General features: G+C 48.7%; 1 protein-coding gene and 1 long non-coding RNA gene across 9 annotated transcripts in view; both read left to right on the forward strand.

Moving 5' to 3' along the window:
- The first annotated feature begins 11,085 nt into the window (after positions 1-11,085).
- Positions 11,086-52,447, forward strand: JDP2 (Jun dimerization protein 2). 8 transcript variants are annotated; one of them, XM_026008633.2, is made up of 5 exons: positions 13,578-13,816; positions 13,991-14,125; positions 22,425-22,648; positions 43,821-43,925; positions 51,278-52,447. In XM_026008633.2, exons 3-5 carry the CDS (start codon positions 22,448-22,450, stop codon positions 51,461-51,463), a joined length of 492 nt encoding a protein of 163 aa, XP_025864418.1. In that variant the 5' UTR covers positions 13,578-13,816; positions 13,991-14,125; positions 22,425-22,447; the 3' UTR covers positions 51,464-52,447. The 8 variants fall into 8 exon arrangements, with proteins under 8 accessions (XP_072618156.1, XP_025864415.2, XP_072618159.1 ...); XM_072762055.1 differs by lacking the exons at positions 13,578-13,816; positions 13,991-14,125 and adding an exon at positions 11,086-11,282; XM_026008630.2 differs by lacking the exons at positions 13,578-13,816; positions 13,991-14,125 and adding an exon at positions 11,263-11,452.
- A 17,284-nt stretch (positions 52,448-69,731) lies between these two features.
- Positions 69,732-70,921, forward strand: part of LOC140599403 (uncharacterized) — a 9,848-nt gene continuing 8,658 nt past the window's right edge. The window contains exon 1 of the long non-coding RNA XR_012002254.1: positions 69,732-69,868. This is a non-coding gene — a long non-coding RNA (uncharacterized lncRNA). The remainder of the gene's footprint in view (positions 69,869-70,921) is intronic.

A 70,921-nucleotide genomic window follows, 5' to 3' on the forward strand; every position in this document is an offset into this window, starting at 1 on the left:
CTTCACCAACCAAGCATTGTTGTGTTTCTGATGTTACTCTGGGAAAGAAAGCTCTGTGCTCGATTAAACTAAGATTGGTATTTAAGCTTAAAGTCATCTTACTATCTTTTGACTGTAGCAACTGGCCTTGAGCACCATGGGCCGTGAGGCATGAACTCATCAACCAGTGATGAACTTGAGACACTGTGTTGCATACTTAAAATGCATTTAATAGTTATTAGACATTTTCCCAAATAGTTCTAATGGCATTATTGTGTTTGGAAATTATGCATATATACACCAATACAAGTAGTTTGCATTTTGATTTAGGATTTTTTTTAAAGGAAATGTTCTTTTTGGCCATAAGAATCTTAAATGATATATAGTGCTTATTGAAGTAATTAAGAACTGTATTATTGTAATTAAGAACTGTAGGCACCACCGTTGACTTTGGCCAAAAAGGGTCACCTTACACATTGAGTAGGGAAAAGAAACTGTCTTTTTTTCTCTGACAGGCAGAATTCTATATTTCCACTGGATTTATTTTATTTCAATCCTACTTTGTGTGCTCATGGTCCTCTTTTGAAGAGCACCTGGCTATCTTCTTTTGAGTCTGGGCCTGTAGGCCTTGGCTCATCTCTGGATGACACCCAGCCTGGGTCTATGGTTTAATGGCACTTGGCAGCATCTGCACATGGGCCAGAGGCAGGGAGCTCCCGCTACCCTTGGCAGAAGGTACGGCTGTGCAGGCTGGATGTGCCCTAGTGGCTGGCCCAAGGGTAGCATCATGGACTCCGGCCCCGCACTTGCTCTCAGAGGAGTCTGAGAACCCGACCATGGAGGCACTTCACCCTGATGCTTTGGTAACAATGGGAGGAGGGGTGACAGATGATGATGCCCTCTTTCAGTGAGCTTCCTCTGTGAGACCATGATTACTAAGCACTGTGGCTTGGAAAAACCCTTTCTTCTTTGAGAGGCCCCATCCCAAATAAGAAACCTCCCAAAATCAGAAACTAAGGTTTTACACATGGGCCTCAACGCTTCTGTTCCTAGTACCTTGGCCAGTTTCCCAAATGGGTTTAGCAATCTCCATTGGAGGGTAACATTAACAGCACAGAACGATTGCATGGAATTTCTATTTCCAGAGTGAGTCTTCTATTGGTTCACTTTATTCTTTTGTCAAGCCAATAAGAAGGTAAGGAAGGAATTATCAACAAGTCATGTGACACTGGGAAATGCCCTTATGAATACATACCCAACCATCTGCAGACAGTGGGTTAGGCACATCATATGTGGCCTCATTAGTCCTCACGGTGCCCCTACACAGTAGGAATTCCTACCTTCACTTTACCTAAGAGTATAACGAATCCCAGAGAAGAGACTAAGTCTTGGGGCTGAGATCTGAATCTCGCTCCTGCTGTGCATGTCACATGATATTTCTGGGTCTTAATTTCCTTACATGGAAAATAAGGGGCTTATTTTTTAAAAAAATTATTTATTTATTCATGACAGACACACACACACAGAGAGAGAGAGAGAGGTAGAGACATAGGCAGAGGGAGAAGCAGGCTCCATGCAGGGAGCCTGACACGGGACTCGATCCCCGGTCTCCAGGATCATGCCCTGGGTGGGGGGCGGCACTAAACCGCTGGGCCACAGGAGCTGCCCTAAATAAGGGGCTTATAATATGGATGCTCTAAGGTTAATTTTACTTCAAACTCCATGATTCTATGAATATTATCCTCTGCCATAAAAAAATGGAAGTATAGAAATGATCTTCACCTACTGCCACATAAAAAGCTAGAGGGTAAGTGAGTCCTCCTCCAAACCAGATCTCTGGGTTCCCTTCTTCTTGCTCTAGCGATGAACAGTTGGAGTGGCTCCTGGTATTAGGGAATTGAGATCGATGTATTGCATATTCAGTTGGCTTCAGTGCCCTTGTCTGTTTAGCTTCTGGGCAGTCTTCGTTGCTGCCAGTACCTTGTCTCTTTTAAAAAGTTCTGGCCTCTCCTCCCAGGCAAGCAGCAGCCTGAGACTCTGACCCAGGCTAGGTTCCAGGAGCCAAGGCTGGACACCTTATCAGGGGAGATCCAAACTCTAGCATTCAAGAGCTCCCTTCCTGGGGTGCCTGGTGGCTCAATCAGTGGAACATGTGACTCTTGATCTCAGGGTCATGAATTTGAGCCCCATGTTGGGTGTGGAGCCTACTTAATACAAAATAAAATATATTTAAAAAAAAAAAAAAAGAGCTCCCTTCCTGAGTCCTTACTTATTTTAAGCACTGTTCCAAGAGCTTTCTAGGAAGTAACTCTTTATATATTAATATATAAATATATGTATATCTTTATAATACCTCTATGAATTGGGTATTATTACACTCACCTCATTTTAATATTAATGAAATTGAACACAGAGAGGTTAGGTAACTTGCCCAAGGCCACAACAGCTAGTATGCATCAAAGACAGGATGTGAACAGGGATAGTCTGGTTCTGGAGCTCACTATGCTATATTGCCTTGCACGATGCACTAGCCTTAAAAGACCAGGTTAGCTACCTGAAAACCACACCTATGGCCATGGATGACAACCTGAGACACCAAGACAGTGAACAAGTCTGAGAGCGTTAGGGCTAGGCAGTGGAGTCTGAAGAGATACCCTGGAGCACTAACTCTTTGAACTAAGTCTCCAGGAAGGAGACTTTTTTTAAAGTAGCTCCACACCCACTGTGGAGCCTAACACAGGGCTTGAACTCACAATCCTGAGATTAAGACCTGAGTTGAAATCAAGAGTCAGATGCTTAACCAACTGAGCCACCCAGGTGCCCCTCCAGAAAGGGTTTTGTGTGTTTTTTTTTTTTCAGAAAGGCTTAAAAAATTTTTATTTATTTATTTATTCATGAGAGAGAGAGAGAGGCAGAGACACAGGCTGAGGGAGAAGCAGGCTCCATGCAGTGAGCCTGAAGTGGGACTCAATCCCAGGTCTCTAGGATCAGGCCCTGGGCTGAAGGCGGTGCTAAACCACTGAGCCACTAGGGCTGCCCCAGAAAGGCTTTTTAAAGTACATTTCCCCCTAAGTTCATGAGTGGGATAAGCCTGGGGCACCAACCTGATTTGGATTAGAGTTTCTGACAAATTGAGGAAGGTTGATTCTGATGGTTTCTCTATCTGTCTCATAACACCCCTTAATTCTCCTTTGCACACGTGCATTCATTTAGTTAATTAGCTAATGATTCATTCACCAAAGAACTGGACCAATCTTGTTCATAACTGTATTGCTATAGCCCTGCACGTATAGATAATCCAGTATTTGTTGAATGAATGAATGAATGAATGAATGAATGAATAAGTGAAAGTCCGGCCCTGTGGTCTGAAGTGTCCTTTCAGCAAGAGCTCTTGGGGAAGGCTCTTGGAGGGGAGGGTGCAAAAACAACAAGCTGGCATTTAAGGAAGTATTTGAAAGGAAAGGCAGGCTTTAAAAAAGAGGAAGGAGAGGATTAGGGAGGTGTATTTAAGAGATAGAGAAACACTGGTGGAGGCGAGGGTAGGGAAATGTGGGCATAAAACCTGAAAGGGAGCCTGTGAGCCTGGCCAGGGCTACCAAAGGAGCCCTTGTCCAGAGGCCTCCCTCTGCGGGACTGGACGCGTGGCCTCCCTGGAGCCTTGTCCTGAGGCCAGCCCAGAGATTTCTCCTGCTACAGAAGTGAGTTCTAATCGTAACTGTCTTATCCTCAACCGCCCAAGGACACCAGATTCCCCCTAGGTTCCTGGCGTGGTAAACTTTTTTGGTCCCTGGGTGAGTTTCCTTGAGTCTGGCCTGGGGACTCCCCCAGCCCAGGTACCAGAGCCGCCAGTGGGGCTCTCTGGAAAGCACAATCAGGCCAATTGAGGGCAGCAGCTTGCTTAGAAAAGCAGGCACCAAAACCTGGTCTGGATTTCCTTGGAGCTGGAAGAGCTTTCCTAGAAGTGAAAATCCCAACCCTCCCCCACTGTCCCGGCCCACACAACAGCCCAGTCATTGGGCCCCCTTGGCTCCTTCCCACACCTCTCTCTACCACACCACCAAATTGTTGAGTGTAAGAGGAAACACCACCTCCCGCAGAAAACCTAGGGGACTTTTTTTCCCCTTTAATAAACATTTGCTGAAATAACTTTTTATTGGTGGTTGTTTTAAAACACATAGCATGAAAAGCGTCCTGAGAATTATTCCCATCATAACTTTTGTCTGGCTAGATCTGTGTCATCAATGGGGGGGGCCTCCATTTCCTCGCCTATAAAATATGGTCCCTTTCTCATGTGATATCCTACCAGCGTGCACTGCACCAGGAGTGACTGGTCATTGCATTCTGCTCAGTACCTGTTCAGTGAATTTTCTTTAAGTGCCAAGGGCCTAGATTGCTTTCAGCATTATTGGAGATACAAAAGAAGTTATGTGTTATTTCTTATCCCCTGCTCTTCATTTATTGGAATGCCAAGTGTAAACTCAGTACATGATAGGTGCTATTGAAATTAAAAATGTAAGTTGTTGGGCACCTGGGTGGCTCAGTAGTTGAGCATCTGCCTTCTGCTCAGATCATGATCCTGGGGTCCTTGGATTGAGTCCTGCATCAGCCTTCTTGCAGGGAACCTGCTTCTCCCTCTGCCTGTGTCTCTGCCTTTCTCTCTCTGTGTCTCTCATGAATAAATAAATAAAATCTTTTTAAAAAATGTAAGATGTTGGGCAGCACGGGTGGCTCTGCGGTTTAGAGCCGCCTTCAGCCCAGGGCTGGATCCTGGAGACCCGGGATCGAGTCCCATGTCGGGCTCCCTGCATGGAGCCTGCTTCTCCCTCTGCCTGTGTCTCTGCCTCTCTCTCTCCCTCCCTGTGTGTCTGTCATGAATAAATAAACAAAATCTTAAAAAAAAAAAAAAAAAGTAAGATGCTGTCACTACCTGTGAGGGAACTTCAAGCTCACTGGAATGACCATACATGTATGAAATAGAATCATTTGAAATAGTGTATGATTTTGTTTTTTTAAGGAGATAGAAGTTTATTGAATACACTGGAGGGAGCGATGGGCAGGATAGTAGAGGAGAGGCTGTCTGCAAAAATAGCATATGATTAATGTTAGATGGACAGAGAAGTGCTACTTAAGTTTAGAAGACGGAGAGATCACTATGAATCTGACAGATCTAAGAAGACTCCATAGAAGCAGGGCTTGGGTTGGCTAAAGTGTGATGTTGATGGTGGTGGTGGTGCTGCTGCTGAATATAGCTACAGTTATTGAACTCCCAGCATGTGGCAGCTATTGATATGGTGCTTAATAAGTATCTCATTTAAGCTTCCCACCAACCCTCTAATGTAGGTACCATTATTACCCCATTTAACAGACGGGGGAACTGCAGTCCACATGTTTTATTGAGGAATCTGACCAAACTATAGTAACACCTTCTGGGAGCAAAGGAGGCAGGGATTAAGAAGGAAGGAAAGAATGGAGAAGGGTCTTCAATCCCTCTAGAAGCAGTATTAATATGGACGCTAGGTGGAAACAACTTTGTAGCATAATGACTACATTTGCAGACTAAAATCCCTCTTTTAAAAATGGCTTGAGGCTTTTTAAATATGCATCCCTAAGGTAATAATGTGCCTTTCAGATCTGAACAAATGCAACCGACTCATCTCCAATCTGATGTCTCTGTGATATTTGACCATACTGACAACACACTTTGGTTTCCCTGGCAGTGGGAAGCCTATACCACTCCTGTCGTTGAGGGAGGGAAGATTTGAGGAACCTTGAGGTTTTAGGATCCTTCCTTTCTTCTCTCTTCTGCGGCTCCCTTTGTCTGCTAACTTCTTTGCTTCCTCTTATTTCTCCAGTTTGTTCATTATTAGCATCTCCTAAGACTGAGTCATAGACCAGCTTCTGTTTACTCATTCATTAACTCAGAATTTGTTAATCACCTGTTATTTGAAATTTCAGATTTCTAAAAATCATCTTTGATCTGAAGGCGCTTGGTGATTCTATCTAACAATCCTGGTGTTAATCTCAGGGAGCACCAGTATATGAATGCCTTACACAACACCATCCCCAACATGGATCTTTCATCTTTCTCCCCGGGTGTTTTCAGGACAATTTTGAAACATAATATTCTCAGTGCAGCATGTATCACATTTTCCTTAGAGCACTCAGGTCCTTATTTTCCCCAATTTTGTGAACATCGTTCATCTTCCTGGGCCTCTAGTCTGTCATCCTTTCTAGGGAGGGATGATACCTTCTTTTTGCTTTGCCTTCTCAAACAGAATGGCAAATGGTGTGTGGTTCATAGCAAACATTCAAACAAGGTTGTCTGACTAAATTATTTAAATGACTAACTGAACCCTGAGCTGTAAAAAGACAGCTCGGTGCAGTTCTGTATTTAGTCTCGGATGGTTGAGTGGCATTTGATGGATGAGGCAGGAATAGTAAGCAGATAAAATTCCCCAGTGTCAGTTCAGCTGTCCTTTATAAGCTTGACTTTGGGGCCATTTTATTCATGTATTCTTCAGCTTTTTTTTTTTTTTTTTTTTTTTGGTGGCAAGTGTCAGAAAATCCAACTTAAAGTATCTTAGCGAGCAAGAGAAAAGAGATGTATTGATTCCATCACTGTGAAGTCCAAAGACTTAATTCAACATAGTCTCATGGCATGTTAGGTTCAGGGACTCATATGATGATCTCACAGCTGTTTCTCTCTTTGTATGTGTTGGCTCTCTTTTCTGTGTGTTGATTCTGTGCTCAGTCAGATTCTTGTCACATGACAGGAAAGATAGCCGCCAATGGCCACCAACTACATTCTCACACTGGTGTTTTCAAGGAGAGGAGTGCCCCTCTTCCTTAACATTCACATATCAAATCTCAGGGAAGACTCAGATTGGCTCTGTTTGGGTCACGTGCCCATCCCTGAATCAATCACCACAGCTTTGAAAATGTACTACTCTAATTGGCCAGCTCTGGTCACATACCCACATTTGGTAGCGGTAGTGAAGGGGCACCAGGATTGAGACTCCTCCAGGGTCACAGAGAGAAGGAGAGAAGTGGTTCTTCAAAAAAAAAAGTAATGCTGAAGAGAACAACATACACCCACTACACTTCTCTCCCTAATTCCACCTGGCCCAGAATTTTAACCGGAGAATTTACTGTCTCTTCACCCTCCAAAGACTTATTGTGTTAGATTAAGGAGAAAGTACTGGGCTTTCCCCAGAAATGTCTACATTTCTATGGGTGCCAATTTATTATTAAACTTTTAGATATGGGAGTCTGGATGGTTCAGTAGGTTAAGCACCTGACTTTGGCTCAGGTCATGATTTCAGGGTTCTGGTATCAAGCCCCATATCAGGAGTCTGCTTGTTCCTCTGCCCCTGCCCTCTCATGCTTGCACACACACACACTCTCTCTCTCTCAAATAAATAATATCTTTTTTAAAAAAAAAAATTGTTTAGACATACCTGTTGTTTTATAAAATTCTCATTGGTTATTGGAAGAAAAGTCTTCTCATTCTCAACTCACAAATTTTCTTCTCTAATACTTCAGCCTTGGAAAAAATTTATCATATATATTTAATATATTTTATCATATATGATAATATATTTTAATAATATATGATATATAAATGTATGTTTTATCATATGTTATATATATTTAAATATATCACATATATGTATCTTTTAAAACTTTAAACCAAACCACTCCTCAAAATCACTACCATGGAATTTCTTCTCTCACCCTAGGAAAGAGTGTGGGAGGCTTATTTCTCCTGGTAGGTGTTTGCTTGAGCAAGGGAAGGGCAGGAGGAAGAAACCATCATGAACAGGTCTCTGTAATTTGCAATATTTAACAGCTAGTTTCAACTTCTTGTTTGATTTCATAATACCATCCTGCCCTTCAGCATAGAATTCTTTATGGCATTTTCTTTAAAATTAGCAAATTAAAAAAATACTCATTTTTGAAAAATTTGTGATAACTCCATGAATGACCAGGGACACAGAAAAATTAATGCTGAAATTGGCTTTGTGTGTACCAGGAACTGCAAAATCAAATGCCCCCAGGGGCCCAGCAGGTCCTGTAAATGACCTGGCAGGCTGGGTGGAGACAGTGTCAAGCTGGGCTGTTTAAGTCCGATCTCAAGGAGGCGGCTTCTAGTGGGCTGCAACCAACTGCTGCCATTCAGGAGTACATTCTGTGGTGGATATTAATTATTCACTCCTACATGATTTCTTTCTCCTCCATGGTACCTGGGATGACTGAGCTTCCTTATCTCTTTGAGATTAAAAAATGGTCATGTGACTTGCTTTGGCCAACATAAGCTAGAGTGACATGTTTTACTCCAGAAGGAAGCCTTTAACTGCTGGTGCCTGGTCCTCTCTACCTCTCTCTCTTTCCCTGCCACTGTGGCCATGGATAACACCTGTTGATATGATAGGGCAATACTGAGCCATCACCTGTAGGACTTCTGCCCTGGACAATTACCTGAATCCACAGATATCTCAGGTAGGTAAAAAATAAGCCTTTTTTTTGTGTTGAGCTGCTGAGTTTTGGAGGATGTTTGTTAATATGGCATAACCTATTTCATCCTATTAAATGTTTCCTGACTCATCTTTCTTGATAGAAGTTAGAGATCTAGAGTTTTGTGTGAAATCTTTGATACGTTTAAAAAAAAAAAAAGTAAGGTTGAGTCAGCAAAGCCAAATTCAACCTGCCAATTTGTAATTTTTGGCCTACACGGTTTGAATGGAACAACCGATGAATGTTTTTTCTATGGTGCAGCAATCTTGTCGGGACTCCTACAGTGCTTATCATCTGTGTCACATATCAGTTCTTCGTTACTCTCAGCCTTGCTGTTTGTTCGTGTTCAAGACCTTGTTCCTAACTAGATAGGAGGTGGGGACAAATGAGGAATCACATCTTAAACCTTGTGTACCTCACAGGCACATGACTAGTTGCTTGGTTGATTTCTCAGAACTTCCTTCTTTAATGTTGGAGAAACATTTCTAGCCATTTCACTTTTTTCCTGTCTGCAAAGAGCTTTGGAGTCACTAATGTCCATTAAACTTTCAAAGGCAATTGTCCAAATAAGTCAGAGATGCAAAACTCAATGTGTTAATCAGGACTTTTCTAGTTGCACTACAGATCTTGCTTGACTTCCAGTGGGGTTACATCCCAATAAACCCGTCATGAGTTGAAAATATCAAAAGTTGAAAATGCATTTAATACACCTAACCTACTGAACAGCATAGCTTAGCCTAGCCTACCTTAAACTTGCTCAAACACTTACATTAGACTACAGTTGGGCAAAGTTACCTAACACAAAGCCTATTTAATAATAAAGTGTTGAGGGTACCTGGGTGGCTCAGTCAGTTAAGAGGCTGCCTTCGGCTAAGGTCATGATCTCAGGGTCCTGGGATGGAGCCCCACATCAGGTTCCCTGCTCAGCAGGGAGTCTGGTTCTCCTTCTCCCTCTGCCCCCTGCTCACACTCTCTCTCAAACCAAACAGTCCATCAATAAATAAAATCTTAAAAATAGTAAAGTATTGGATGGCTCATGTAATTTGTTGAGTACTGTACTGAGAATGAAAAACAGAATGGTTGTATGGGTACAGAATAGTTGTCAGTGTATTGGTTGTTTACCCTGGTGATCAAGTGGCTGACTGGGAGCTGTGACTGTCAATGCCCAGAGTCACGAGAGAGTATGGTGAGCATATCACTAGCCCTGGAAAAGATCAAAACTCAGACTCTAGTTTCTAATGAATGCGTGTGGATTTTCTACCATCATAACACTGAAAAATCCTAAGTCAAACCATCATAAGTTAAGGACTGTCGTAATAGGAAATCTAAATTCAAACTGCCTTAGTTAGGTAGGATATAATTTACTGATTCCTACAGCTAAAAATTCCAGAGGGAGTGATGACGTCAGGCACGGCTGGCAATGCCATCTGAGCTTGATGTGTCTCACTCTCTCTTGCTTGGCTATCCTCTACTCTTCTTTGCATTAGCTTCACTCTCAGTAGTGCACCTCTGGCAGTTTCAAGTCAAGCTTCTGGCAGCTTCTCTTCCCAGCAGATCCTCAACATTCCTAGCCTCATCAGACCCACTTAGGATATGTGATAATCTCTCAGTTTGGCCATTGGCCAGGGTTTATTAATCAGGCCTTTTGTAGTTGCCAGTGATAGGAAAGCTACATTTAAACTGTCTTAGGCTGGGTCTCTTGTCTGTCCCTAAGAGCCAGTGGTAGGTCAGCTCCATCCAGCAGGGTAGGAAGAAGTAGGCCAACATCTCCATAAACAAGTTGGTGTATGGCCTCTCCCTCCAGCTGCTTCCAGAGGCAATGACTAGGTAGAGATCTGGGAGGGGGCACTGTGGCTGGAAGGGAGAGCTTGAAGCTGTGTTTACACGGCATTCCATATACAGCTGAAAAACATCCGTATGAAATAATGGAGAAGACCTAATGGATATGACAGGAAGGTGGAGGGGGCTAAAGATCGCCAGGTTACTCCTCGGTGCGGCCCCTGTAGCGTATTTAATTCGTGGGGGAAGCAAAGGCCCAGCAGGACTGCCGGTGGCCCAGCTATGTCCAAAGCAGGCCCTGGAGAGGACTTGCTCTAACCACACACACTAATTATTAGCCCCCACACATAGATCAGTTTAGTTTTTTCAAAGTCCCAGACGAAGACGCATAAAGTAACATTGCCCCTGTTCAATGTTTTCTTCCATATAAACGTCCAGACCTCATTTTCATAGGGAAACATCATAAGGCAGTTTCATAGTACCCACTTTGATCTCTATGCTGTAGTAAAGGTGTAGTTGGCCTTTCTGGGGCTCAGCGTCATGTTCTTCCACAAGACTATCGGATTTCTACTCATTTTCCACTGTATATTCTTTCAGGACCTTACTTTGTTTTTACTTGCCAACTTCAGTGTTTTGAGGGAGACTGCTGATGGTGAAGGTGAGAAGGGTCAGTCAGTGTCATGGGTGCTCGATCCTGCCCCACGTTCCCCCGGTGAGACCAGTCCTCTCATCCAGAAAGCTTCCACCGCCCGCACTGGGAAATAAGCAGAATAAAACCTGACTGTACTCACACCGAAGAGACAGGCTCATTCCGTTTTGCTCATCTGCTCCCATCTGTCTCAAGTCTTGTTGTTTCTTTCACTCTGAGCATCTGTGCTCCAAGAAGGCATGAACTTTTTCTTTCACTTCCTTTCTTCTCTGGGTGATGACCTGACATCACTCTGGGAAGGAGGCTGAAGGTTACCGAATATAAACACTGTCACTCACTCCCATCTGGCTTAGGCAGAAAGGTAGGCTGGGCATGCAGGGGGCTTGGAGGTAGGCAATGCCAACCGTGGTGCCAAGGCCTTGGGAGCCACGTGTACGCAGGAGGGCTCGGTGTCTGGTGCCTTTACGTACTGGGAGGGCGCATTTCCTCTGGAGTTACCATTTACCATCGACCACTCGAGGAGGATGAAAGGTGGGAGTGAGTTGGCCCTGGAAGCCCTAATGGGGGGAGAAGGCCCCCGGGGTGGGCCGAGGGCTGGGTCTGCTCGGGGCAGTGTCCCCGGCCGAAGGGAGCCCGCAGGGGCCGGACGGGAAGCCCAGGGGTCAGCCTGTGGCGTCCCAGAGAGCGCAGGGGGCTCTGGCGGGGGGCTCTGGCCGCAGGCCCGGAGGAGGCAGCCCGCTGCGGGCAGCCCCGGGGCCGAAGGTGGGCTAAGGTGGGGGTGGTCCCTCCTCCCCTCTCTCGCCCTCGGTCCTGCAACGTCCGAGGATGAAAACGCGCTGGAAGCCCGGGCTGGGGCGAGCGCTGGGGAGGCGGAGCGGGCCGGCCGGGCTGCGGATGCTGCCGGAGCCCCGGGCCCGGGGCCGTCCCGCCGCCCTTCCGCTGCCCTCTCCCGGGCGCCGGCGGCCGCCTCGCTGGAAGCCCTGCGGGGGATGCTCTTACATAACCGCCCGCCGCGTCCCGCTCCCGCGGGGTGGGCGCCCGGGGCGGCGCGAGGGGCGGCGGGCGGCGGGCGCCCGGGGCGGCGGGGGAGGTGAAGGTCAGCGGGTGTGAGCTCCGGATCCACACCCCCTCCTCCCTGTCCCCTCCTTCCCTTCCTCTCCGTCCCCCTCTGACGTCTGGAGCTGGCAGCTCGGCGGGTTCCGCATTCCCGACCCCTCCCCGCCGCCCAGGGGCCGCTATATAGCCGGGGCTGATGCAACCCGTCCCGCCGCCCGCCACTGCCTGCGGGAGGGACGCTCGGCGGCCGCGACGGGGGGCGCTGGCGGCGGCGGACGCTGCGGCGGCGGCGGGGCTGGCGCCGCGGCGGCTCCCGGGCCGGGACGGGCCTGGGCACCGGGCGGAGCTCGGCGGCCGGGCGGCAGCGGCGCTGCGTGGGCACGGCGCCTGCAGCCGAGCCCCGGCCCCGGGGGCGCCGCCTCCGCCCGCGGCTTGTGCACGGTGGGTGCGAGGGCGCGCGCCGGGGGCGCCGGGCCGGGCCGGGCGGGGCGGGGCGGGGCGGGCCGCGCGGGGCGGAGGGGCGGAGGGGCGGAGGGGCGGAGGGGCGCGGGCACCTGGGGACCGAGGCTCCCGCAGCCGCCGGGGCCCGCGAGCTCCGTCCCGGCGGGGGGCGCTGCAGCACGGGCCTCTGCCGCGGGCGCCGCGCCGGGGAGCCGCTGGCTGCCCTTTGGTTCCCGCCCTGGGACGGGAGGCTCCGTCCGCTCCCCGGGCACCCGGGCGCTCCCTCCGCCTCCCCGCCGCGCTCTCCTCCCCCGTCCGTTTGCAGGGAGGTGCTCCCTTCGGGCGGCTGGGAACACGGGTGAGTGGGGGAGAAATCCGCCCGGGGTGGGGGTGGGGGCGGGGGTGGGGGGAGACGGGCGGTGGGACGTGGGGATGGAGGCCGAAAGGCCAGGTGCAGGGTGCCGGCGGTGGAGGGGTGACAGGGACCTGCTGGCAAGTCGTGCCAGCCCCCACCCCCCTCGCTGGGAGGAAGCGCTGCTCTTCGAGGACCTGGAGAAGCGCCGGGGCTCTCGGTCCAGGGAAGAGGGCTCCTCTCAGGGCCACTGCTCTGGGGTTCCGGGCTGGGAGCGGGCCTGGGGGCGGCCCGGGGGCCCCTGTGGGCTCGCCCCGGCTCCCAAGCCAGGTTACATAAGGAAGGAAGCCTGCTCCTCTAGGTAACCTGCCCCTCCTCTGCTGCCCAGCCCAGTTTAGAAGACTGTCTTCTGCCCCGCTCCTCAAAGGAGCTTGAGGGATTGGGCCATAGGGCCTGGATCCCTAGACCCTGGGGTGGCCGACCCAGGCTTTGCCTGGGTCAGTGGGAGGAGCCGGAGAGATGGGAGGTCTTGGCTCTCCTGGAGGGATGGATGGGCCATCCTCGTAGCTGGAGAGGCTGGTGGAAGAGGAACTCAACCGGCCGCTTGATTCAGCTCCAGTTGCAACGTTGCCTGACCCTTGCTCAGTGTAAGGCTCTCGCTACAGTGTAAGTCCAGGGCATCCAGCTATGACCTGACCGCGTGTGCTCAGGGCAGACGTGCTGGGGTCTGTGTCTCAGAAAAAGGGCTTGCGGGCTGTGAGGGTATGTGTACCCAGGTGTCAGTCTTGGTGGACTCTCCTCAGGGTCTCACTCTGAGGAGCATCTCATCTGAAGCTTTGAACTGTGATTGGATGCCTGCTTGTCCTGTAAGCCCTTGCTATGAACTGTGTTCCCATATCATCTCCCTTCCCCACCCCAGCCCACCTCCTTTCCCTGAGGGTTTTTAAAAACACCTCCCATTTCTTTCATCTTTCCAGCAAATCTGGCTGCAGCTTGGATGGACGCCTTATCTTCCTTTGCAGGTTTCTAGGGGAGAGTTTAACCAGGTATCAGGTGTGAGCATGGCTCTGGTTTTATATATAAACCTGAGGACTGGGGTGGAGAAGCAAGATCTATTCTCGTGGTGCCTCTGGCTGGTGAAGGTTTTGCCTTGTTTAAAATAGGGAGGACAGATTTCTCAAAGACTCTTCTGTTCCTCTTCTTCTTTGGCTTTGGTTCAGAGCTGCCAGCAGCTCCAGAATCTTCCTGAAGAGCTGGGTGCTGTGAGATTTTGAAGGGCTGTTGGAAGGCATGCGTGTTGAGGCCTCTGACTTTCCTCCTAGGTTGGTTGCAGTCACCTCCAAGGAGATGTGTTGGTAAGTGCTAACAGTGTCCCCTAAGGAAGGATTTGGTCGAGGATCTCTCTACTTAATAACTAGCTTTTGCAGCCACCAGGGTGTGTTGTCTCCCCCACCTGTTTGCAGGACCTGTGGGCATCTTTTCCAACCTGCAGAATCCTTGGCAGGATGGGCAGGGCTAGGCTCTCTGGGCCTTGTTTGTCACGGGGCTGCTGGTATTGCAGCAGGCCGCCTCTCGCACCGGTGTCTCTGTTTCCAGCTGCGCTCTGGAAGAGAGGGGCCCGTGTGATTCCAGGTTGGCCTGCTCTGTGTTCATTCTGCCCAGCTCAACTTGAGCAACTAGAGCCAGGGCTGAGGGCAAGCTACATTCTTTTCTGCTTTTCTGCTGCAGGATGCAGTTTGCTTTTTTTCCATACGAATGAATTATGTTTGAAACCGAAATGGGAGGAAGAGAAAAATACAGTGAATGTGTATGGGTATGTGTGTGTGCATACCTATATAGGCTGGGGGTGGGGTGGGGTGGTTAGCAGACACATTATTTTTCCATTTTCCTTTAATTAAGGCTCTGTGGAGGTGTGTTTGAAAACAGAGGGTCTCCTATGCCTTTGAGGAGGGTGAGAACACTGTTTTGGCTGCGTCCCGGGCCATATGCAGCATATGGTGGCCAATGAAACTGGGCCTGGCTCGTTCTGTTGCTTGTCTTGGCAGTCGGTTCCGTGGCTTGTGTTACCAGCTCTGGAACTTACGGGCTGCCAAGCTCTGTGTGCCTGTGTGTGTGTGTGTGCGTGTGTGCGTGTGCGTGTGCGTGTGCGCGCGTGTGCACTCTTGTGCGTGTGTGTGGTTTGGCCTCTCGAAGCTCAGCAGAGACAAATGCCTTAGCGACCCAGGGTTGGATTTTTCAGTCTGTGTTTCTTTACACTCATTGCTAGCTGTGGGAGGCCCGGCCAGAGCTCACCGTTCTGGCTTTTTTTTTTTTTTTTTTGTATTTTATTTATTTATTTTTAGTCTGTTTTCTTGCTGCAGCCCATGGGATTCCATTTGTGGAGTTCCATTTCCAAAGCTTTAGCTAGCCAATGGTATTTTTTAAAAAGGGCCAAGAATTTGTCACACACTATGTGCCTGTCTGTGTTATGTATCATACTATGAACTATTCACACCGATGAGCAGAGATGAGATGAGGTGGGAAGAGAGGATGGAAAGCTTACCCAATGCTAGTATCTTCTCAGCTCTTTGCTATTTAGGACAAGGATCTTGGCAGAAATGCCTTAATGTGTATTTATTGAGCACCTACGATAGGCAGGGGAGAAAGTTGTGTTTACAGGCAAGGCCTGATCAAAAGCATGTCTCTGGTCTCCAGGGAAGAATCTTTCCTGGGGGGAGAGGTTCCAGTTTCTTCCATGGCTAGATGGTTCTGCCAGGATCATGCATGCCAGTGTGTCACTTGGGTGGCTTCTCCCGATCCCTGCCATCCCCATCACCCCTCATCCTCTCCTTGTGAGGTTATAAGGACTGACCCCTCCTAAGCAGTGCAGGAATACAGTAGGTCCAAAGACCCAGAAGATGCTGGCCCTCTGCCTCTAGAGGCAAGGGTGGAAGACACTGGTCATGTCTTATTGCCAGTGATCTCTGTCCCTGGAGGAAACCTTAGGAGAAACCAAGGCAAAGGACAGATGCTGGGCCTCCTTCCTGCAACTTTGTACCCAGTGTTGATCTGGCATCCTTTTTCTTTTTTTTAAGATTTTATTTATTTATTTAAGTGAGAGCGCAAGCAAGGGGAGCAGCAAGAGAGAGAGAGAGAGAGAGAGAAGCAGACCCCCTGCTGAACAGGGAGCCTGACGAAGGACTCCATCCCAGGATCCTGGGATCATGACCTGAGCCAAAGGCAAGACGCTCTCTCTATGGAGCCACCCAGGCGCCCCGATCTGGCATCCTTTGTTTCTCTTCTGCAGTACTGGCCTGGATGCAGGATGGTCTTGCAGGTTGGGGTTTACAGCTGCAAAGTGGGATGGCAGAGAGCCCTCTGGGGAAGAATCCTTTTCACAGCCATAGGAGAGGGAGATCTATGCTAGGTGGGAAGTGTGAGGAAGGGATGTCGAGGGGTCATCCAGCACTGATATCCCTCCAGGAAGGAAGGCCTTCATGACTACACTGACTTCACGCTCACTAGGTGCAGGCGCGGTTCCAGGTACTTTCCAAGTATTAGCTAATTTAATCCACTTCTCAGCCTTACAGGGCAAATAACATTATTTATGACTCCCACTTTACAGCTTAGGAAAGTGACTTGCGGGGATGTTAGGGAACTCACCCAAGGTCACACAGCTAGTACAGGGCAGAGCTTGCAGTCACCCTCAGCTGATCGGGCTTCAAAGTTCTTACTCTTAACCGGCAACCCCCCCCTCCCCTGCAGAGTTGAGGCAACCATCGGAGACCCTTGTGCCGCCACCCCTGTTCTCAGTCTCACAGATTTCTCCATTCTTTTCTTCCTTGCCTTCTGGATCATCTTATCTTTTGGAAACTGATTTACCCACATTATTTCAGATTCCAGGAGAGAGATCATTCTGGATGATTCCGTAGCTCCAAGAACAGGTTTGCTATTTAACTCTCCAAGATTCCCGATAGTTAGTACTGTGTTTTGTGATCACTGGCCTGCTGCCCCCCACCCCTTCCTGCCCAGGGACTTCTGTCCCCTCCCTTCCCATTTTCCTCCTGGGAATCTATCTTCCCAGGCTCTGGCTCCCAAGACCTCCCACCCCCTGGTGCTGCTTCTCAGTTGCTGGCTACCTGTCCTTGACTTCTAACTGCCCTAGAGTCCTGGGGCCTGACCTGGGAGCAGTCTTACTCCTTAACTTGCCCCCCACTCACTTCCACTTTCTCTTAATGCTGAGCTTTGTGGCCTTGGGCCTTTTGCCCTCATCACACACCCAATTCCTGGCTCCCAACGCCAGGCCAGGCCAGTGATTTGCCTGGGTGAGGGGGTGCGGGGCCGGCCTTCTCAAAAGAGGCCCAGGGACCTTCGAGCCTCCCTTAAACTTTTACTTCTATGGACAGAGAGTTCAGGATGTGGATTCTAACTTTCTCTTAATCTGCCCCCGTCCCCCTTTCGTCCGTCTTTGTGGTTCTATTTGACGATGATGATTACTGGGCACTTTCTAACAAGAATAGCCCCTTACAAGCTTGACCCACCACTGCAAGATTGTTACTTATTTGTAGATATTTGCACTGAAAAAAATTTGATATCTTACAGGGTTATATACAGTAACCAAGAGAGGAAGATCAGAGGGGAAAACTTAGGTTACCTCTACCTCTCCTTTTGGCCAAATTGACTGTTCATGTTAGTATCTTCCAAGGCGACCCAATATCTGGAACTGAAGTGTATTATGGCTTTTCTTCTGCTTGTATACGGCAGCACCCTGACAGCGTGCCTGTGAGCCCCCAAGGACGTCAGAACAGGGAAAGACAGATGTCACATCTGTCACATCTTTGTTTTAGGTTCTTACCTCTTGGACCCGTCTGGTCCCTGTCTTTTCCAAGCCCACTTTTAGGGAGCTGCGTCACATTTCTTCAAATCTTAGGCTCAAGAACAGCTCAGGGTCCACTATGACCTCCTGAGCATTTTCTATCTCATTCACGCCTTACTTGTCAGTCTCATTCGGATCCTTGCATTACCCAGTTTTTCTTCGCTGGCTAGTTTCCAAGTTGTTCCTGGTCAATGTCCCCAATCGCCCAGATCTTTTTGGATTCTGGGCCTGTCTTTTGAGGTCAACCCCCATCTGCCAATTTTGGTCTTCTGGCAACATATAGAGCTTGCTCTTTATTTATGCATCACAGTTACTAATGGAGACATGGAGCATATTTATCTTCCATTCCGACCTTCTGGGCCCTGAAGGGAAAAATCTCCGGGTTCTTCCCCTAAAGCTTTTAGTGCGTTAGCTCTCCTTTTCCTCCTAAATTGTTTCCGTATGGAACAAGCAGTTGGGGAGATGATTTCACCTCTTGTCATCTTTCCTATGTCTTCCTTGAAGTGGGTAAATTCCTCCTGGCTGCTGTTGGGTCTCTGCCACTGCCCCCCCCCCCGCCCCCATTTTTATAGATCCCTAAATCACATCAAATTGTTTTATTTTTCAAATCACCAAAGTTGCCTTTCAACCTTGGATCGTCAGCCAGCTCTTTCCAGTTAATGAGGACCCGGTTATGAAAGGCAGCCGCTCCAGCTCCTCCATCTTCTGCCCCAACACCCCCCCCCCCCAACCCCAGAGCCGTTTAGGATGACTTCGCGCTGGTGAATGTCAGCTGTTGTGATTGTCTGCTAGGAATGGCATGTGTTAAGGACTTTGTGGTTTGTAGCTGAGCAGTTAGGGGCGCCCTTGTTGGGGGGAGGAAAAGGAGCGGGATTTTTTGCTCCTGCAGAGGAAAGCGTGGCGTCTGATCCTCTGAGTGAGGCTTGCCACTGGGATGGGTTCACGGGGGAGCAGGAATGGCAAGAATTTATGGGGCTGCTGCTCCCAGGGGGTACTAACCCCTCTGAGGGGGTTCCACAGTAGCAAAGAATCCATTATATTTTGGGATCATTTGTTAGTGTCTCATTTATACCATCTGTATGAAAATAAACAGAAGCTGCAAGCAGAGCCTATCATTCCCGGAATAGAGTGGGGTCTGGCTTCCATCTTCCTGAGATGGCTTAGGCAGGGGAAACATACAGAAGCCTCTGGAGTATTTTTCTTGGGGTCTACTGTGGGAACAAATAATCTGGAGGTGGATAATGAGCATCTAAACTCCCAGAGATAGATCCTTACCCCACTTACTGAATTTTGCTCCACCATGACTTCTTTATTGTTTGTTCATTCATTCATTCACTCACTCATTCGTTCATTCATTTTAATTTATGCATTAGCTCAGCAAGTATTTGTTAATTACCCTTTCTGGGCCAGCAGTGATGCTAGGCACTGGGGTGCCATGGGACAGCAACCAGCCATGACTGGGGCTTCTGCCTTGAAATCACCCCTATGCTTGCTGAGTGGCCACATGGCATCTTTTGCCCCCATAGGAATTGGCTCTTATAGTATGAGAAGGTTCTGGGGCTTCTGGCCAAGCAGGAGATTTTGCTCTGTATTTTTGCTTGGCTGCACACCAGAGGTGTGGTGTCCCCATCCCATTAAGTGTTTGTATCTAGCAGAAGCACCAGGCACAGAGCATTTCCCAGCCTTTCATTGCCTGTCTGTTTTGACTAGCTCAAGCATCCTTTTGGGGGTGGTGGCATCACCACTGACCAGTGACAGGAGTCACTGACTCCTTGTGGCATCAGCTCAGGTCTGGCAGAGCGGATTTTGGAAGGTTCTCTCCTCTTCTGGAAATGTGATATGAGTGACCTTTGTCAGTTTAGATCAGATAGCCTGAAATCACTCCCCTCTGCTTGTGAGGTGTTCACATGGCTGGGCCCAGGCATCACTTTGCCACCTAGGAATGAATCCTTCCATTGGCCCCTTTCTCACTCTCCCTGGAGGAGGCCTTGGGAAACATGTAGCTCATCCACTCTGCTCCAGAGCCACCTTCTGGTGTGGAAACCTGCAGCCCTCTCTGCATTGCAGGCCTGGCTCTGGAGTGTGGCAGGGTGACTTCAGTCCAGTTCAGGTTTAGGGAGGGTCATAGCACCTTGACCCAGCACATATGGGATGTCTCAGGGGCCATGTCTAGGCTCCCACCCAGGCTACCTCTGAGTGAGGCTTGCCACTGGGATGGGTTCACAGGGGAGCAGGAATGGCAAGAATTTATGGGGCTGCTGCTCCCAGGGGGTACTAACCCCTCTGAGGGGGTTCCACAGTAGCAAAGAATCCATTATATTTTGGGATCATTTGTTAGTATCTCATTTATACCATCTGTATGAAAATAAACAGAAGCTGAGTTGGTTGTACCATGGGGTTATTCAGGGAATTTCCTAAACTTAGATCTGCATGGAAGGCAGAGTAGAGGGTCCTCTGTACAAGAGAGTGATCTTCTATTAGGGGCTAGTGTCTCAAAGTCCATCATTAAAAGGTCATTAATATCTGCACATATATCTCTTGAACCCTAGGAGGGGAGACAGAAAGGACAGGGTGAGAAAGCTTTGGTTCTAAAACCCAGGGACCAGGAGTCCAGCCCTGGCTTTTCCCCCTGTGTTACCTTGGGCAAGTCATTTCACCTCTCTGAGCTTTAATTTCCTCATGTGCAAAATGAGGATGTGGTTTAGATAAGTACAGGGCCTCCTCCAGCTCTAAGACTATAACTTGATGTGAATGAGTCTCAGATCCTTTTCTGAGATGGCCCGAGGGACACTAGGTGCTAAGGAGGGAAGAGGACCTGGGTGTGGGAGGCAGAGCAGGTGGAGAACAGACAAAGGGCTTGGGGTACCTCGTGAACTCAGGTATGCAGCAGCGAGCTCTGCAAACAGCTTCATAGGCAGGTGCCCTGGGGTACTGTTGGTGAAATGGCAGGTCCGCTGTTCACTCACATGCGTGTGTCTTTAAGGAAAGTGATGTCCAGCAGAAGTCTTTGTGTTTTGAGGGTACAAACCCCTCTCATGCTTTTCCCATCAGAGTGCGGGACCTATTGAGAAAGGGACACAGGGTTGTATAGGGAACCAAATTTCACCTTTGTTTATTATTATTATTTAAAGATTTCATTTATTTAGAGAGCAAAAGAGCACAAGTGGAGTGGGGGTGGGGGGCAGAGGGAGAGGGAGAAGGAGACTCTCCCCTGGGCAGGGAGCCCACCATAGGGCTCCATCCCAGGACCCTGAGGTCATGACCTGACCCAAAGGCAAACACTGAATGGACTGAGCCACCCAGGTGCTCCCGTTTCACCTTTAAAAGAGAAACAGAGATGGAGAACATGGTATGCACTTGTGGCCAAAAGGGGTCCCTAGTGGACCCCTCTCCTGCAATCTAGACCTGGAAGCCTTCATGGGGAAAGAGAGTTGTGGGTAACCCCCCCCCCCAGGGCCACTCTTACGGGAGGCAGTAAGCCCAAGACAGTGGCCATATGAGAACATTAATTCCGCCCAGGAGGGAAGTGTGGTCCAATGGATGTCACATCTCCCCTGTCCCACCAAATACATCCCTCTCCATGGGAAGAGACTGATGGAGATGGAAGGGTAGGACAAAGCTCCTCCAGGATTTCCAGGCCAGTTGAGGTTTTGATTTTCTGGCCCTGTGCAGAGAGGTGGGAAGGGAGAGACATTCCCTTTGCAGGACTGGAATCCAGGAGCAGCTTCGTACTAAAATGTGCCTTACCAGGCTGTACACATCTGATCTCCATATTCTCAGTGCCTCCTGGCTCTTGGTGGTCAACAATGGGAAAGGTGGGTGGATAGATGGATGGATGGTTGGATGGATGGATAGATACGAGCCCTGTAAAGGACCAGATAAGCCTGGATTTCTGGGCAGACATGCTCTCTTTACTGTCGTGTCCTGAAGTGACCATTTCTTATCCACGAGCTTCTCCCAGCAGAAAGACGGAATAAGAATTCTCTGGTATTGCCATGTTTAACTTAGTCCTTTCTTTCATGCCTGAATCTGTCTTCCTTTGCACACCTCCTGGGTCTGGCAGAGCAAGAATATGTATTTGCTTTGAGAAAGAAGGGACTGGGAGGACTTTTCTGATCCCCGGGCTCCACTGGGAAAGCACATGCTCATGTACTTCATCTTTGCCTCAATATCTTCCCCATAGACACCAGATGCACACACTCACACACACACTTACCTTGAACTTTGATTTGCTTCATTTCGTATTCAGGGTGTCTTAACAAGTATGCAGAAAGGGATGTGTGATTTGAGGGGAGGCACCGTGCCAGAGCAAAAAATAGCTCCCTCTCAAACAGGTGCGAAGGTGCTTGAGATCCCACCATTGTAACCCGTTTTCTTTGGCGGCGGTGTGTTGCAGTTTAAATCCTGGCTACTCCACTTTCAACTGTGTACAGTCTTGAGCGAGTTATCTAAGCCTTGGCTTCTTCCTCTGTGTGATGGGTCTGATTCCGTCTCGCGGGGCTATTGGAAGGGTTACCGCAGTGCCAAGCACATAGCAAATATTGAATCGATGTGGCCTGTGCTTGGGTTAAGCGTTGCCTTCCGTGCCATGAAGAACTTTGATGGGAATTAATTGATCAGAGCTCCCCTCTATAACAGAATGGACTTAAGGGCAGGAGGAGCAACTGGGTAGGGAAGGGGTTCAGGGCAACGTTAGTAAAAGGAAAGAAGAGACCCCAGCCAGGCGTGGGGGCTGAAGCCCCTCATGGATCCCCAACCTGGCTGACGATGTATGTCCTGTTTTCTCCCACCCACTCCAGGCTGGGCTGCCGCTCCTCCTGCTATGATGCCTGGGCAGATTCCAGACCCTTCCGTGACTGCGGGCTCTCTGCCAGGGCTCGGCCCCCTGACCGGACTCCCTGGCTCGGCTTTGACTGCAGAGGAGCTGAAATACGCCGACATCCGTAACATTGGGGCCATGATCGCTCCCTTGCACTTCCTGGAGGTGAAACTGGGCAAGAGGCCCCAACCCGTGAAAAGTGAGGTGAGCAAGCCTTGTTCCTCCCGGCAGAATCCAAGCATAGGACGCCCGGGTTACAGCCCCAGTGTCTAGCCCACGTTCACCGAGTGACCTAAGCATTGCTGCTCAGCGTGGGGTCTGAGGACCAGTAGAATCGATGTCACCCTGCAGCTCGTTAGAGATGCAGCATCTCGCCCCCACTCCAGAACCTCTGCATCAGAATCTGCATTTTAGCAATCTCCCCCCGGGGGAATTCATGGACGTGTTACCGTTTCAGAAGCTCTGGGCTAGGACAGGATGCTGAACCTGTGTCTGGTTCTTCCAGGGGCAAAGAGTGATTAATAACAGTAATGAGTAATGATATATTGGCAGTCTCTCTGCGATGTTGGGAGGATCAGGGGAGATCGTGGAAACATGCACATGCTTTGGAAACTATACAAGAGAATGCCAATCGTGGATTATCTTTAAAGATTATTATTGTTAGTCACATCATTGCCTCTACCCCTCTTGGCCACAGGCTGGAGTTGAAGGTAGGCACTTGGGGAAGGGGTGGTGTGGCATCTCTTCCCCCAGCAGCTGCCAGGGATGGGCATGGTGGCGGTCACTCAGCACCATCTGCTTTAGATGATGTTTGTCGAGGACCCACAGGTGAAGCACTCCCTCCTCGGGTCCCTTGAGGCTGCAGCTCCCACAAGCCTTCCTTGCAGAAGAGCAGCGTTTCTCTGGGGACTGGTGAGAAGCAGAAGTCCTCAGCGTGGGTGAGCTTCAGTGCTGTACACGCCCCCAGCCACTTCCCCAGGGGTGGCAGTTTGTCCAGAGACCTGCCCCACTGAAGTCCCCAGCAGGGCCATTTCTTTAGAGCCTGCAGAATAGCTGCTGACTTGGAAGGGAGAAGGGGCCAATGGTGGGAGAGGGAGGAGGGGAGGAGGATGTGGGAAGCCGCTAAGCATAGGTGCTCATTCATAGGCGAAGGTGCAGCTGGATGTGGGTCCATCCCATGGCATGGAGCACAGAGGGCTGGACCTCCAGGAGAGAGGGACTCTTGAGTGGGTAATGGTGTCTGGGTACTGCATAGGGTTTATTATGCAGCTACTGCTCTGCTCACCCTGCCCCAAACCCCAAGAGTACCATCAAAACTGCAAAGAGGGGCCACTGGGGGCTTGGTCAGGGGGTGGCAGACTGGCCCTTTGCGAGCTGGATCTGGCTCTCAGATGTGTTTTGTTTGGCCCGCACAGTGTTTTAAAAGAAACCCGAACCAACATTTCACCTGAAAATTTGGATTTTAATCTTTGATTAAGAAATTGGGCAATCTGGTCACATTGTACCCTGCGCGGGCCTGGCAATAGCTACATGGAATGCAGAGTCCCACCTCACCTCTTTCCTCCCTCCAGTTTGCACAGGTCCTGTGCCTCCTTATTGTTCTTGATTTTGTTTACAATGCTGGTTTTGCTTTTGTTACCACAAGCTGCCTTCCTTTACCTTAATGGGCTTGGCTCCCGATGGAGACATTTGCACTGAAGACACCTGGATGAGGTGCATTGTAGGTGCCCATTAAAGACTGTTAAGTACAAGATGAAAGTTGATAGTGATTATATTATTCTTCTGAGTTGATTTTGTAAATCAATGTGCTGTTAATAGCACTTCCTGGCTTTTTTAGTGCTCTGTTTTCTTTATGGAGGGCCCCTGTCTTTGGTCTTTTGCTATTCCCCTTCCCAGGCTCATAACTTGAAAGCATCCGTTTCTGGGTCGTTACAGTATAATTGCTGTTTAAAACCAGCAGCTGAGCAGTTTCACTGGGGTGCTGAGGCTGTGGGACCAATAGAAGAGCCAGGTGCCTTGGTCAGGGGCTGGCCCAGCAGGGATTTGCCTGGGGGCTGAGTTACCACCTCTTCCCTTTCTGCAAAGGGCGCTGGAGGAGCTTTCTTTTTCTTTGGAAAAGGGCTTTATTTGGGTTGGGTATTTTTACATTTCACAGCCTCCCCCAGATTGGTGGCATATGCCCTGTACCTGACAGTGACGTGCTGTCTTCACAGGCACCCACAAACGCCGCACCATCCAGGCCGTGAAAATAACAAGCCGTTTTTAGGGCGTATTTGCATGTCCCCTCCCTCGCTGTCAGACTGCGGCACCGGCACCGTGGGGGCGAAGAGGCAGATGGAGCAGCGCAGATTGTGCTGGCGTGGAGCGAGGTCAGCCCGCACTGGGCACTGACCTCCAAATGCTTCCTAGGTCAGACCGAAGTTTGGGGGAGGGTCCTTCTTAGAGCAACTAAAAAATAAAGGAGACGGGGAGAGAAACTTGCAGCTGGAGAACCTTCTGTCCCCAAGATTTATTTGCATATGGCGAACTGCCTTTGGAAGATTTTCACATTGGTGTTTTAGACTAGTAGAAGTTTCTTGAAGAATAATAAGATACTAAGATACTAGTTCCCAATTATTAAGCATTTAAGATGCACCAGGCCCAGTGCTAAGTGCTGAAGTTATGATTTTTAAAAATATATATACTTTTTTTTTAAAGATTTCATTTATTTATTCATGAGAGACACATAGAGAGAGGCAGGGACACAGGCAGAGGGAGAAGCAGGATCCCTACCAGGAACCTGATGTGGGACTCGATCCCAGGACCTGGGGATCACCACCTGAGCCAAAGGCAGATGCTCAACCACTGAGCCACCCAGGTGTCCCTGAACTTGTTTATTCCTCTTTACACCATCCTGGCGATTATGTTCTCCCTATTTGAAAGAAGAGGGATTTGAGGTCCAGGGAGGAAGAGGTCAAGCCACTCAGGATCACTCCGCTGGAACGAGGCAGAGCTGGGGCTGTCTGGGGGTGCTGCTGCTGCTGCTGCTGCTAGAGTGGTGCTGTCTCTGTTGCCGGGAGACACGCACTGGGCATGGTGCTGGGTGCTCTTTGTGAAGTGTCTCATTGAACACTTTGAATTGTTATTGTCATGGTTTATGCCCACATTACGGATGAGGTCAACAAGACTTAGCGAGGTCAAGGTCATGTAGCTGGGAAATCAGCCCAGCAGTCTGACTTTAGAGAGCCAGAGCATTCACTTTATGCTGTGTCGCCCACCCACTCCAGGCTCTCTATAGCCTTGCATGCTTCTAATCAGCCTGCTGTTGTGCTGGGGAGGCCGGACGAACCTGGCTCCACAACACTCGATCATTTTGATGACATGGCCCCATTAGTGCTGAGCCCTGCACTCCTGCAGCCTTGTCGTCGTCGTAGTCTCCCAGGCTCAGGAGAGAGAGCCAGCCCGGCTGCTGTGCAGGCAGCTCTGCCTGAGCTGGCTAGCAGGCGGTCCACCTTGCAGAGGCCAGCGGTCTCCTGGGCCGTGGCCAAACACACGAAGCAGTTTGGTAAAAGAAAATTGGGGGAATTAAGTTAAACGACAGGTTTTGTAAATGATAAAGTGCTTTGTGCTGATGTTGTTATTATTATGTGGCTGACACTTAAACTATTTTGGTGCCAAGAGGCTGGCTGCAGTCCATTTGTCCAGCAGATATTGCTAAGCAACTACTATGTGCTCGGTACTGTGCCAAGCCCTGCGAACTGAACCACAAACAAAGTAAATGAAGCCCCCTTCTCTTGGAGCTGCACATCGGAGTTGGGGGCATCCAGAAATACAAATACACAAAGTAATAGATAATGTAAAAGGTCAGGTAGTGGTCAGTATTGTGAAGACAGATTCAGGCAAGCAAGCAGATGGAGAGTGGCCAGAGGGCTCATTTGGCTGGCTGGCTGGCCGGGGAATCTGGGGATGTCATATTCTGGAGGATGGGATTTTTAGAGCTGATTCTTCTTCCTGGCCTCTTTGTTCTTCTTGCCTTTCCAATATTCCTTTTCAAGATAGGGTGCTCTTGAGCTTTCTCTAGAGTTTTCTTTCCTTTCCTTTTTAATTATATAGCCCCTTCTAGCTGGGACTCCTCAACCAGCTGGCCCCTACTGGCCTGAAGATCGTGGTCCTCCCCAGGGCATCTCCGAGTGTGCTGCTGCAGCCACACCCTGTGCCTGGAATCCCTTTCCAGTGGGGAAGGCAGGGAGGCCAGAAGCCCCACCCTTACACACATATGGGCACACACACACACATACGCACATGCACATAACCCAAGCTCTTAACTTGCTGGATGGGACCGACCCCTCACCCTCTGTGCCACTCTGCCAGGCTCTAGAGGACATTTGAGTTCAAGGGAGTTTGTACTGGGTGACCTTTTAGGAAAGAGGCTGCAAACTGTCATTCCATGGGCAGGAGTCAGCCTACGGATGAATCTCATTTGGCCCTGATGATGTGGTTTTCTTTCTTGCTCTTTTGCTTTTTTTTTTTTTTTTTAATTGAATGAGTTGTTATATTTAAAAGCCAGGAAATGTGGACTTTCTGGCTCCTTAAAAAAAAAAAAAAATCCAGAAGATCTGGCCTCTCTAGGCCCACACCCTTATAAGCACCAAGAAGCTGGAGCTGAGTAGCAAGTGCTCACCATATTAGCACCTTCAATTTGCCACAGTCTCCACTACTCCCTGTTGCCTTACACACAGCCTACTTTTGAGCCTGAGTCATGTGTTTAGGCCCTCAAGACAGGGAGGACATCTTACATTTCCTTTTATTTCTACTAGACTGTGTGCAGTGCCTTGTATAGACTGCATGTTGGATACGTGCTTGTTGGTTTAAACATTAATTAGCTATGTTGATTTAACAAGTCACTTAAACTTTCTATTCCTTGATTTCTATATCTTTCATTCTTATCTCCAAGCACTGTCCATTTGTTTTTCTACTACTGCACTTAAGTGGCTTTAGGCAGGAAAAAAAAAAAGGAACACAATGAAAAACCAATTAGTTCTAAAACTTGGCTAATCATCAAAACCGCTTGGAAAACTTTTAATAAATACAGATTTCCAGGTCCGCACCCTGGGTGCATGGGCTCAGAAACTATGAGGGCAGAGTCAAGGGAGGGTGTATATTTAGTAGGCTCAGAGATTCCTCGGCTACATTTGGGAACATGACTTTCACCGTTCATACCTCTCCTCGGGCTCCTGTCAGGGAGCATTCCAAGGACTTCACCTTGAGGACTCAGGTGTGCACATTCCATCATGGACTGCCTTTCCAGCCTGTATTCCACATGTCGACTGGATCCATGTCCTTATCATCTTCAGGGCAGGGGAGACTTCGCTGTTTGCAATTTCACATTGGTCACTTCCCGACTTCTGTAGGGGCCCTACAGAACAACTATGGGGGTTTCACCTTTGACAAGGTGTGAGTTTGAGTCCATGGACTATAGGGGGCTCTTGGAAGGTGTACTCATTCCCAGCCACAGGTGGTCATCCCAGAGTTTGTTCACCAAAATGTTCGCCTATGTTTAGCCTGAGCATACAGAGTTGCCCCAAATCATCTGATGTGCTGGGTAAATGTTGGCGTAAGCACGCTTGTGTTTTTAGTGATTTAAAACATAAAGGCAGCCCACTGACATTTTTTTTAGCAAGCTTTGCATAATTGGTTTTTAATTTGTGGCTCTTTGAAATAGCATTGGCCTTCTTCCCCCTGACTCAGACACTTTTTCTGTCTCATACTTGTTTGGCAGAGAGATCCAATCTGTCCCTTCTTGGAACAGGAATCTCCCAGCTCATCTTTGAAATCCTGAGTTTCCACTTTAGTGCTGTCACTTTGTTAGCACATTGTCAAAAGCCGTTAGCTTTTAAAATTTCCTTTAATAGCTTAATTGGAGGGAGAGCAAGCAAGAGCTAAGGGCCGCTCTGGATGTATTTACCATTGGCCCCTCTGCTACTGAGTCCTCGTCGACGCAGTACCCTAAGCTTTCACAAGGGTTCTGACACTCCTGTTTTATATCATAGGTTGGTTACACCTGCTGTCGTTCTTGGACAGGGTCCCTTGGAGAGATGGTGGTGGGGACATGGCTGGATCTGTGTGTCCTTAGAAATCAGACACCTCTGCAAAGTTCAAGGAGTCTGGTGCTCCCTTCTTAGATTCTCTATCTTAAATTGAAGATGATACTAGTACCTACTTCTTAGTGCTGCTCTGATGATCAAGTGAACTAACGCAGGTCAAAGGTCTCACGTAATGCCTGGCCCTCAGTAAGATACACAATAAATGCAAGGTATGAATGGGATCCACTTTTGCAATGTGTCAATTATGCAAGTTAGTTTTTGTAATTGATTCAAACGCTGTTCCTTGAGCTTTCATCTCCTCTAGGGTATTTTGCCTTTGGACATGATGAGTGAGGTCCCTAGTGTCATGGGTTCAGGGCACCATCCTAGTTTCCCAACCAGAGGGGCTGCTTCTGGGTCGGGGGAAGAACTCTGGACTCAGGATCCAAGCTTCTGGGTTCAAAGTCTGACTCTTCACTCATTCCCTTTTCGACCTTGGATAAGTCAGCTGTCTTGTTGAGCACTGGTTTCCTCAGCTATAAAAGGAGGAAACTCATACTCAACTGAGTTGCATCATGAAGATTAATGGAGGCACTGTGTGAAGAGATGACCTTGACTCCAGCACAATATAATTGTAAACTGCCTCTTCTAGGGGCTGCAGCCCGTGTGCAGTGAATCACACCACAAATTCTGACAGCACTGGCCTTTCCAATGTGTTATACCTTTGACCTGGATTTCGGGATAGCAAGCCGACCTTCCTATTTCTGGTTGTTCATTCGGGTTTAATGCAGCCAATTTTAGTTACCATCGCAAACTGTAAACGAGAAGGCCCTTCAACCCTCTGTTTTCCCCTAAGCTGCTTTGTGTGACCCCTATCTTGTTTCCTGTGGTGTTAAGATCACTGCTGGATTCCCATGAACCATTTTTTAGCAGCCATACAAAGTGGCCTCTTGCATCAATGCTGGCCATCTCTCTTTGGTGTCCCATGGTCCACTGGCAGCATGGACTCAGACTTGGGAAACTGGGTCATCTCACTGGTGAGCTCTGGCTGAACAACTCTGAGGCCAGCCAAGGCTGTCTCAATTCTACTGTGCCCCAAGGCACAAGACCACCTGGCCTGAGGTTGGAGCTCTGAGACCTGGGACTTACTGGCAGATTCAGGCTGGCTGCAGAGGTGCTGGGAGTCAGATCGTAGGCTTCCTCTGGGTTTAGTGTCCCCTTGAGCCTGCGCACATCCTTGCCCCATGCTGGAGCTCAGTGCACTCTGCTCCATGGCTGTGGCTTTTACTAAGCTACAGCTAAGGGGCATGGAGTTTCTTTACTAAGCACAGTGTCTGTGCATGTTCTGGATGGAGAGCCCCTGCACAGTTTGCCTCCATTGCCCTTCTTCCTGTTCCTTCGCCCAGCCACCACCAATTAAAAACAAAACAAAACAAAACAAAACAAAAACCTTGGCTCTTTGGAAGCATTGTATCAGAGCAGGATGGCTGCATTGGAACAGTGTGGCTCTGGAGAGGTTAGCTTGAGCTTCAGTTTGTGCCCTTCTAAAAATGGGGGAGGCAGATCCCTATCTCACACCATATACAAAAACTAACTCAAAGGCTTAGTATAAGAGCTAAAACTATAAAACTCTTAGAAGGAAATAGCTGTTAAGCTCTGTGAACTTAGATTAGGCAATGATTTCTTCAATAGTACACCAAGCCACAAGGAACAAAATAAAAAATAGATAAATTTGACATCATCAAAATTAAAAACTTTTGTGCTTCAAGGGACACAGAGGAAAAAGTCCACAGAACAAGAGCAAATTTTTGCGCATTATAGATCCAATAAAGGACTCATATATAGAATATATAAAGAGCTATTGCAACTTTTTTTTTTAAGATTTAATTTATTTATTCATGAAAGACACACACAGAGAGAGAGGCGGAGACACAGGCAGAGGGAGAAGCAGGCTCCATGCAGGGAGCCTGACATGGGACTCGATCCCAGGACTCCAGGATCATGCCCTAGGCTGAAGGCAGGCGCTAAACCACTGAGCCACCCAGGGATTCCCTATTGCAACTTAATAATAAAAATGAGCAATGCACATTTCTCCAGACAAGATATATGAATGGCTAATAAGCACGTGGAAAGATGCTCAGCATCATTAGCCATCAAAGACATACAAATCAAAACCACTGAGATACCATGGCACACTTAATTGGATGACTCTAATACAAAAGAAAAATTGTAACAAATGTTAGTGATGATGTGGAGAAGTTGTAATCCTCATGCAATGCTGGTGGGGATGTAAAATGGTACAACCACTTCAGAAAACAGTCCTCAAAAGATTAATTCCACTCCTAGATACATAGCCAATAGAAAGAAGCACATATCCACACAAAAACTTGTGCATGAGTGTTCATAGCAGTATTATTTATAATATCTCGAAAGTGGAAACAACCCAAATGTCCATAAATTGATGAGTGGATAAATAAAATATGATATATCCATGCAGTGGAATATTACTTGTTCATAGAAATGAATAAAGTACTGATACTTGCTATACATGGATGAACCTTGAAAATAATTATGTTTAGCGAAAGAAGCCAGTCACAAAGAACCACATACTGCAAGATTCCATTGATAGGAAATGTCCAGAATAGGCAAATCCATAGAGACAGGAAGGAGAACCACTTCCCTGGTGCCTGGGGCTGGGGGAGATGGGAGAGATGGGGTGGGGGTAACAGCTAAGGGGCATGGAGTTTTCTTTTGGAGTTAATGAAAATGCTCTAAAATTTATTGTAGTGATATTCACACAACTTTGTGAATTCACAATAGCTATTGAGTAGTGTACTTAAAGAGGGCAAATTGGTATGTGAATTTTATCTCAATAAAGCTATTTTTTAAATGAGGAAGAATAATATCCGTGTCACATAGGTGTGAGGAGGATTCAAAGACATAACCATGTAAATCATCTGGCATGTAGCAGGGCTCCAGAATTAGTAGCCAGAGTGATTAAAATGCCCTCTTAAGCCAACAGCAGTGAAAAAGCCAGGATCTGGTTGGGGGCATTTTCTCCTCTTTCCTTTTTAAGCTAGCGGCCATCCAGAAGCAATGAGAGCAATCTGCCAGGATTTTGTATGGAACTTGCAAGGAAATATGGAGTAATCCTGGCTACTCATTAGAGTCCCCTGGAGAGTGTTTTAAAAAAAATATTGACATGGAGCCTAGAGATTCTGATTCAATTGGTCTGGGTGGGGCCAGCAGGTGGTTCTAGCCTATGGCCCTTGGTTGAAACCTCTGGTACAATATAAACTGGTGCAAGTCTTTGAAGGAGTGAGGACATCTGGGTCCAGGATAGAAGGCTCATGTGAGCAATGCACTTTATAGTTTGCAAACTGCTTTTGTAGACCTTATCTCTTTTGATCTGTTTAACAACAGTACAGAGGTAGGTGTCATTAGGGCCATTCGTTGGGAGAGAACTGAGATTTGGAGAGGTTAAGTCATTTTTAAAGCATAATTTTGTTGTTGCTGTTTAAGGCAAGATCCACACACATGCTTATACCTATTGGCTATCAAATCTAACACCTTGGGGAGCATCTCCAAGGTAATGCCTGGTGCCAGGTTAATCTATTTTGTGTAGACTTCAGAGCTTTTTCTGCTACTCCTCTTTAACTGATGAGCATCTTGAGAATACAGGGCAAGCTGATATAATGTTATTTACGTATGTCCATAGTCACACACACGCCACTTGTAATTACTGATCCGTGTGTGCAAGGGAACCATGAGATGGAAATAATTTCGATCCCGGGGCTGTCAGAAACCTGTAGCTGCTCCTCATAACCTCTGAGTGAAAGGTTTTCATCAATCACATCTTATTGTTCTCATTGAATGACTATAATAAGTCTATGATACAGTGTGAGCCCCTTAATAAAATACCGTCTATCTATTTAGTATATTGTGGTATCATTTGAGCAAGAGACTTCTGCCGAAACCAATCTGAAATCCACTGGCTTACATTGGTGCTACTCAAAGTGGAGGCCGCAGAGCAGTGGCACCAGCATCTGGGAGCGCATTAAAAGTTCTTGGGTCTCAGGGCACTTGGGTGGCTCAGTGGTTGAGCATCTGCCTTTGGCTCAGGTTGTGATCCCGGGGTCCTGGGATCGAGTCCCGCATCAGGCTCCCCACAGGGAGCCTGCTTCTCCTTCTACCTATGTCCCTGGCTCTCTTTCTGTGTCTCTCATGAGTAAATAAATCTTTTAAAAAAATTCTTGGATCTCACCCCAAGACTACTAAAGCAGATGCTCTAGAGGGTGGAGTCCAGAAATCTGTGATGAAACAAACCCTCAGGGGCATTCTGATGCTCACTGCAGGTTTAGATGACCCGTAATGTCCTCTCCAGCTCTGACAGGCAATGAGTCTCTGAGATTGCTTACCAGGGTCTAAGGCCACATTTTTCTCCAAAGCGATCTCAAACTTTCTGGAGGGACCGGCACACCATCAGCTGTCCATTAATGTGTGTGCTACCTGAATTTGTGTAAGGCAAGGCTGCAATCTGAGTCAGCAGACATTTCCAAACTAGTTATTTCCAGGTATTGAGATCCTCCCGGCTGCCAACCTTCACACCCTAAGGGACTTCCCAATTATTGAAGCTGCCGAGCTTGTCAATAGGCCGGCTCCTTTATAGTTTTGGAAGGGAGGATCAGATAAGCTGTTCATTGCTGTAGCTGGCTGGAGTTCTCCACGGCTGCTCTGGTCTGAGAACTTGGGGCTGGGAGAGCTGTCTGCCTCCACCCCACCCCCACCTCCACCTGCCTGGGTCCTGCAAAGCCCTTCCTTTCCCATCTCTCAACTTTTATTGCATCCATTTCATTACATATATTACTCATGATAAAACCCTTCCATCCTCCAGGCCAGGTATCCTTGGTTGTGAATTCATCTGGCCGTGTCACTTGGGTGGGATTTTTATTAGCCAGAGTTCAATACCCACGAAATAGAGGTCGCCTGTTCTGCTCAGTGATTTGTCTGTTATCTGTGCCTTATGCCTGAAAGAAATTGGCTGAAATCTGTGTTTTAGCTGCACACTCTGCATACAGATTAAACCGAACTGCATTGGTGGAGAATAATTAAGCCAAGGACCTTGTTTTTCACCTTCATGATGAAAGACAAATGACTTCCAAGGCTTTAATAGGATGATGGCACTTGAAATGTTCTTCTACTTTGGCCAACTCGGGACTTTCAGAACAGCCCTGTTCATGAATATTCTTTGCAACAACTGCATTTTCATTTAATTGTGGGCAGTCATTTTGCAGGAGCTCTTGTCTCTTTTTTTTTTTTTTTTTTTTTGCCCCAATATAATCAAGGCATATTACACTGCTGTTGCTAAAGAATCAGTTTCAACTGTATTATTAACTCTTTTTGAGAAAATTGATTTTCCCTGCCAGTCTTTTGAGGGTGGGGGAGGGAGAGTCTTGTGGGGACCACTATTTTTCTCCCTTTCTCATCTTTTGAATCGAATATCAATTGGGCAAGAAAATTGATTGATGGCTTAGTGGGAAACCAAACCTCACCAAACCATAAATATGAAACAGGCCTGAAATAGATAGACATATTTCAACAAAAGCCATCATTCTTCAAATAGCTCTTCTCCAGCAAAAAGGATTTCCCAGCAATCATCAGCTCCTTTCTCTTCAATGCTAGGCTTTCTGTCCCAGCCAAGGTGATTTTTCCTATGTCTCCTGGCCTCTCTAGCTCCCTTTTGCAGGAACAGTGTTGGCTCTTTCCTCAGCAGGACCATCCACAAATGGGTGTCACCTTGCCCAGCTGGCTGTTTCAGGCTTTGTTCCAAACACAATGCTGTCTTTTCTTAGCAGTGGAAATGGGCTGTTCTCCACTGCTCTCTGAGAGAATGGCCCTTCCCTATTCTGCTCATATAAACCAGCCCCAAGTGTCAGCAACCTATTGTTTTATGGGTTCTCTTAACCCAGAAGGTTCTTACTGAGGACAGGGGGCTGGGAGGGCCAAGGTCAGGGGAATGCCTTGTCTTGCTGAGATGTGAGAAGTTGGTTCTGTTCAGATAGATTCCCCCTGTGAGTGCTGATGGCAGAGCGTCAGGCTTTCAGTTCAGAACAAAAGTGTTCCCTGCCTCTAGAAGGTGTTCCAGGAAGCGGTGGTGTTCGGGTTGGTTCTGCCACCATCCATGCGGGGACGGAGGCAGACTTATGCCCCTGCTTTGAACTTGAGCTTCCTGCTCTGTGGGTGCTGCAGAGTGCTAAGATCTCTAGGTCTTCTCAGTTCCAGAACTTCAGGATGGGGCTTGGTTTATAGCCCCCCCAACCATTTCCTGTAGATGCCCAGTGCACTGAGCAATTGTCTACCCACCTGCGCCCCCAGCCAGCAGAGCCAAGTGAATCATCTTGGCAGGTGGAGCCATTGCCTCTGGCGGCTCTTGTTCAAAGCCTTCACCTGGTGGTTGGCTGGGCTGGTTTGATGCTTTGAGTGAGCACAGCATCCACCATGTGGGTTTGTTCCTAGGTGAATGTGTTTGATTATAGCCTGGCCTTGGGGGCATCTGGAGCGAAGTGGAAAGGGCACCAGACTGGGAGTCAGGAGTCTTGCCCAGATCACCAGCTCTGTGGATCAGATCTCCCTTTGGCAAACATTTATTGAACACTCCCAGGGGTCACAAACTCAGCAAGGTGCAGAGCACATACAAAGGCAGTAAGACACAGATTGTGCTCTCATTGGATTCCCAGTTTAGTGGAGAGGGCAGAAACTAAAGTCAGAAACTAAAGTCAGCACGGGGTGGGGGGAGGGCAGCATAAGCTCAGAGTTCTATGGGAGCCTAGAGCAAAGGGCCACCTCCCCTGCCCAGAAGAAATGAGAACCAAGAGGGCTTCCTGTAGGTGGTGATGCTTGAGCTGAATATACAGGGTGAAAGGAAGCCAAGGAGACAGCAGGGGCAAAGACATGTGGCCAGGGGAGTGTGAGGTATAGAGAGGCTCAGGGTTGCAGGAACATGGAGTGTGGGGTAGGATAGATGAGAACTAAGACCACATCTTGTGGGGCCAAGTCACAGGTACCCTTACTTGACACATTTAAGAGCTTAAGCTCTATCCTGAGAGTGATGAGAACCAAAGACCAGTAACTGGATCAGATTTGCATTTTAGAAGGATCCCCTCCAATGGCTAGGATGGAGCATGGCCATGTGGGGTTAGGAGGCCTCCTAGGAGGTGGTCCGGGAGACAGAGAAAGAAGGCCTGGGAAGTGGCGCTAGGGAAGAGGAATGGGGAACAAATATGAGGAGGATTCAGAATGTAGAATGGGATGGCTTGGATAGCCAAAATTGGACATAAAGAGAAGGACAAGTGAACAAGCAGGGAGGGCTGAATGTCTAAGTCCAGTGAACGGGTAGGCAGTGGTGCCAGCCTGGGGTAGAGAGTAGACAGGAAGTAGCCAATCGGGGATAGAGACATTGAGAGGCTAAGGGACATCCACACTGAATGTCCGGCTGGCAGTTGGATGTTTTGGCCTGAGCATGAAGATGTGGTTGACATTCATATATAGGTGGTCGTTGAAACCACACAAGTAGATAAAAATGATGATCCATAGGTGGTACACGTGGAATGAGAAAAGCAGCAGGCCAAGGATAGGACCCTGGGAGACATCAGCCTGAAAGAGATGGGAAGAGATGGGAAAGGAAGGCAAGGGATAGAAAAGGAGAGGCCAGAGAAATAGGAGGGGGACAGACAAGGTCAGTGTTATGCATCCAAGAGCATAGAGAATTCTAGAAAGAGGGAGTCAGGCAGAACCAGGAGGCCCCAGGAGGCTGACCAGGCACTGTCCTTTGGACTTGTTCATGAGGACCCAGGCCCTACCCTCAAGTGCGAACCTTGGAGCAATCTACTTCCTTCCCCGGGACTCAGTTTCCTCATCTGTCAAATGTGGGGTTTTGGCCTAGGGGCTTCCCCTTTCTGGCTCTAAGAGTCTGTGAAGTGACTATTTCTGAAACTTGTTAAAAGGGAAAAGGTGTCCTTCCCCCCTCACCCAGCCAAGCCAACACTGCCCTTGAAGGTGGGGTGAATGAAAACCCAGGGACCGCAGAGCTAGCCAGGACTTGGGGGAGCTTTCAGTGGCGCTCACTGTTGGAAGGCAACATGACGGAGCGGAGTTGGGCCCCTGTCTGTTCCCGGCTTGGTGACCTTGGGCAGACATTTCACCTTGTTTCCTTACCCGTGAGATGAGGCCCCTAAAACCCACCTTGCAGAGGCATTTGAAGGTTAGTGAGAACGAGGAGCTCTTGTGTCTGTTTGAGATGGGCCCCAGGACGGGAGACATGAACTGATGGGCCCGTGGTCACGGCGTGGGACATCTCAGTGACTAGAACCAGGTGTCTGATGACCAAGCCCGCTGGGGTCTGTCTCCTACTGCGGGTGGTCAGTCAGCAGCCTGGGGGCTGGTGCAGCCCACAGATGTTTGGCCCACGAAGTGTTCTTTTCAAGATGGAATTCGTTGTCAATGCTGAAAACTGGAAGATTTTACTTAAAAACTCATATTTTCGGCCAGGCTTGAAAACTTGGAAGATTTGTCAAGGCTGAGCCCACGCTGCTGCAGTGGGGCCAGTTGGGGTGCCCTTTCTGCAGGCCCCAGGCCCATGCAGCCCTCCTCCTCACTAAGGGTTACTTGCTTGATCCCTGGAGAGGACTTGAGTTTGCAGCTCGAGCCTTACTTAGCCTGACCATTTGGCTTGAATTTTCACTTCCAGCCCTGCCCACAGTTCGCTGAAACTGCTCTGTATTTCACAGCTGAGGTCCAGACCGTGGCTATTTAGAGAGGGGGAGGCTTGCTGGAGAAGGCAGGAGAGGCGGGCAGAAGGGTTCCAAGGGCTCAGCCCCCTGGGGAGATGCTGATGGGGGAGGGCCTGGCCCCTGTGGGGTCCCCAGGGGGGTGGGGGTGGGGTCAGCGAGGGTGTTGGAAGGAGGCCCCTGGGCTTTCCTCATTCCTTCCCCGGAGAAGGGGGGAACTGTGGGCCTCGCCCTGCTGGCTTGCAGAGGTCTTGCCCCCGAAATGCCCTACTTTGTGGATGCGTGGCCGGACAGGGGAGTGGCGAGGAACCGCAGCCCCTGGCTCAGTGCAGCCCTGTTTATGTGGGGGAATGTCTGGTATGTTTGGTATTTGGGTGTTTACTTCCCAGGGTGCTCATGGGTCCCTGGTGTTGAAATGTGGCTCCTCCGTGCAGTGTGGCTCCTGGCGGGGGGACTCTAGTGGGTCTGGCCAGGGCTAGCTTTGGAGCCCTGTTACTCAGGCCTGCTCATTGACAGCTTGTGTGCCTTGAAGCATTCCCTATGCCCCCGCCCCCCCTTCCCAGGTCTCCTCTGCCAGATTCTGCCCTATGGGAGGTGGTGTGTGCCCCAGGCTGTACTAGCACTGCCTTCCTGCCTCACCTGGGAAGGCAGGCCCGCAATCTGGACCTTAGAGAAGGCTCCCTGTGTCCCAGGCTCTGGATTGGAACTGAGTCCTTGTTACAACCTTGTGCTGCTGTGCTCACTGCTTGCCTTGTACAGGTGAGGTGCAGAGGCTCAGGGAGGGCAAGTGACTTGCCTGGGGGCACACAGGCTGCTCAGACCCTAAAGCCTATGCCGACAACCCTGATGCCCTGAGTCTCAGCTAAGCCTGGTGTTCTCTCCATCCATGCTACAGTTCTTCTTCTTTTTTAAAAAGATTTTATTTATTTATTCATTAAAGACACACCGAGAGAGACAGAGACATAGGCAGAGGAGAAGCAGGCTCCCTGTGGGGAGCCTGATGCAGAACTCGATTCCAGGACCCCGGGATCATGACCTGAGCCGAAGGCAGACGCTCAATCACAGAGCCACCTCGGTGTCCCCATGCTACAGTTCTTAGTGTGAGATAAGGCCTTCTAGACCTTTGCCACTCTGGCGAGTGCTGGGGGCTTGTTTTGGGGCTTCCCCCCGCCCTGGTTTCTGCTCGTCTCCAGCTTCGTTGCTCTTGTCTTTGTTGCTTCATTCATGTGAGTGTGTCCATATTTTCAATGCCTCAGGTTAAAAAGGGTCATTGCTCTTTTTCATCCTATCCCTTTGTGGGCCCTGCAAGATATATTTTTGGAAATGCTTATGAAATATCAGAATTCAAAATCAAGTCTGGGCGAAGGTTGCCAGCATGTGAAAGCCACATGGCCTGCAAGAGAGGAGTGGGGAGGGGGGGCCCTCCTGTAAACCAGTCAGTTTTATTGTTACACATTCAGTGTTACTTGTGCAATACACTGTTTTTATTTTAAAAGCCCAAATAGGAAAAAAACAACATAGTCATTGCCCTCAGAGTCAGAAGCTTCTGTGGCTGCTCTACAGTCCCATCACCAGGATGGAGCTGAAAGGACAGGGGGCCTGTTACCCTATGTGTGTGTGTGTGGGGGGGTGCTGGGGGGCACACATAGAGCACCAGCCCTTCAAAGAGCAGGAGGCGGTTGGACCCTAGGGCCAAAAGGCCTGGATTGGAAACTGTCACTGACCTTCCCGGCAGCCTTGATCTCTTTAATTTGCTCATTTGTAAAAGTGTGGGGCCGTGGGGTAGTAGGGCTGTCCTAGATGGTTTACCAAGACCATTTGGCCTGCTGAGACTCCTAGGCCAGAGGATTTGATGCTTGCTGAGGTGGGTACCTCTGTTCGCCCAAGCCCTTCTGCATTCAGGCTCTGCTATTTTCCCAGCTGTTCTAGAGGCATGGCTCCTGGGTAGCAGTGATTCTCCACCCCCTACTCTTAATCCCTGGGGACCACCTTCTGCTCCTCCAATATCCTGGCATCACCTGACTTCACAAGGATGGGACCCTGGTGTCCCAGAGGCAGAAACCTCTTCAAAGTCCCTCCCAGGCAGGAGGAGGAAGTTTTCAGGACAGATTCAGGGGTATAGATCATGGACCCTTGGGTAGGACATGTAGGTCGCCCCAGGGGAGGAACCCAGAGGATTCTCCGTGTGCTTCCTATCTGTCCCCTGGGCCCGACTGAACTGCGGCCCTCTGCTCATGCCTCTGTGCTTCTCCTTCTAATGGCTCTGCCTCTTTGTCTCTCTGTGTCTCTTTTCCCTCTCCATCTCTGTCTCTACCTTCTCTGTCTGGCGTTCCCTCCCTCTCTCAGCACCTGGACCAGGGTGAGGCAACAGGATCCCCTGCAACACAGCATTTAAGGAGGCAATCCAGCTTGGGTGCTGATCCTGCCCTGGCATGAGCTCTAGAGTGAGTGTGTCCATCCTGGGCATGGCACTGGCCCCACCCTGGCCCAGGCTCTGCTTTTCTCTCTGTCACCCATTCCCTCTTTTTGTCTCTCCACCGCCCCTCTTTGGCGAAGTGTTTGTTTCTCTCCTGCCACATGGTCTTTGGTTTCTGCTCATCTCTACACAGCAGCAGCCTGATCTTGCCGCTTCTCTGGGCACAGGACTGAAGCTGGCTGCCCCCTGGTCCAGCAGATCTGATTTCAGATTTTCAGGAGGTGACTACAGCCCAGCTTGGTCTGCCGTTCACACCTCGTCCAGTCAGCTGTGGTCAGGGGCCCGAGTCCCCCCGCCCATGAACAGAGCCCTGAGAACAGGCTCTCTGAGGAGGGACTGCTTAACATGAGGGCCCTCTTGGCCCTGAGTTCCCTAGTCTGTCCCTCCAGTGTGACATGTGGCACAGACAGCTTTACCCTGGGCCTTCCTGGGAATCTGGGGAAAAAAGAGCCCGCATCTCGTGGGTCTTTAAATGTATCTAGTGTCAAGCTGCCTCCTTCTTTAATATTCCTGTTCTTCCAGCTGTATCTGCAGAAAAAAAATCATCATGCCCCATTTTGGGGTTCCTGTTTTAGATGTCTGAACTGTGTGTGGTGAAAACACTGCTGGCTCACCCCCTCCCAGTCGAGTGCTTTAGAGACTCTGGCAAACATCAAGGAGCTGGGGCAGCAGCCTTGATGCTGTGGCGAGGGAAGGCCGGGACGAGGTGGCGGTGGTGGCGGCGGCGTGGGGAGTCTCCCCATTGGGGCCCAGGCAGGGGCCACAGGCAGCCCGCAGGGATGAGAAAGCTGAAGGGCACTGCCCAGCACCCCTCTTATTTCCGGCAGGACCTCAGCAGCTGTTTTCCAAATTTCCTGGGGTGGCTTTTACATAGCAGCAGGAGAAGTTGGGGAAGATGCAGCACAGTGTCAATGGGGAAGATGTCGTAATGGGGCTTTGGGGCCATTTCTTGCCTTACTGGGAGATGTCAGCTGAGGTGGAGTGTGGCTGCAGAAGCCTGGGGATGGGCGGGGAGGCTATGGGGTGGAGGTGGGGTGTGGAGCTTTAGCAGGGGGTTAGGCTGAAGTGCACAGCCTAGACTGTGTCAGGATTTGTGCAGACCTGCCATAGCCATCAGGAGTTTGCCCTTGATCGAGGCTCTGCCTGGTCAGTGTGCTTCTGGGGAGGACAGGACCCCGCCCCCAAGCTTTGCTGGCCTCCTGCAGACAGAAGAGGCCAGGCCTGGTGCAAAAGGCTCCTTATTAGCACCGGGGAAAAGCTTATGCAGGGGCAAACATAGGCAACACATCGTTTTTATAATTATAGAATCCAAGCCTGTGCCATCTTTCCCTGGAATCTTTTTTTTTTTTTTAAGATTTTATTTATTTATTTGACAGAGAGTGAGAGAGAGCATGAGTAGAGGAAGGGGCAGAGGCATAACAGGCTCCCCCCGAGTGGGACTCGATCCTAGGACCTTGGGATCATGACCTGGGCTGAAAGCAGACGCTTAACTGACTGAGCCACCCAGGTGCCCCTCCCTGGAATCTTTTATTTCACTCATTCGACGCACATTTGCTGAGCCCCTGTGAAGTGCCATGTTCTGTCCAGGTGTTGGGGATGCTCAGGTCCCGCATCCTTCAGCCTAGCAGGGAAGACAGATGCCTACACAAACAGAACTATGATGGGATGTGATAGAGACTCTCATAGTGCAGTCTTCAAAGAGCTGTGGCAGCACAGTCAAAGCAGTTAATTCTATCTGGGGAGTCCAAATAGCCTTCCTGAGAGAGGTGACATTTGCTCTTGAAGGTTGAGTAAGAGTTTACCAAGGGGGAAAGGAAGGTCATCTCAGGAGGGCCCAGCTGGCTTGGAGAAGAGGAGACATTTGGAGACAGAGGGGTGATGGATGGAGGGATTTACAGGGCTGGACAGGGAGGCTGGAGCAGCTCCCTGACGCGGGCATCGGCCTGGCCCTCTTGAGCTCTTAAACTCCCAGCATTGAGCCTCTTTGTATCTGCTGCTGGAGCAGCTTCCCTTCGCCCCTGGCTCTGTGCAGGGCTGGGGTGGAGTGCGGGGTGTTGGAGGACAGAGGTTGTATCTCCCAGGAAGCAGCCACTCTGCCAGAACCCGGGCTTGCTCCAGGCCCTGTGAGCCCTGAAGTGCCCGGGTTGCACACATCACCTTGGCAGTTTGTGGGCAAACCCTCTGGGCCGAGGGGAGATTGCACTGCCAGCCACTTCCTCTAGTTCCTTCCCTCTGCCTGTCGTCACGGTTACCTTGGCCTTGTTGGGGGTGAGGTTGAGGTTGGGTGGAATCAATTTTGTCCAGGTTTCTATTTTCCCAGATGCAGGTCAGCCAGAGGAGCTGTCACTTCTGGTTCTGTTTCAAGGGAGGCCAAGGGGCTGGGAGGTGCTTGGGTGTGGCGGTGTTGACAAGGTGCCTCTCCAGCCAGCCTCCCAGGAGGGGTGGGAGCGGGGCAGGGAGAAGCTCAGAGGTGGTGGAGGAGACAGGGCTGCCTTACCAATAGGCCTGTGCTCATGGCTGTGGGTGCTTGGTCTCTGGCCAGGCTCTGGGTCCTAAGCTCCTAGAGCATGCCGGGAGTGCACGGAGAGAGGCTGTTTATTTTCCTGGCCTAGAGCCCTTTCGGCTGAGACCTTGTTCCAGGCCTCAGGCTGCCAGATTCACCCCCACTGGCTCAAGAAGTGAGAGAGTTGGCAAGCCCAGAGCAATCCAACGACTTCACTAGTGGCCTCTGACTCTGGGCTGTCCCCAGCCCAGCTGGCCCTGTGTGTCCTCTAGATCCTCCTGGTAGCTCACAGACAGCCAGAGGCACCACATCGAAGTGATCCTGATGGGTCAGGGCTGTGAGGGCTGGTGGTCAGTCAAGAGCAGGAAGATTGAAGTCTGAGAAATCCGTGTTGGAATCCCAGCTGTGTCATTTCTTAATTTGCGTGGCCTTGGGCAGATGGAATCCTGCAGCTCAGTCCCACCAACTGTCGAATGGGACAGTAATAGTACCTTCCTCATTGATTGTGAGGGTAATGTGACCTGTGTGGAAAGCATTTAACAAATAGGCATGAAACAATAAAATGTGGAAAGCATTTAACAGATGTGATAAATAAAATAAATAATAAAATGTGATTTAAAAATAAATCACTGAGGGACACCTGGGATGGCTTAGCGGTTGAGCATCTGCGTTTGGCTCAGGGCATGATCCTGGGCTCCTGGGATCGAGTCCTGCATCGGGCACCCTGCATGGAGCCTGCTTCTCCCTCTGCCTGTGTCTCTGCCTCCTCTCAGTGTGTCTCTCATGAATACATAAATAAAATCTTTAAAAAAAAATCACAGAAAGTCAGGGTTGGTGGGCAGTGAGTTTCCTCCTTCCTGTTTAATGGTCCCTGTCTGTTGCATGGTGAATTTTCTAATGTGTCCTGGGGGAGAAGCAAGCAAACCTGGAGACTCAGGGAGCCCCTCTGCCTGTGTCCCGCAAGGGCACTCCCGGGATCTTTGGATACAGGGGGGTGTCATGGGGACAGAGCCTAAAGTGCAGAAGCAGGGAAAACAATCAAAGCCGGCTGAGGAGGCCGGGGAAGGTGGTTTAGGAGCACCAGGAGGTAGATCGGAGCCTCTGGGAGGACCAAATAGGAGGCTCCCCCCGGGGAGGTGGAAGTGCGTGGGGGTAGCATGTGAAACCTGTGTCCATGCCCAAGGCATTTTTAAAGGAAGTGCCTGGGAACCGCTGGCCTGGAAAATAGTGCCCAGAGGGCTTGGGCTGGGCAAGAGAACAGACCGTCACCGCCCACTGGGTGTCACCTCCGTGTGAGTGGCCTTGCCAGGCTCCGAGCCTCCTGAACTCTGGCAGAACCCTCCAGAGGCCTGCCCTCCGGGCCACTGGCCCGCCCGGCCTTGCCCACCTGCTCCGAGGGGCCGGGGCGGCCTGCGGGCTGGCAGCCAGGCCGGCTCGCTCACTGCCGCCGCGTGGGTGCGGACGGGGATTGTCCATCTGTCCGTGTCCGGAGGGAAGCCGTCCTGCAGGCCCGCCTCCATGTCTGACCGGTGGCTCTCTGCCCTCACAGCTAGATGAGGAAGAGGAGCGGAGGAAAAGGCGCCGGGAGAAGAACAAAGTGGCGGCGGCTCGATGCCGGAACAAGAAGAAGGAGCGGACGGAGTTTCTGCAGCGGGTGAGCGGGCCGGGCGGGCGGGGCGCCCATCTCGTTGGCACCTGTGGGCCCGCAGATGTCACCCACGCCTGCGGAGTGGAATGGACGGGCACCTGCTGGCATCTGCCCACGCGGCCGCCACCCCTCGGTTCCTCCCTGCCTCCCACCCACTGCCCTTTCCCCCACCCAAGGGCAGCCGGCCTCAGGTCCCACCCACCCAGGTCCCCCGAAGGCCAGAGGAGGTGGGAGGAGCCAAGTCCCCTCTACTAGGCCACACCCTGGTGCTGATTGACCCTTGTGGCCACGGACTGCTACTACTCATTTCAAAACCCTGGTGGCTGCCAGAGTTGTCTAGGGTGGATGCTAATGACCTAGGTGACAACCGCCAAGTGTGCACAGTGGATGCAGCACCTGGCAAGAGAGAAGCTCCTCCCTTCGCTGCAGGGGGCTCTTCCAACCCTGCATCCCCTCTTGCTGGCCTCAGCCCTGCTGGAGGGGGCCCCCAAGCCTCTGCCCCCAGGGAGCAGAGGTCAGCTCTGCCTGTGAAGGCCAGCAGAAGGGGTCGCCTTCCCCCCACTCCCCCACCTGGCCCTCAGAGCGGGTCTCTGCCCTTACATGTGGACTGTGCCAAGCAGTCCCCCCAACCCCTCTGGAGTCCCATCTCTTAGGCCTTCACTGCTTCTCAACAATGATAGACAGCAGTGAAGGGACATGACCAGGAAAGCTAATCAGTCCAGGTTGGTAGTCTCTGGCCTCTCCACTCTGGATCACTTGTTCATTACTAAAGAATAATAGTAACAATAACAATCCATGGGTCTGGCTCTGTTCTATAGCATGCAACAACGTGGTTGCTAACATTTGTAAGGTGTGCAAAATACTATAAATATATTATCTCTTTATAGGCATAACAACTGTATGAGGTTATTGTCTTCCTACAGATGGGGAAACTAAGGCATGGTGAGATTAAGTTACTTGCCCAGGTCCCTCAGCAACTAAGTGGTAGAACTGGGATTCAAGCCTGAGGCTAACTTGAAAGCATTTGTTCTTAACACTCTGCTATGCTAGCTCTAATTCATTGGTTCATTTGTTCATTCTTTCGCTCATTTGTTGATTCATTGGCAAGCATTTTTATACACGTGCTAAATGCCCAGCACTGTGCCAGGTGTACTGAGGGACACACAGGAAGGAGCAGACATAGACCATCCCACGGGAGCTGGAGAGACAAGGCTGATGTGGCCTCTGGTTTCTCTAATGCTGGGGAATATATGGGTCTTTTCTCACACTCTCAACAAGCAGAGAGAAAATCCGAGGTCACAGGTGTAGACAGTGTGGGGCCATGTGTACACCAGCAAGCTCTGAGCATCTGGGGTAGGTGAATGGCCATTACAGGTGAGAGTTAGACTCCAAGAGCTGGGAGCTTCCTTGGAAGAGTTGGGGGATCAACACTGGGCTGGAAGTTTTCAAAAAGTTTCTAAGATACAGGTCTGACACGGGCCTTTAACGTGGTTGGAGTGTCCCGCACCTCATTTCCAGCCCTGAGCACCTGCAGAGCCAAGTAAGGCATTCGAGTGAGATAAACATTAGTTATCCCCATTGTAGGAATTGACCTCTAGCTCAGAAGAGGTCAAGTTATTTGCCCAAAGTCACACTGCTAGCAAGTGTTAGAGCTGGGATTCATTTATTCCTTTGCTTATCTATCCATCCATCCATCCATCCATCCATCCATCCATCCAACCAACCAATCAGTGTGTTGTGAGTACCTGCTATTGCACAGCAGACAAGCAAGTGATGTCTGCATAGGATGGCAGAGAGAAGTGGGGAGTGGTAATGTGTGCTGCGAGTTGTGTTGGGCCAGCCTGGCAGGCTGTGAGAACACACCATGAGGCCCTATCTTAGTCTAGGCTTAGGAGAGACTGCTTACTGAGCCACAGAAGAGGGGCAGGAGCTAACGAGATAAAGGACAGGGATGTGGGGGGTTAGCAGGAACAGTGCAAGCAAAGGCCAGAGGCAAGAGGTGTTTAAGGATGTGATTAAGAAATTGAGAAGAATGTCAGTGTGGCTGGAATTTAGAGTACCATGGGGAGAGTGGAGGGGCAGGCAGCCCCCCTGGTCCTTGCTAGGTCTGTGCTGCGGATGTCTGGGGCAATCCTCCTTTATGCCTCTGGTCCTGGCCTACTTACTAATATCACTTGTTTTATTCTCACAAATGTCTCCATCATGCTGATGAATTATGTAGTCATGGAGAGCGATGGAACGTTTCAGTTGGAGGGAGACACACCTTGGAAAGATCCTCCTGGCTGCAGTGTGTGGCAAGGATTGGGGCAGTGGGAAGACCAGTTATATGACTGGGGTGGTGTCCTTGGAGGCTCGGGGTCTAGGAGGGGGGTTTGGGCAGTTCCATCCCAGTCCTCCTCTTTTCCCATGCTCCTCTCTTCCCCTCTGGCTTTAGAAACACAGTTGGGCCTGAGGTTTAGGACACAGATGCAGGTGGCTGTGTTGATGGCCAGTGCCCACAGACCTGAAGAATTCTCTTATAATTCAGTCATTTATTATTTTTTAAAGATTTATGTATTATTGGAGAGAGAGAGAGAGAGAGAAGGGGCAGAGGAAGAGAATCCCAGGCAGACTCCCCACTGAGCATGGAGCCTGCCATGGGGCTTGATCTCATAACCCTAAGATCATGACCTGAGCTGAAATCAAGTCAGACGCTTTACTGACTGAGCCACCCAGGTGACTCTTGTACTCTATTTTTTATCAGATAAAATATTTATAAGGCTCAGAGGTACAAAAGGATATGTGTGTACACACACCCACACACATATGTATAATGTAGAAAGTCACCCACCCATCCTTGACCCCTGGATGCCTAGATACACTGGGAGATTCTTAGAGCCTCTCAGAGTTCGCCTGCCTGGACCAGCCGAGTTCCTGAGGCAACCAGGGTGACCTCAGTACCTCCTGTGTCCGCAATTACATGTAGCAGCCCCTGCACTTCTCCCTTCTGTAACCCTGGCCTCTGTAACTGCTGCGCCTAACGCAGGTTCATTCCCTGGGCTTTGGTAGCAGTAACCCCATCTCATACTCCCATGGTGCACTGCACTCTTCATGGCCATTCTCTCCTTGATGGCCACAAGAAGAAGGTGGCTCTGGGAGGAGATGAGGCAGTCCCCACTCCACTAATGAGGATTCTGAGACTCAGAGGGATGAAAGTTTGCTCGAGGCCCCACAGCAGCTGAGGTGGGACTCGAACCCAGGGCTTCCTTTGTTGCCCAGCATGCTGTTCAGGTTGCCCCGGCTCAGGGATATTGGGGATATGGTTCACAGTGACATAGCTAAAGTGGCAGAGTCAGGATTTTAATTCAGACAGGTCTTTTGGACTCAGAAGAGGCCACACCAGCCTTCTACCCAATACTTACCAAAAAAGTTGGGAAATAGAACTCTATTTTAAGTGCATTAGGGTTACTTGTTTTTAAAAGATAAAATCAGGGATGCCTGGGTGGCTCAGTGGTTGAGTGTCTGCCTTTGGCCCAGGGCGTGATCCTGGAGTCCCGGGATCGAGTCCTACATCTGGCTCCCTGCATGGAGCCTGCTTCTCCCTCTGCCTGTGTCTCTGCCTCTCTCTGTGTGTCTTTCATGAATAAATAAATTTGAAAAATCTTTAAAAAGAAAAAAAAAGATAAAATCAGAGAATGCTTAAAGTCCCCTGGGCCAGTCATTATATTTTCTGGGAGGGGACTGAAGCCCCGAGAAGAGAATTGACTTGGCCAAGGTCACACAGCCAGTATGAAAAGCCAGAACACGCAGCCCCTTTGTATTTTTTCTCCTGCCTTTGCTGAGCACAGTGAAAGAGACAGAATGTTCATTCACTTGCACTAATTCTATTCTAGAACGACAAATGGAGGCAGCTGGGTGGCTCAGCTGGTTAAGCATCTGCCTTCGGCTCATGGGGCCTGGGATCAAGTCCCACATGGGGATCCCTGCTGGGCAGGAAGTCTGCTTCTCCCTCTCCCTCTGCTGCTCCTCCCCGCTTGTGCTCTCTTATTCTCTCTCTCTCCCTCAAATAAATAAAATTTTTAGAACGAAACAATAACAACAACAAATGGTTTCATTTTCTCCAGGGCAATAAATATCTACCAGAAGACAAAATAATAAGCAAAAATGCAAGCAGAGTTATTGACTTCTGTGATTAACATGTATCTTGATTAGGGAAACAGATCAGGTAATTGCTGCTACAAAACCACAGACAACTTCTACGATCATGGTTAAAAAAAAGAAAAAGATTCTTCGGAACTCAACTTCTACTTATGCAATTAATAAAGATGTAGCACCACCCAAGAAAACAGAAGGAAATAAAAGTAAAAAGCAGTCACATTCTGACAGCCAGCTGGGCAGAATTTAGGGTATTCCATGATATGCTCTAACCTTTTATTTTTTATTTTTTTAATTTTTATTTATTTATGATAGTCACACACACACGCAGAGAGAGAGAGAGAGAGAGAGAGAGAGAGAGAGAGAGAGAGAGGCAGAGACACAGGCAGAGGGAGAAGCAGGCTCCATGCACCGGGAGCCCGACGTGGGATTCGATCCTGGGTCTCCAGGATCGCCCCCTGGGCCAAAGGCAGGCGCTAAACCGCTGCGCCACCCAGGGATCCCATGCTCTAACCTTTTAAAACCAACAGAATGCAGTGCCATTCTGCTGAATGGTGACTGTATGTGTGAAGCCACATGCCTACTTGGGTCTCTGTGTGATACGGACGTTCGTACGTGAAGTTGGTTGGACGCACAGTCATTTCGAGGCAGTAGATTGGTGTGTAGTACTGAATGCCATGTGCCTGGACGCTGGCCCTTGCATTGGCACCTTTAATGCCCACTCATGTGCCACCCAACTGCTTCCTTGCCATCCCCAAACAGCAGCCCCCTTGGGCCCTTCCCCTCGGGCCCACAGGCAGCCTCTTTCATTCTCCAGATGGAGCCAGTCACCAGGATCTGCCAGGCATCTTTGAACCATCCTCCTCTGCTGCTTCTCCTTCTCTTTCTCCATGGGCCCTTGCTCAAAGCTTAAAGTATCCATTCCTTAAGCCTCCCTAAGCCTTCAGTTTATAAGGTGCCTTTCCCATGTGAGTTCACTTAATCCCCGCGAGCATCATCATTTTATATTTAAGATAGCTGAGACTCCGTGTAGTTAAGGAACTTACTCCTGACTCTGGTTCCAAACCCTAAAGTTTTGCCTAATGTGGCTCTAACTCCACCTTCCTGGCTCTCTACCTTCTGTCCTAAAATGACCTATGGTCACAATGGAGGATTTCTTCTCCTAAACACATCTGTAGCTTATTTCCCATGTCTGTGTCCTTGTCCACTCAGGGCCGCCTTCCTCATGTCCCACCCCCTCCACTGGAGGGGCCAACTGGCCTTCTCAACCCAACCATTTTTTAAACTTGAGGCCAGACCTAGCCATTTAGGCCTCTTGGAAGGTCTTCCAGCCCCTGCAGTGCTGATGGGCACATAGTAAGCTCTTTCCCGCTGTATGGATCCTGATTCCCCCAGACATTTGTTGTACACGAATGTCCTCAAGCAAATGCAAATGGGTGGATTGAACAGAAACTCCTAGAGACAGAGGGTCAGAGGATTTGAACTTGGAGTTAAAATGTTGGCTTAGGGGAACCAGATGGTCAGAGGGTTTGTGAGGAGTCCCCAAGGTCATGAGTTCATCAGACCCGGTGAGCAGGCAGCTAAGATTAGCACCCAACTGGCTCAGACTGATCGGTCATGGACCCATGGTTTCACGTGGGTCTCTCTCCTGGCCTTCAGAGATGACTTCACCTGGAATTCTGAGAGCAGGGGACAGGGCCAGCCTCCCCCTCTGGCTTCATCCTGTTGAACCAGAAACAACCATAGCTGGTTTTTAATATTTTTTTCCTTTTTTCGAGGCTGTTCTCCTGCAGTGTTTGGTCACGAGGACTGCACGTGTCAGCAGTCGAGTTCCCTGGGCCACTCATGCTGTGTCCTCAAAGATGAGCACAAGGCAGGCCAGTGGGTGGGAGAAAGAATAGCAGCCCTGGGATGTGTGTGGGCCCCACTGAGGGCCCTGAAGACCACCAAAGGAGGCTGCTCGGCCTGGCCCTGACAGGTGGAGGGCAAGCCTCTAGACCCAAGCCAGGGTTCCCCAGCTCAGTTGTGGAACATGCAATCATAACCACAGCTTGTCCTTTGCCTGATACAGGTTGCTCAACTTCAGCTGTTGACATTTTGTCTAGATAGTTCTTATTGTGGGGCCATCCTGTGCGGGATGTTTATGAGCATCTCTAGCCTCTACCCACTACCCCTAGCCTCTACCCACTAAATGCAGGTAGCAACCTTCTCCCCAGTTGCAACAACCAAAAATGTCTCCAGACATTGTCAAATGTCTTCTAGTAGGCCAAATCGCTCCGAGTTGAGCACCACTGGGCTAAAACTTTGCTGGCTCTTGAGTAAATTTCAACCCTTGAGCTGCTTGCCAATTTTCAGACACAGTCCAATAAAAATCATTCAGGAGCCTTCCTGTCTTACTGTTTTGACCCCAAGCCTTGAACTGGTATGCCCACCACCTATCCACACTCTGGACATGCGAACTCCCCCTGAAATCAAATAGCCAGCATTGCTTCTTTCCCTTGGAGTCTCTCCCACTGAGCTGGAAGTTCATTGGGAATCTCACTTGAGATTTGAAACTTTATTTTAGATCCAGAAGGATGACAGTTGATTGCCCCCCAATGGGCAAAGCTTCTAGATAACAGGGGATAAAGAGGAGGGTGTTTAATAATTTGGGGCTAATAACCAGGCAGCACGTGTTTTAGGAAGAATGACATGATTACCCTGGGCGCGTGATCCCACAGGCCAATATCCCCAATGTACAATGACACATCACACATCAAAGCACTTTGCCACTGCACTGCCAGCTGTAGGTCACGTGTGACCCCCTCTGGACCCTTCATGCACCTGCTCTAGTGCCACTGGGCCACTATTCTTCTCCCACCCTTTGTTTCTTTGGGCCAGGGCCAGGAGGCAGGAGAGTATTGGCATATTTGAGCAATTACAAGGAAGTCACTGTGGCTGGAGTAGATTGAGCGAGGGGAGGGAAGGGGGACCTGAGATAGGCTGGCCCCAGAATATAACCTGGTTCATCCCGCTTTGACACAGGCCAGTGTCACAGGAGTGACGGGCACGGCTGCAGAAAGTCAATTACCCCAGGGGCTCAATAGCAGGTTCTGTGCTTTCTCCAGTGGGAGCCTGGCAGGCAGAAAACAGGCGGACGCCCGATGGGAGTGCCTTGTAGCTCCCAGAGGCAGAGCTGGTCCCCAGTGAGCGCTTACAGCCCCGTCTCTGTTTCCATGCACCAGGAATCTGAGCGGCTGGAACTCATGAACGCGGAGCTGAAGACCCAGATCGAGGAGCTGAAGCAGGAGCGGCAGCAGCTCATTCTGATGCTGAACCGGCATCGCCCCACCTGCATCGTCCGGACGGACAGCGTCAAGACCCCCGAGTCCGAAGGCAACCCGCTGTTGGAGCAGCTAGAGAAGAAGTGACCATGGGCTGGGCGAAGGAAGAGGAGGAAGAGGAGGAGGAGGAGGAGGATTTGGGAAGAGGGTAGAGGACGAGGGGTCCCAGAGGGCCCTTCCTCGCTGCATGACAAACTTGACAAGGAGGCTCAGCACAGCCAGCGCTGGCCGGGCCTCTTTTGTGAAACTCAGATCAGCCACACGAGGGGAAGAACGGCTGAAGGAGCTAGAAGGACCAAGCGCTGAGACCAAAGCAGACCCTCGGGCGGGGCTGGCCTGCTGGGGCCCAGCTCGAAGGAGGCAGCACAGAGACCGGCCAGCCGAGAGACACCCCAACCCAATGGCCTCGGGCACTTCCCGGCCCCCCCCCACCGGGCCCACTGAGGGACCTCGGAGCAGCCAGGAAAAGCCATGAGTTGCAAACAAAACGCGGCTGGGGACGAACTCCGAGTCCAACTGCAGCCTGCCGGCCCCCAGCCCTGCCTGCCGACCCTGAAGCCGGGCTGGACGGGGTGCCATGCGGGGCCCTGCTGTCCCCACCCCCTGGGCCCAGCGTGGGGGGGCCCCCCCTCCGGGAGCGGCAGCCAGGGCGCACCCTCGCCCGCCCTGCTGGAGTTTGCTGTGGGCACGAGGCGCGGGCGCCCTTCCAAAGCACATACTCACCGAATGTTTACAGACTGGCTGTCCTGGCAGGGCTTTCAACTGCACATGTTTTTTATACTTTCTTTTTTTTTTTTTTTTTAATATTTTTTACAAAAAAAAAAAGATTTTATACAAGCAATATATATATGGATTTCTATAATCACTCGATGTGATATAGTATAAATATGCTATGGTTTGTTTGTTACGAACAGATATCCAGCAGTTATGGCCATTGTGTGTAACTCCTAAGTACTGTAGTAGTCTCTGGGTGTTGGGGGTGGCCGGGGCGGGCATGGGGTGCATTTCCATCCTGGTAAACCCTTCCTAGTACTCAGTCCTGTATCGCTCAGTAAACGTTACTCTTACTTACTCGGCTGCCTCTTGTGGTGTCTGCCTAGGGAATGGGGTGCAAGGCACGCCCGGTGGGCTTCCCGGTTGCGGTGTCAGAGGATGTTTGGAGCGTCTGCTGTAGGCCCTGGGTTTTCACAACAGCCCTCCCAGGTAAGTGTTTATATGCCCATTTTACAGATGAGGAAGTCGAGGTTCAGAGAAGTTAAAGAAATCTGTGGTACTTCCTTTGTTCACTCCACGAGTGTACTGAGTGCCTGCCCTGTGTGCGCCAGGCAATCTACAAGGGGCCGAGTCATCACCATAAAATGATAATTATCTTGTTCTCTGCTAGTGTGGATAGTTGTTGATATTTACTACATAGTGCAAATGATTTAATATCTTTTATTCTCTAAAGGTGGCTGCAGAGTTTGTGTCCTGGCCACGTACCCAGTTCCTATAGTGACAAATGCTGGGATCCAGGATTCCCGGGTTCATTGGGCTCCTGCAATGCCACAGTCATCTGTGTTGGGCTCACCATCCCCCTCCTCGGACCTCACTAGGATTTCCTGCCAGGTGGTCACAAGTAAGGCCTGTGCCCAGAGTTGCTCTGAGAATCAACTGTGCAACCTATAAGAAGGACAAGACCCATTAGCAATCAGATGGGCACAAACTAGTATGTGTTGGTTGGGATACGAATTAAAGGGAACTTACATATGCCAGGAGTGGGAAATCCGTGTGACTCCTGTGTAAAGCAAATTAGCAATAACCAGTGATGCTAAAGCTAAACACATCCTTTGACCTAGCAATTTCCCTCCGGAGTATATACCCTGGAGGAACTCCAGTACAGGGGCCCAAGGAAATGGACAAGACTTCCACTGAAGCTTTGTTTGTAATAAAGAGAAACTGAAAACAACCTAAATACCTATGAACAGAAGAGCAGATAAACCGTATTTTTATAAAATCAAATATTATGCAGCAGTTAAAAAAGAATGAACCAGAGCTACAGGTATCGATGTGAATAAATCTCAGGAATGCAGTGTTGAGCTGGAGGAGAGGACAGCAAGTTGCAGTGTACCATTTATGTAATCTTTCTGGACATGTAAACTGATATTTTACTGTTTGCGGGTACACACAGAACTGGATAGTAGAGGTGCAAAGGCATGCACAGGACTGCTATCAAAATCAAATATAAAAATCAGTGATGGGGAATGCTCCTGGGGGGTGGGGTGGGGACAGCATCTACAAGGCCAAGAAGGACACTGGGTTTCAACTGTACCTGTAATATTTCATTTACTTTAAAGAATCTGAATCAAATGTAGAACAATGTTAGAATTTGTCAGAGGTGAGTGATACTCTTCACATTCTTCTGTATGCTTGGTATATTTCATAATAAAAAAGAACAAGCCACAGCACAAATAGGTTTTGTTTTTCCATTCTTTCCTTAGCAAACTCAGGAAATAAAAACAAAATCTGAAGTTACAATGGAGTTCCAGCATATGCTCCTTGAATTGATGCAAATTTCGTTAAGTGTCTAGAGGGAAAGAGAGAGATACAATTCCAAGGGTGTAATTTGTTTCCCTGGCCCTTGTAGTCGGTAAGCCTAAGCCCTGGGGTGAGGGTGTCCAGGGAAGAGGGCACCTTGGGGAGTGTTGATCTGCTTCTTTCAGTGGGTCCTGGTCCCAGCTCTCTGCAAAATGAGCAAGGGAAGGCATACGTTTTCTCCTTAAATGCTGACTTTTCATCCCAATCCCTCTGTAAAATGCAATCCACTGCACCTTTAAGGCTAGAAGCAAAGCAAAGGGGAGACATTTTAAAGACATGAGAGCAGTTTTCACAGGTATCTTTATTTCTTCTTGTTGTGCCAACAAATCATCACAGATTTTCTGGTTTAAAGCCACACAAATTTTAGTATCTTAAAATTCTAGAAATCAGAAGTCCAAAATGGGTCTCAATGGATTAAAATCAAGGTGTCAGCTGGTCTACGTTCCGCTTGCAGGCTCATGTGGGGGACAATCTGCTTCCTGGCCCTTTCCGGTTAGTGGAAGCTGCCCACACTCCTTGGCTCGTGGCCCCTTTCATCTTTAAAGCCAGCAATGTCCGGCTGAGTCACATCACATCACTCTGACACTGACTCTTCTGTGTCTTCCATCTTTTAAGGACCTTCGTGATTATATTGGGCCCACCTGAATAATAAGAATAATCTTATTTTAAGGTCAACTGATTAGCAACTTTAATTCCATATGCAACCTTAATTCCCCCTTCCCATGTAACAGAACATATTCACAGATTCCATCCTTGGGAGGCCATTACTCTGTCGACTGCAATAGGAATTTAAGAGTTGGAGGTTCTTACAGCTCTCCTCATTCCCTGGCAAATTAGGCTGTTTTCCATGGAAGCACTGTGAGGATAGATTCTCTACATGGGACGTCTCCAGTGCCTGGCACTCTGCTTGGCACAGATGGTCAACACACACAACCCATGAATGCCATACGCACAGACGCACAAACTCACAGATATACTCACAGATGTGTGTGACACAGTATAGACACAGACAAATACATCTATACACAACACACAGATACACAGACACACACATTTATTCATGTAAGGTGTGACTGAGCATACAGTAATGAGACTGATGCCAGTCTTAGTGCTTTATGTTACATTTCTGTAATTTTAGAATGAACTTCTTTTCCATACTGGTAAATCATCTTTCTATGAGAAGAGCTAAATGAATCATGGTTAATGAGAATGTCAATTAAGCTGGGTACACTGTTTTGACTTAAAAACTTAAGTATGTCAGATACTGAGTTTCAGGTTTGGTTTCTATCCTGCTCTGTGGACAATTCCTAAAGAAATGAGTTGTGATGCTTTGGACCATCTGTGGTGAAGTTAACATTGCGGCGTCAGCCTCTACTGCTCTGTGTGATCATACTCACCTGGGTGGACAGTACTGGTACCTGTCATGCCCCATTTAAAATCATCCAACTCCAGTTCTATTGCATGTTCAGGTCTGAGAAAGTGTGAACAACCTCACACAGGTACAAACTGACAATGTCTCCCCCACCTGCCACTCTCTGGCATGCCATGTACCTCCCACTTCCTATCCTGGGGGACATCCATGGTGATCTCTCCCTGGCACTTACACATATGCAACCTGGAAATCTGGGGGAGTTGATGCCTGTAGGATCTCCATTGACTAGCTAGGGGATGGGAACAATGGATAAATGCTTTTCCCTTTCATCCTCCAGGTGCAGAGTTCTAGGATGTACTTCCTAAGCTTCCTCAAAAGGTCTTGCAGGATTAATCGAGACCCATAGAAATGGCCTGCAGAGTTGGCTCAACTCACTAGTGTGTCTTGTATTGGTTTTCTTTCCTGCCCTGTTTCACTCCCCTGTTCCCTGGGACCACTTCCCAAATAAACCACCTGAGCACAAGCATTGGTCTCAGGCTCTGCTTTTGGGGGAACCCAGGTGAAAAGAGTTAGGGTCCCCCTAGAGGGACGCCTGGGTGGCTCAGTGGTTGAGCATCTGCCTTTGGCTCAGGGCGTGATCCTGGATTCCTGGGATCGAGTCCCACATTGGGCTCCTTGCATGGAGCCTGCTTCTCCTCCCTCTGCCTGTGTCTCTGCCTCTCTGTGTCTCTCATGAATAAGTAAATAAAATCTTTTTTAAAAAATTACTCTAGAAGTAGCCCTAGAAATCAGCCCCTCAGAATGGGATATATGGAGGGATTCACTTGCCAGCCAGATAGCAGTGGGATGGAGAGAATCCCTGACCTACCGAAGCATCATAGTTACTTGGGTTGTCTCCTGTGTGGATTGCAATGTGATATATAGGTGGGAGGGGAAGTGGTTATCTGTGGCACCTGTATGGTATGAGGATGAGGTCATAAAGTTTGAATGGATTGCCTTTTGTTAACTGTGTTGGAAGTCTTGGGGAAAAAAATAGAAAGCTTAGTTTGGCCAACCATAAACTTAAGACATGCACAAAACTGGAAAACATCTTTGGCAGTATTTAAGGAGATGCTTAGTTCTTCCAGTCCCAAACACTGTGCTGAGAATCAGGCCCAGAATCTAATTGCAAAAGTGGAAGACTCATTAAAGAGAATGAATGTTTACCCTCACATTTTTTTTCCCATATCAAAGTCAGTGTGCTAAAGGGAAAAAGGTAGGACCATGAGACTTGAAATGGGGCCATTTGGGTAAACAAGACTCTTGAAACCCTAGAATCCCTTGAACCCTCTGGACTGGCAAAAGCAGCCCCCTGACCCATACTAGAGGGGAGCAGCTTCCCTGTGCTTGGAGACCCTACAAAGATTGCACTTGAAGCAGGTACCCTGCAGCGTGATGTTCATCCTTAAGATCCACCTCTGCCACACTCATGACCGCCAGGCAGATAGACAGGATCACATGTCAGGACAGTTTGAGTAGGAGAAATACAGTCGTTCCATAAGAAAATCACTTATTCGTTGAAGGAACTGGAGGACCTGGCTGATATGGATTCATAAACACCAGGGGAGACAAATGGGAATGATTGTGCCTTAGGGTATTGGACCAAGAGGACCTGGATATCAGTCTGGGAAGGAGAGACCTGTACATGGGAGCACCCACCTATGACTCTGGGTTCAAAGCCATGGCATTGACACCGGGAATATACCTTAGTACGTTGTCAGTATTGCTTCTTGAAGCTTACTCATGGCATGAACCCACAGTAAGTAAAGTGGAGATACTGAACCGTCCTTGGCAGAGAATTAAGGAAGAGATCAGAAGGTCCAGGGAGGAGGCTATGTTCACATGGGTTTGTTATATGAGACTGGAGTCCCCATCACCTGACTGTGCTCCTCAGGAGGACCAGAGGAGTGTTCACGATGAGCTACTGGAGAGGGGCCCTAGCATGCCGGAGAAGCTGTGAATGGGCCAGGGTTGACGGGAGGAGAGGCTGCTGTAGAGCTGGGGCTCCCTAGGATCAGTGGGGATTATGGAGTTCCAGAATGGTAGAAGCCAGGAGAAGGCAAGTAACTGGCATCATGGACAGCAAGGCCCTCATCCACTTTCTGGATCTAAGTCAGTTCACAGAGCCAGGAACCATTGACTGCAGGGCAGGCTAGGTCCCCTTGAGGAAGACCCTGCATTACCATTACATATACTCAATAAAATATTCAGGAAGCTTCCTAAAGAGTAACTAGACAATGGGGTGAGGAAAGGGGAATTCTCACATCTTTTGAGCACCGTTGCATCCACCATCCCCATGGTGTTGGGCAGTGGTGGGCTATGGTAAGCTTCACCCAGTGGTACTCCGTGTCACCGCTGTCATGTTTGATGCATTAGCGTTAGAACAGATGGTCCAGCCTCTGGCGTTTGGTAAGCAGCTGTTAATCGGTAGATGCCTTCTTCTTAATTCCCGTCAATAAGGAGAATCAAAAACAGCTCACTTTTACTACAAGGCAGGCAGAGGAATAGCGCTCACTGGCAGGCGGGCAGGGGCCATTGACTCTCCAGCTCCCCATCGGAATATGATCTTTCAAGTTTTGATCTGTCACTCCACAGAATCCAACTGCTCGCATGATGTTGACGGCATGATGCTAATAGGACCCGTAGAGCAGGACGTGGCCAGGTCTGTAGATGCCCTCGTGAGGCACATGAGCACCAAACCATGGGAAAGAAATCCCATGAGGATTCAGGTGCCTGCCACATGGGTGGAGTTTTTTGTGGTCCTGTGCTCTGGCACAGGATTTCAAAGCATCCCCTTCAAGATAAAAGACAGGTAATCGCACCTTGCACCCCACCACTGAGAAAGAGGCTCAGGGCCTGGGGAACCTCTGGATTTTGGAGGCAACAGATGTACCTCACTTAGGAATACTGCTCCGACCCCTTTTGCAGTGACTTGGAAAGCCACCAGTGTTGAGTGGGGCTCTGTAGCAGTCCAGGCTGCGGTCCAACTGTCCTGGCATTCGTACCATGTCCCCATGTGCTCCGCCACCATATCACCTGGCACACCCCGTGGAGCTCGAGGTTTCCACGGTGCATAAGATGCGGCTGTTTTGAATGTACAACCCACGGTAAATTAAAATATAACTTTATGTGTTATCTCCCACGGTCCCTGTGAAGTGTATCCAGTGAGGATCACCTTTCCTTGTCTTCCAGTCTAAGATAAAACCAAAACCTCAAAGTTTTTATGTTCAGATCTTCTCCCCTCGCCAGCACAGGCCTGCTTCAGTCTGAGAGCCTGCAGCCCGAGGGAGCAGTGGTGAAGGGCCTAATGACCTTGAACTGTTTGAGTTCTAGGCTGGCTTTGGTCATGCTAGTCTTAGCAAATGTTTAAAGCTGATTCTTTCATGAGTTCTTTTCTGGGTCCTCCTGAGGTTTCTGTCTCCAGGGACTTCTTTCCTGCATGACCATCCACTGGGCAGATGTATCTGTAGGAAGCACTGTCCTCAGGCCCAGGAAGGCCCTCCAGCTTCTTTCTGTACACCCCAGCATCTTCTAGATGGTCTTATTAGACAGACCCAGGCCAGCTACACCAGCCCACACTGGCCTTGCTCTCCATCATGCCCTGCCCAGAGACACTCTCCATCATGCCCTGCCCAGAGACACTCAGGGCTTATAGACCTGGCCCAGCACAACCACTCTTCCAAGGGGTTCCAAGGTAGCTCCCCCCACCCCAGCTGGCTCTAAGGAAAGGGGGCACCAGCCCCTTCCTCCCACCTGGTTGAGAGCAAGGACTCCACATTGCCACACTTTCCTCCAAACCAATGGTTCTACAGATGTTTTTCCCATCTCTACATCAGGAGCCCTCTTTTACTTTTTAAAAAGATTTTTATTTATTTGAGAGAGAGAGAGAGAGAGAGAGAGCACAACAGGGGGAGCAGGGGGAGAGAGAGAAGCAGACTCCCCACTGAGCCAGACATGGGGCTCGATCCCAGGACCCCGGGATCCTGATGTGAGCCAGAGGCAGACACTTAAATGAACCACCAAGGTGCCCCTGGGGCCTTTTTCATGCTTTCAAACTGGAGAAGGCCTAATCATCCTGGAACCCATTCTTTAAAATTTGTAAAGTCTGCACTTGCTGATGTGGCTTCCCATCTATTGTGCTTTAGTGTTTCAGTCAAAACTTTAATATCCTGGGTATGTTGTTTCCCCAGTTAAAGGGCTGGCCGGGATTATAAAGGCTCCCAGACTCCTGTGACTCAGCTGTAAAAAAAGATGTTGCTGCACCCCAGGAGCAGATGGTATGGTTCACCAATGAACTAAAGGACGGCTACGTATTTTTATTGAGCATCAACCATATGCTCTTGTGAGGTGGGTGTTACAGCTTTAAGTCCCATTTTATTGAGGAGGAAACTGAGGCAGCACCACTGGATTCAATCCAAGTAAGACTTACTGAGCCAGGCTGGAAGACAGATTTGGACCTGATACAAAATCCCTGCCTTTAAGGAGAACAGTCCCTTGGGGAGAGACAGAGCAACAGGTAGGGAGAGTCTAGCTCCTGTCGGGTGATTCTGGAGCTGTGTCCTTTCTTCCTGAGGGAAAATAATACCCCATTTTGGCTGAGCATACACCACTATTTGGTGACCATCTTATTTTACTCTCCTAAAGTAGCTTTCATGTCAGTGTTTTAATCTTTGGCAGCTGCCCTGGCCCCTCTGAGCCTCTCTTAGGTGGCCAAGGGGCTGCCCTGCAGTGGTGGCTGAGTCCTCAGGGAGGCTTTTCTAATTGGTGCCCATTAGGGTCACTCAGTCCCCGCTTCTACTGCCCTTCTGTGAGAAGAAACCCTGACACACCAGCCACAGGCCTCACAGCAGATTCAAGCTCCCTGAAGGCCCCAAATCCTTCCCTTCCAGCCCTATTACTGTGGTATTTATAGCCCAAATGTGAAGGGTATTATTATTCTCCTTCCTCTGCCTTTCTTTGCCTGAAATAAAGACTCAGTCCACTCTTCTATTAAGCCAGATTTGCATAACATGGCCTGGGAAGAAATCTCAGAGCCCAGGGACCAGAGCCTCTGAGCTCTGTCTTTATACAGGGTTTCTGAAAAAGCTCTGTTCCTCTTTGAAGGTACAGGGGAAAACCAGGAGAGACTTCCCTCAAATGCATTCCCTTCAAGTAGCTGAACCTTTGCATTTCTAAAGCAGCTTCTAGCCCAGGCTCTAGAGATTTCCCTTCCCTCATTAGAAAGGAAAGCGTGGGTGAGTCCAAGGTCACTGCTTGTGGGTCTCATGAAATAAGCTCAAGGAAAACGTTCGCTTTCTGGGGCACGAATTTGTGGGGCTCTGCTCTGCATCAGGTAGGTGGAGGGAGAGGCACCCCCCCACACACAATTGGCCTCCATCTCTAACTGGGCTCCCCACCAAGGGGCAGATGACCCACATGGGTCCCCTGGTGTCCACAAGGTCCACAATGTCCCCTCCCAAATACCAGACTGCCGTTTCTTTCACTAGGTCTTTGCAAAAAAAAGGGGGGGGATTCCTTTCATCATCAACTATAAACAATTAATGGGATTTACTAAATCTGTTACCTAAATACAAAAACTGTTTACAAGCATAATACATAGGTGTGTGGATTTCATCTTGCTGCCAATTCCTCCTCGCTAGGAATTAGTATTAGTCGTCCAGCCAGGCAAAGGGGGTCAAAGTAGGTCATTCCTGTTCACCTTCATCTTCTCTACTTGAACATTAACTTGAAAAACACACAAAAAGTGTTTAAATGACCTATAATTAAGAGAATGAAAAGACAAGCCACAGACTGGGAAAAAATATTTATAAAACACATATCTGAAAAAGGACTTGTATCCAAAATACACAAAGAACTCTCAAAACTCAACCATAAGGGGGAAGAAAAAACTATTAGAAAATGGACAAAAGATTTGAACTGACACCTCTCCAAAGAAGATACACAGCCGACAAACAGGAAAAGATGCCAGTGTCATATATGTCACTAGGGAATCACAAATTAAAACAATAAGGAGATACCTCTATGTTAGAATGGCCAGGATCCAAAACACTGGTCACACCAAATCCTGATGAGGATATGGAGCAGCAAGAACTGGTGGCGGCATTCATTGCTGGTGGCCAAGCGAACCGGCAAGTTTCTCTGGAAGATAGTGTGGCAGTTTCTTACACAGCTCAACATATTAAACAACCCAGCAACCGAGCTCCTTACTATTTACCCAAACCAGCTGAAAACTTATGTCCGCCCAAAAGTTTAGAGCAGCTTTATTCACAATTGCCAGAAATTGAAAGCCCCCAAGATGTCCTTCAATGGGTGAAGGGATAAACAAACTGATACATCCAGATGATGGGATATTATTTAGCAACCGAAAGAGATGAGCTGTCAATTCATGAAAAGATGTGGAGGAAATTTAAATGCATATTACAAAGTGAAGGAAGCCAGCAGGAAAGGGCTACATAGTGTATTGTTTCAGTTATATGATGTTCTGGAAAAGGCAAAAGTATAGGAAGAATAATAAGTGAGTGGGTGCCTGGGGCTGGGGCAGGAGGAGGGAGGGAGGGAAGGAGGAAAGGTGGAGCACGGGGGATTATTAGGGTGGGGAACTATTCTGCATGATACTGAAATGGGGGATAATGGTGCAGCTATGACATTATACCTTTGTAAAAACCTACAGTCTGTACAACACAAAGTGAACTCTCATGTAAACTATAGACTTTAATAACATGTATTAATATTGGATTACCAGTTGTAATAAGTGTGCCAAGTTAACACAAGGTATTAATAATGCAGAAACTGGGCAGCCCCGGTGGCTTAGCAGTTTAGCACCGCCTTCGGCCCAGGGCCTGATCCTGGAGACCTGGGATCAAGTCCCACGTCGGGCTCCCTGCATGGAGCCTGCTTCTCCCTCTGCCTGTGTCTCTGCCTCTCTCTCTCTCTCTGTCTGTCTCTCATGAATATATAAATAAAATATTTTTTTAAAATGTTAAAAAAATAATGCAGAAACTATTGGGGAGGAGTGTAGTATGGCAGGAAGAGGGAGTATAGGGAGTATAGTATAGGCAGGAAGAGGGAGTATAGGGAGTATAGTATATGTGTACTTTGTGCTCAACTTTTCTGTTAACTTAAAAGTGCTCTTTTAGGGTGTTTGGGTGGCTCAATTAGGCATCTGCCTTAAGCTCAGGTCATGATCTCAGGGTCCTGGGATTGAGTCTCACACGCTGAGTAGGGAGCCCATTTCTCCCTCTCTTTCTGCCTGCCATTCCCCCTGCTTGTGCTCTCTCTCGGTCAACTATATAAATAAAATCTTTCATTTTTAAGTGCTTTTAAAAATATCTATTAATTAAAAAAATCTATAATTCCACCTTTAAAAAATCACATAAAATAAGAAGACATTTCAGTCTATTTCATTCCCCCAGTCTACACACCCGCAATAAGGTAAGCACTGTTTATAATTAGCTGTGCATGCTTCCTGATTTTTTCCCTTAAGTTTCTACAAATATATCTATATATCTATATTTGTACCTAGCTCTCTATAGCATCACACATTGAAAAAATAAAAATGAAATCATGCCTTCCATACTATATTAGTTTGCAACTTGCTTATTTTACTTACGTTATGGGCCTCTTTCCAGGCTGTACATGTAGATCTAACTCTTTTTTGGAAACTGTCCCATCCAATCTATTTGATTGCTAAAGAAGATTCACAAAAACCCGATTGACAATGCTTGCACATCTACAGTATATTGCAGGAAAAGCATTACAAGCACTGAAGCAAGACAGCAAGGAGTCCAGAGAGGTCAGGTATAAGCTTCAATGGTCTTTCCTGCAAGAGCCATACAGATGCACTTTCTCTCTTGGATTACAGAACACCTTAGCACCAAGAAGCCCCAAATGAAGTTGCCACAGGGCCTTCTTATTCCCCGCTAGCAGTATAGAAATATTTCATTCTGTATTACAGCAGCCCCAGCAGCAGAGACCTCCGGGGGTCTCACCAAAGCTGTGTACAAATCATTAATTTCACTGCTATCAAGGAATAATGCTGAAAAAAAAAAAATAAAAACAAACACTGCTGACAAGCTGGTAAAAGCCACTTTGAAACTCCTGAGACCCATGGTTATGAAACAACACTATGAATCAGTACCATTAATTCCTGGACCAGGGGGTCTGCACTATTAGGAACATCTTCTATTTCAGTTAATCAGCTCATGCCCATCCCCGGCCTGCTGGAATGAACCTGTGCAGTACACCGTGGTAGGTACAAACACACTCTGTTCAACCATTCCCACAGGGGTGGGTAGGAGTCCCGCCCACCCCGCCAATCCCTCGCTGCGATTATAAACCTGGCCACAGTGGACATCTTCACACATACATGCTTTTATGTATTCGTATATTTATTTCTGCAGCATACGTCCCTCAAGTGATGTGGACAAATCACTTTGCTTTTCTTGATCTGTCTTTTGTGTCTTCTTTTCTCTGTATTTTAGGAGGATAGGGACTCACTGCGTGGTACTGCTGTGCTCAGAGGCTCACATTCCTGTCAGGGTTTTGCTGTGCTCTCTCTGCACCTGCTCTGGTACCCCGCTGTCCTCTGGCTTTGTGTGTCTTGATTCTCTTACTCTCTCCTTCCAAGCCACAAGGAATGTGGTTACTTCTCTTTGGGATCAGGGCTCTCCACTATGTGAAAGGGATCATTTCTCTAGGGCGATTCCATTTTTATTTTTTATTTTTTTAAAGAAGACTGCTACCTAATAAAACCTACACCCACAGGCAAAGCCTAAGAAAATGAAACAAATCTCCTACTTTAGGTGCTAATTAGGTGCTGAAACAGATGATCTCCATACCTCAACAGCTTGATTTAAGAAAAGTTCAATTCTCCTCTTGTAAAGCCCCAGACGTCACAGAGTAGGGAGTTCTGCTCTGTGTCCTCACTCAGGGATCCCTTCTGTCCTATAGGAATTCAGAATTCTTCCCATTCAGACAGCTGATGGGGAAAGAGAGAGAGAGAGGGGAGGACCGCACAGGGGTTTTCATGGCTACAACTGAAGGCATAACAGATTGTGGTGGTCTTGAGATATATCCACAGATTCCTTAAAATTCTTTCCCTCAAGAGCTAGAGCTCCATTCTCTTCCCTTTGAGTGTGGGCTGGACTTAGTGACTCACTTCTAACAGATAGAAGTCAGAAGTAATAGGCAAATCTGGTCGAAAAAAGATTGCAGCTTCTGTCTTCGGTGCTGTCTCTCTGTCTCTGTTCATCTCTCTCTCTCATCTCTCATTTTTTAAAAAAGACTGTCTTTAAAAAAAAAGATTATTTATTTATTTGAGAAATAGAGAGAGCACAAGCAGGGGGGAGCTGCCAAGGGAGAGGGAGAAGCAGACTCCCTGCTGAGGAGGGAGTCTGATGCATAACTCGACCCCAGGACCCCCGGATCATGACCTGAGCTGAAGGCAGATGCTTAACCTCCTGAGCCACCCAGAAGCCCCTGAGGGGAGCCGTGTCTTAGGAACCCAAGCACTGTGCCAGCAGTCACGTGAGTGATCCTGAATGTGGAATCTCCAGTTCAATCAGATCTTCGGAGGCTGCAGCTCCAACCAATATAATGATTTTGGCCTAGTGAGGGACCCTGAGCCAGAACCAGCCAGGGAAGCCACTCCTGGGTTCCTGACTCTCAGAAACTGTGTGATATAATAATTTTTTTGTGGTTTTGGGGGGTAAACTGTTAACTTTGGGGGTAATTTGTTACACAGCAATAGATAATACACCTGCCCACCTGCATTTCACTGGCCAGAATTCAGTCCCATGGCCACACCTCACTGTGGAGAGGCTGGGGAATGGTCCGGTCATGTCCCCAGAAGGAAAAGGAGAAGGGTTTGCTGAATATCCAACTTGTGTCTGCTATACCATGGAACTTCTGGGATTCTTCTCCCACTTGGCAGAAATGAGGGTCAATTCCATCAATTCCTAAGACATGGTAAGAGCCAAAGGTCTCACTTTTGACTACTTGTTCCCTGTTTTATGTGAACAACAGCCTTGGATTATCTAGGAGGAAATAAGGAATGCTAACCCCAAATTTACGTTTTATTTCATATATTTTAGTGATAGTACAATACTTCTAAATATTTTGTTGATGATTTTGCTTAAAGCTTCTACCAACCACATGGTTTACAAAATGTGCATTATGTATGATATCAATATTACAGGGAGAAATATGCATTCATATGCAATGAAAAAATACTGTGAAGAAATATACCGAAATACAAAACAAGATCATTCCTGTGTGGTGAGGGAATCAGTGACTTTCACTTAGTTTGTGTGCATAGGGATTAGTGTTTTTCCAACTTTTCTTCCTTTTTTCCAACTTTTCTAAGATGAAGATATGTTTATTTTATAATCAGAAAAGATAATTATAATAAAAACAATCATTATGAAAATAATATAAATGTTATAAAAAAGCAATCCCTCTATATGTGGGGCAGGGCCAACTGAGAAGCATCTGTTTCGTTCACGTTGAGTCTGGACAACTGGACAACCACGCTTGAGCTCTGGGGAGCCCCCTCTGGGCTTGTTAGTTCTCTTACCTCACAAAGAACAGAGGTAACCGACTTCCCAGGGTGACTAAGCCTTTGATCCATCCTGAGGAGAATCACTGTTGTGCTCCATGTGGTCAGATCATCCTCTCTACCTAGACTCTTCCCCCTTCAGGAATGGAAAACATTTGTCCTCTAGGAAGACTTCTCCCTAATGACCTCTGCCTCCCCGATTTCACAGCCACCCACTCAGAAACAAATTTTCATTTCAGTTTATCAGAATCACATAGACAGGTGGCTTCCTCTGGGCCTGAGGTTCAAACCCTAACACCCACCTGCTCACACACACCCACCCGTGCACACACACACACACACATGCACACTGACACGCTTCCTCTTGTATGATGAAGGGCAAATCAGTTAACCACTTAGCCTTAGTTTCTTCATCTGTGAAAGGGGCTAAAACCCTTCATAACTGATGTCACACCTCAAAAGCATATAGGATGATGCAGGGCATATAGTAGGAGTGTTGTAAAAGCTACGTGTGGGAATCTTGAAGGTAGACGCAATTCCTGTCCTTATGGAGCTTACTGCTTAGTGGGAAAAGACAGCCGTTGGATACATAGTTAGAGGTGTAGTGAGCCATTTAAAAAAAAAAAAAGGAGGGAGGGTAGAATTTAATGACATAGGTAGGATCATCAGATGGCCCTTTCTTCAGATGGAGAAACTCAGGCTCAGGGAAATTAGGTCACACTTTTAGCCAAGTGGTGCAGCTGGGACCAGACCTGATCTGTCTCATATCCAGCCCCTAATTTCAGGGGTTGGATGGGGACTGCCCAGAGCCCAAGGAACTGTGCCTTTGCAGGTTCCTCCTTCCATTAAAAAATATATTAAAAATTATATTTTTACAACTGTATTGATATAAAGACAACTATGACCCCGGCTGGATTATATTCATTTTTCTTTCTTTTTAAAGATGATTTATTTATTTATTTATTCATGAGAGACAGAGAGAGAGAGAGGCAGAGACACAGGCAGAGGGAGAAGCAGGCTCCCTGCAAGGAGCCTGATGTGGGGCTCGATTCCAGGGACCCAGGATCATGCCCTGGGCTGAAGGCAGATGCTCAACCACTGAGCCACCCAGGCACCCCTCATTTTTTTCCTTCTGATCTTAAAAGAAATTATAACATTTTCATGGCCTCCTAAAGGTATCATTGGCCCCAGGCACTGTCCATGTGCTTATCATAGGAAGTTGAGTAGAATATAATCTGGTCCCCTAAGGAGGCCAGTGGAAGAGACATAAAAAGAGAACAACTAATATTAGTAACAGTAATTCTAGTTTGGGTGTATTAAGTGCTTGTTCATCTCATTTAAGTCTCTTAATAAACTAAGAATTAATAAACAACATTAGTTTCACTTGGCAGACAAGGAAATTGAGACCCAGAATGTTGCCATTGCTTGCCCACAGTGATGCACTTGTTGGGGACAGGGGTTGGGATCCAGTCTGCAATTCCTTTTTTTCTTAATATTATTTATTTATTTATTCATAGGAGACGGGGGGTGGGGTAGAGAGGCAGAGACACAGGCAGAGGGAGAAGCAGGCTCCACGCAGGGAGCCGGATGTGGGACTCAATCCCGGGTCTCCAGGGTCAGGCTCTGGGCCAAAGGTGGCGCTAAACCACTGAGCCACCCCGGCTGCCCCAGTCTGCAATTCTTTCCGGATTCTTCCTTGTCTGGATTCTCACCTGTCATGCTGTGTCTCAACTGCAGTGCAGACAGTGGATGGAATACCCACTAGAGAGAGGCGTGAGCAAGACAGTCCGATTCCATGGCCAATGTCAACAGAGACATTGCACGCACTGAGTTCTGGGGAGACTTGGCCTCTGACCATTGTCTCTCTACTCCTTACCCAGATGTCCCCAGCCACCAGGATGGGGGCTTCTTTCCTTTCCTCCCACTGGCTTACCCTCTGTCCCTTACCCCACATTGGCTAGTCCAAAGCATGCTCACCAAGAGCAAAGCCTTTGAGCCGTGGCAGAACCGGACACACTGGGAATATTTCATGGGCATGGCCTGGACGAGGAGTGACGTGGGAAACCCTGCCTACACCTGGGAGCTGATCATCCTCAGCCAAATATACAAGAGGATGATGCCAGTGACGTATGTTTCTAGCTTACAAAGACTTTCCTCAAACACCTTTTGTTGCTTTTACCATGACCCTTGTGAAATTGGTAAAGACAGATCATATTACATATTATTGCATGATTTAACCCTTAAAATCCTGCCATGGCTCCTGCTGGCCTTCCCTGGTGGGCATTGGGGGCCACCCTCCTGGCTCCCTCCTGCTCTGCTCCTCATTCTCCACTCCAGCCAGGCTGAACAGCGCATGCTTCCTCCAAAACTGTTCCAACCATTTCACCTCGACCCTACCCTAGAATAACCCGGGTTATGTGACTTGCCTGAGGACACACAACTAGGAAGTGATGAAGCTGATTCAAAACTAGATTTGTCTCACTCCAAAGCACATGCCAAAGAGAATTCCCTTAAGGGATCAGTGGTGTCCCAATCTAGTCATGTGAATTAGGCAAGTGTGGCTTATAAATCCAGCTGGTGCGGTGCCCTCCCCCACAATCCCTTCACCTGGGGAACACCTGTGTCTTACTTTAGACTCAATTCAAGCACCACTACACTTTCAGTGGGTTTTTCAGGTTTGAAGCTCATGTAACAATGATGGAGGGAGTTGCAGAGTAAGGATGCAACACTTTTCTTTAGAGAGAGATGTCACACCTGAAGATGAGGAAATGGTGTGGAGGCTTTGCCTCTGGAGAGAACAGGCATGCCCGTGGCTGCTGCCTGGACTCCCAGCCACGGCACTCCTGTTCTGGGGGAAAGAATGAGGTGCTGGCGTGGAAGCAGGAAGTGGTAACTCCTTAAAACTTCTCACTCCTTCACACCTTCTGTGTGACTCATTTTGATGAAATTCAACGAACTCTGAGCACCTGCTCACTACGTGTAGTCTTTTTCAGCTAGAAAACTCCACAACTCCCCTCCCCCAGGATTTCAGGAGCTGAGACCCAGAATGTGAAAGACCCAGCAGAGTGGCCAGTGGACATTAGAGGACACGGCTCCTGCCCTGCCAACCCTCACCTTGCCTGTACCCCGACCCCTGTGCGGTGACAGGGCGACTGGCTTTCAGGGCTTGAACGGGTGAGCAAGTGAAAGACACTTGGGCCAAAGAATGCTATATATAGCTACACATATTTTTGTTGCTATTGTTGAATTTTTAAAAAGGGACAACCAATGTGTGTATGAATAATAATAATGGTTATTATTATTCATGATAATCCATTTCATGAAGCCAAAAAATATGTAAACCTATATGTGCTTCTGCATCTAAATCTACATCAACGTCTACACCTATCCAGAAGGATATTCATCAAATGTTAACGCAAGTTTTCTCTAGGTGGTGGCATTACAGTGGTTTGCTTGATGTGTTTCTGTATTTTCCAATTTTTTTTTTTAGAATTACCATGCATTAATTAGGCGATCTGAACAGCAAGTTCAAGGCCAATTCTCTTTTAAATGGCTAGGATCCCATGGGAGACCTGGGTGGCTCAGGGGTTGAATGCCTTCGGCTCAGGTCATGATCCTGGAGTCCCGGGATCGAGTCTTGCGTCAAGCTCCCTGCATGGAGCCTGATTCTTCCTCTGCCTGTGTCTCTGTGTCTCACATGAATAAACAAGTAAAATCTTTTTTAAAAAATGGCTAGGATCCCAAGCCTAGGTAATGCTCTTTGAGTGATGCAGGAGGCCCTTTCTCATTTTTTGTGTTCTCCTTCCCTCCTTCAGGTTGGAAGAACCTCAAGCAAGCCTCTGCCTCTCTGGCCAATGCCTTTGCTGCCCTCTGGTGGTCACTCGGGACCTCAGCAAGTGCGCCAACCAACCCACCCCCGCCCGCCCGCGGTGGACGGTTGCTTCTGTTTCAGGTTTGCCCTCTGAAGTTCCATTTCTTAGAACTGTTCCCCCCCAACCCCCCGCCAAGGTTGAGCATCCTAAAGTCAGTGTCCCCCCCTCCCCCACTAAGGTTGAGCATCCTTAAGGTTGAGCATACTTTTTTTTTTTAATTTATTCATGAGAGACACAGAGAGAGAGAGGCAGAGACACAGGCAGAGGGAGAAGCAGGCTCCATGCAGGGAGCCTGATGTGGGACTCGATCCTGGGACTCCAGGATCACGCCCTGGGCCCAAGGCAGGTGCCAAACCGCTGAGCCACCCAGGGTTCCCGAGCATCCTTTTAAAACCAGTGAGGTTTGCTCCGGTCTAAGCTTTAAAGCTGGTGGACATGTCATTTTTGCAAAAGCCAAAGCCCCTGGGCCTTTATTCCACAGCCGCAGGGCTTGAGATCCAGCGGCAGACAGGCCCTGGGGCGCGCTCACCTGCTGCTTTCTCAGGGTTGCCGAAAGCAGCCTTTGGTTTTGGTCAGCATTGTGACTGCCAAAGCCACCAGCCTGCCTGCAAAAGGACGGTGCTTCTCACGGTCCGAGAATGCTGCTCTGTTCTCCACCAGAATCACAAGTAGTGTGTCTACGGCCCCCAACCTGGGCCGCTTTGAGACTGTGTGGCTTTAAGCAAATTGTGTCACCTCTCTGTTCATTCAGCTGTAACATGGGAATTGTCATCACGCCTGCCTGGATTTACCAGGCCCTGCCACTTGTTAGCTGTTAACCTTGAACACATTACTTAACATTTCTGTGCCTCGGTTTCCTCATTTGTAACATTGGGGGGAAAGTGGTGCCTAATTCACAGGGCTGTGAGGGAGGAATTAATTAATTCGTGCGGGTGATTAGATCAGTTCCCGGAACATAATTAGTTCTTAATGTTTTATTATTATTTTTTCCATTGCTGGTTACCAAAGCGTATTATTAGTTCAATGTCATCCTAAGAATGCATAGAGTTAAGAGTAAGGGATTCATTCTTTGTGAAGCCTTTCATGTATTAGGAACTATTGTGGGTGCTATTTAATATTCACTGAAACCCTTC

The sequence above is a fragment of the Vulpes vulpes genome, chromosome 6 (assembly GCF_048418805.1).
Source record: "Vulpes vulpes isolate BD-2025 chromosome 6, VulVul3, whole genome shotgun sequence".
Taxonomy (NCBI): Eukaryota; Metazoa; Chordata; class Mammalia; order Carnivora; family Canidae; genus Vulpes; species Vulpes vulpes.

Coding starts and splice junctions, on each gene's coding strand:
- JDP2 (XM_026008630.2), top strand. Junction 22,649..43,820: donor CCCAACCCGTGAAAAGTGAG/GTGAGCAAGCCT, acceptor CTGCCCTCACAG/CTAGATGAGGAAGAGGAGCG. Junction 43,926..51,277: donor GGACGGAGTTTCTGCAGCGG/GTGAGCGGGCCG, acceptor TCCATGCACCAG/GAATCTGAGCGGCTGGAACT.